The sequence below is a fragment of the Zonotrichia leucophrys genome, chromosome 6, assembly GCF_028769735.1.
Source record: "Zonotrichia leucophrys gambelii isolate GWCS_2022_RI chromosome 6, RI_Zleu_2.0, whole genome shotgun sequence".
Lineage (NCBI taxonomy): Eukaryota > Metazoa > Chordata > Aves > Passeriformes > Passerellidae > Zonotrichia > Zonotrichia leucophrys.
The window spans coordinates 9,527,213-9,578,823 of record NC_088176.1 but is presented as its reverse complement, the minus strand read 5'-3'; the positions used below and the strand labels follow the sequence as shown (position 1 = coordinate 9,578,823).

The following is a 51,611-nucleotide window of genomic DNA, read 5'->3' as shown; positions in this document are numbered from 1 at the left end:
GTAATGTACCTAAAGCACTCACTTGGCAGCTGAATGTGAACACGCATCATTTAGCATTCACCACTGTGTTGCAAACTGTGGCAATAAAATTATGGCTTCTTGGCAGTTTTGCTCCCAAAAGCAAGGGCTACCCTGGAGATAAAGATCCTTGTGACCCTTCTGGTACTCCTTTAATTCTGCAATAGGAAAGTTTCTTTTCTTTTTTTGGGAGAAGATGGCAGCAGAGGTCCTGCCATCCCATCCTCCTTCTCCATAGGGGCTACCAGATATTCAGGTTTTTATATGATGTTATTTATTTTATATTATATTCCTGAAGAGCTCTGGATCCAGCTCTTCCACTGCCAGGCTGGATTTATAGGAGGGCATGTCAAGTTTAATTTGCTGCAGTGTGTATGGATCAGCAGTCAGAATGTGTGAGCTTTGTCTCTCCCCAGAGCGATATCAGTGCTGCCACCCACTCCTCCCAAATGGAGGGCAGCATTTATTAAGTTATTTCCAGGTTATTTGTGGCTCATTTCCAGGACCATATCTTGTGTTTTGGTGGCACAGAGGGAGAGAGCGATTCATGGTGGTGAGCAGATTGCTGGAGAAAACAGGGCAGGAAAAACACTCTGAAAAAGGCCCCACTGGGGCTTCTGATCCTGCATAACACTGCAGCCATGGGTCAGCCAGGGCAGCCTATCAACCCCAGGAAAATGGGCTTTGCTATCCTCTGAATAACTACCCTCACATAGACAGCATCTCTGACTGAGTCTTGAAAGCTTGAAACAGCAATTTCACTGATTCATTTGGGAACCAGGCATGTACAGGAGCACCAGAGAGATATTTTCCCTGCACGGGAAGTGCATTTGATTATATTCACTATATTTGGTGTGATTTGCTGCACTCAGATATTCAGCTGCAATTAGATGGTTAGAGACTCATCATTAATCTTGACTCTGTGCTGCCTGTCAATCTGTTCCCTTACATAGCTTATGGCACTATTCTGAATATTGTGATGAGGAAATATCTCTGCCTTGGAGTGATTGCTGGTGGCAAAATTTCTGTCTGTATCTCCTGTCAATATCTCTTCTCTTCAAGGTTTTTCAGAGAACTGTCTGTCAATTGATGATGATTATGTGTCTTGTCTTAGTCAGAGCTCTCTCAAAGCCCTGCTGAGTTGGTGTCTGGACATTAGACCACCTACCCCCCCTTTCAAAATTATTTGTTCCTTGATACCTGAGCATATTCCTTGATGTATACATGCATGCATAATCCATGATGCATACTCCTTGAAATCTCTGATTTTTTTTTCTTCTTCTCACCTTAGGATTTCTTAGAATGTTCAGATTCATCTAAGTTACTTCCTGCTTTCTTCCTTACTAAAAAGACTGATATTCTTGTTGCATTTATGATATTTAAAATGCTACGAAGTTTATTTTTCACTCACTGACCTTCTTGCATTTCAGCTCATTCTTTCATAAAGAACTCTCTAGAGTTAACATATATTTCTTCATGTAGAAGAGCTGTTCAATCACTAGAGATCCTATTGTCACTCTTCTACTTCCAAAATTAGTCTTTCCTCAAAAAAAAAAAAAAAAAAGTGTTTCTCAGTCAGAGTATTGGATATGCTGAAGAATGGGCATTAAGAGATCACTTGGAAATCATAGTGTTTAAATTTGTGGGTCTCCCTCACAAATTATACTCACCTGTGGATGAAAAAGCTTAGAATGAAGCTACAAAGCTGGGCATTTTGTGCAATTTAGCATAAATGTGCTCTGAAATTTTATTTCCCTGAGAGAATCTCTAGGACGTCTCTTAAGCTTCCCTGATGTTCAAACATTTTTGAGTCTCTGTTTGAACACATGCAGGTTGTGCTCTTTTGTATTTATGTATTGATACAGGAGAGGTGAGAAACTGAGATGTCTCTGCTGTGCTTTACTTTCCACTGATGAATAAAGAAGCAAATCCAGATTATTCACAGCACATCTTGCCTTGCCTTTGTTTACACTTGGCATCAGGATGCAGCTGTTCTGACTCTTCGTGAGTAAGATAAGGTCATATTCATCATTCCATGTTTAAACAATCCTTGTGTTTTCAGTGTCTTGTAATACACATCCTACTAGATCATTAAACTATCATCTCTGTTGGGTTTCTACGGAAATTTTCATTTTTCCTGCAGCTGATGAAATGAATGATGATGATGTATTTCTAACCAAAAACATCTGTCATTTAAACTCCCACATTTCCCCCAGATTTCAGAACTGTCAACTTAGCACCTTTTATCCTTCACTTCATGAAGACTGACAACAGTATTAAAGTGGTGTCCAAAGGTACCTCCAGGTATGTGTTATTTGGGCTAAAATCTGGATTGCCTTGTCAGAAGTTCAGCTTCCTCTAGAGTTCAGGCTTTAGGGTAATCTAGGTCTATTCTATGCAGTTATGGAAGAGAAAAAAAAAGTTTTTTCCATTAGCTCCTATGAAAAATTGCTTATTGGACATGGAAGCTGGGAAGTTTTGCTTTATAAAATTAGGTTTTCTTTGTCTTACCCTCTTTTTGGCAACTGCAGAGATGTTAAACAATAAACTCAATTTGTTTTCTAGTTCCATGGTGAAATTCAAGTAATTGAATAAGTATGAAACAAGTTTAGATTGCCCAATTTTTAAAAGAACTAAAAGACTAAGGTGTCATCTGAACTAATGCTGATATTTATAATGCTGGTAATTATATTTTATAGTATCCAGATGATTACCAGAAGTGGGAAAATCCATGGGAAAAGACTGTCTGCTTGGGATAGATGGAACTGAGAGTTATTGGCAGAGGTTTTTTTCAGTGTGGATCCACAGCCCCCAATCAGTTTCTAGGCTTACCAGAAGTTTTCAGAAGGTTATTTCTTTTTTTTTTTTGAGGGTTCTTTTTATCCTCTTGATATCACACTTTATGTATCCTGGTGGCTTCTACAGGGATAATATAGGGGCCTTCCAGTGGAGGGTGACACTTTGGCAAGGATTGAGAGAGATGAAGTTGATTTGTGCAAAGAGACTCTAATAATGACAGCATTAAGAGCTGGATTAAACACATTCATCCTGTCTTGATCCATTTCTTACCCATTTCTCACATAAATGTCAGGATGTTTCACAGATGGGGGGGCTGTGGCAAGCACTGAGCACCACTCAGGGAGCACAGAGGGAGATGCTGACTCTCTAGAAGAGACTTCCCTGGCATTTATAATTGACTCTTGGAGATGACAATTTAGTCACTAAAGGGAATCCCAGAAGGACAACAGCTGCTAGGTTCAGTGTAGTTTGTACAGTTTCTCTGTGTGTTTGTATTTATGTCTTATACTTCTGAGTATATTAGCCAATTTCAGCTAATTTAGATGAAGGGGCACAGCACAGTAGGACTTGGGATAATTCAATTCCTATGATTTTTTTGGAACACAGCATCTACAGATTGTGCTAAAGTGAAAACAAAGCACTCTGAGAAATGGTACTTATTCCTTTGTTGTACATCTCTAGCAGGATAGTCTTAAAAGTAATGAGGAGCCCAAGGACTCGCTTTACAGCTGATATACTGGAGGTGGAGAGCTGTATTAGCTCTCTGGTATGGGTCAAAGTCACCTCAGTGGCAGAGCAATGTTACTTGGGAGATTATTTGAATCACAGCTTTTCTACCTTGCCTACCTTCAGTTCCTAAATAGCAGTCAGAAGATGTGTTGGTCAGTGAGCACCTCCAGCCTTTGTGCAGTCACCATTATTTGTATAGACTGTGCATGAAGGGGCTCAGTGGTTGTTGATGATCCCACCAGTCTGCAATGTGAATATCTGAAAAAACCCAAGCAGATTCCACCTCATGAAGGTAATACACCCTCCTGTTTTTTTGTTTTCATTTTTCATGTCACTGTTCCCTCATCTTTACTGCCTCTGGGGTGAAAATATTAAATCCTTCATCTTGGGCAAGAGAGAATAATTCAGAGAGATCTTCACCTCACTACAAACCTTCAGAGCTGCTTCTTTGATTATTGCTGGTATACAGCAGCAGATACCTCAAGGCCTGGAGAAAGGTACAGGGATTTGAACTGCTGATTGAAAATTTAACTGAGACCACCTTCTCCAGCATGGGTGGATTTCAGAGGAGCCATGGAGTGAAGTGCAGAGAATTGATCTGGTATCTCTATAGATATGGAGCAGAAATAGAGGAAATGTTGGGGCTGAGCTTTCTGCTGACCCTCCTAGAGGCTGTGAAACTCTGATCTTTAGGAATCAGAAACCAAACCTGCAGTAATGGCTGCATGCTGACACTTCCCATAGTGAATTATGTCTTTGTTTTGCTGCAGAAAGTGTTTTAGCAAAGCTGTGGGGTGTGACTGAGGGGTACCACAGCCCTGTAACAGGACTGCCAACTCAGGCTGTCTAAGGGACACAAAGAGACCAGGCTTGAGGGAGAAAAATTTGCTACTTCCACCTTCTTCATTTCACAAGAACTCTTGAGTGAGAAAAGCTGTGACATGCTGGGAGGAGCCTTTCTTTTTTGTTTTCCCCTACACCTTCCTCATAATTAGCTCAGTTGTTGTCTGCCACAACCTGGACATCTCTCTGAAGTGCTCAAAATGTGGAGGCATTTCTTATGTTTCTCAGTATAAGAAACCACAAGCAGCAAATCCAGCCAGTCTTTTATCATTATGCAGCATTATGAAAATAATTTCTCCATTTCCATAGGCTGGTGGTGCCATTGATTGTGCTATTCTCTGGCAGTCGGCGCCAGACTTATCCTTTCAACCACATCAAGATTACCTCCCTTTCCTCTCAGCTCTGTGATTTCTTTCTTGACACTCACTGCTAGACCACAATTTGGACCACCTGGTTTTCTTTCTCCCTTCAAGTATCCCATCAGGCTTCTGCTTTTGTAGGAACTCAAGACCTTTTTTTGTTGTGGCAGAGAACAACAGAGTTTCAAATGGCTAAGATGAAACATGAAAATCTTCTAAAAATTCAAAGTGTCACTTTTTCTTCTCCACTTTAATGCTGGACCCTGCTCTTGATGTAAAGAAAATAGGCCATTCCTCTTTGCTGGAGGTTTCAGGGATCTTGCAGCAGAGTCCCTGGGGTTTTGTTGTGGTAAAGCAAAATGCATTTACTGCCAGAGGGCAATAGAATTAAGAAAAAAAGTCAATGGTAAATAATGACAACTATTTATCTTATTTGAGGCCTACAAAGCAACTAAAACTGAGATTGTCTTCAAATAGACACAAAATAGAATTTGTGCAATAAAGCTCCCAAATCAACCTAAAATCTCTTCCTAGCTGGAACAGCAAGAATCTGGAAGTCACTTGGTTATGAGGCAAAATATACCAGATTTAGAACTGCATAACTCCGTCCCAAAAATGGGTCAAACTACGGAAAGCTGTTAGGAACATGACTTAATACAAGGATTTAAAACCTATGCATGTGTTTAACCACATTGCAAAATTGTCAGAAATCAGGAGCTTTCCCTGTTTTAGTTGCTGGGTGCTGAAAACTCTGGAGTATCTGCAATGGCAGATAGTGAATAAAACAATTTTCTTGAATTGATGCCTGAAACTACTAAGTCTGTGAGCACTCCCAGGAAAGCGATCCAAGGATTGATTTGAGAATCAGCACATCATGAGACCCTCTGGGAGCCTTCCTTCAGTCCTTCGTAGATTGTAAGGCTCCGGGCAGCTGAATGTAAGTCATTAAAGCTCCTAATTCTATCCATTAGTACACTCATTAATATTTCTCAGTAACTTGGGATGCAACATTTCTCATGATAAGCTTGGAAAAGTTTTCTTTTCCATCTAATTTTAACCTAGAGACAGCTGTAAGGAAGAAAAGCTCACCACTGAGTAGAAGAAAAACTTATTTGTAAAATTTATGTTTGCAGAATCTGTCCTTCTGGGCAAAGCAGTTAGGAGCATTTTACTTTAGAGATTAAAATCTTTCATGAAGTTGTTGAATGTAGGGATATTTAACTTTTGTCATTGGGCTCAGTGTTCCAGCCTGGAGCATATTGAACTGCTAACAATAAAACAATGAACTTTTCACAGCAGGTCCCATAAGGAAAAACAAAAAAAATGCAGAGAAAAACTTCTGGGATCTTAGGAACTGGATAAACATGCTGGTAAATTGTTCCTATGCTCCAGAGATGGATGCCATTAGGAGACAACCATCTTGAATAATTGCTTTTGAGTAGAAAAATAGAATTTTTCTAGAATAGAATGTCTGGAATGGGAAGAGACCTCCTGAGATGATCTTATCCACAACCCTACTCAAGCAGGTCCACTTAGAACCAGTTGCACAGGACGATGTCCAGGTGATTTTTCAGCAGGATCTGTTTTCTCCCATTACATGTATATTCAAGAACACATAGGCATATTTATATATTTTTAAAACTTATATGAATAGAACTTATATATGCACATTTATATATTTATGTATAGATAAACCCTCATATGTGTATATATGACCATGTATTTTAACAGCAACATTTGGGTGATCAGCAGGAATTTGATGATTTGCATTTTCAGAGATATTCTGTAAACTTGAGGGAAAAGCCCTGAACTGTTTGACTCCACTGAGAAAAAAGAAAACCTTCAGTGCTAACCCAGCAGTGTTAACTGCTGGCTGGATATGGTGACATTGTTACTGTTCTAATGCAAATAAATAGTGAGCAACAGGTCCTCATTGCTTGCCATGCTGTCTTTTAGCCCTGAGTTCAGATGCTAAACGTTTGCATTTTCATTTTGGCCATACATGAGAAGACTCACTAAGCATACATATATTGATATATATATATTTTTTATTTTTAAATAATAATGTTCATTCATTCTTAGGAGGAATTTATGGGAGTAAAGAAGTAGAGGCAGTAGGCTTAAGAGACTTGGAGGCCTGTAGGAGGTACCCTGTGCTGCCAAAGTCAATATTCCTTTTATACACAAAACAAGGAGTCCTCAGGCTCCAAGAACAAGTAGAAGAACTGTATGCAGGTTTTTGCTTTAGCTTCTCATATGGGATGTAGAATTTTGGTTCTTGTGTGCACAGCAACATTCAAGTAATTTGACTTTCTCTTCAGTGTTCTTTACCAGCTTGGATACTTATGGCACACCCCTGCTGATGTTGGTTATTTCTCCTCTCTCTAATTCCCTAGTTATGCTAACAGTCATTGAAAGCCCAGTAAACCTTTCTGGGCAAAGTCTGGATGGGGCAAGCCCAGAGCAGTGCTGGAGTCTATCAGCTGAGTAGAGCCATCCAGTCAAAGACAGAACAATACAGTCAGAGGGAAGGGGTAGAGATGGCCCATGGAGAGACAGTCTAGCCTGGAGAGAGCGCATTGAACACCATGTATTTTGAGCTTTTCTGCTTGGAGGACTCTCTTGGGGTATTTTTGGTGCCCTGTGGCTGTGGAGGATTTCTCAGCCGAAGATATGTTGCCTAGAAAGAGCTGATGTGGACAAATCTGGTACCTTCACTGCCAGTTCAGATGTTTTGGCTGCAGCAGCATTTCCTCCTGCACACAGCAGCACTGGGATGTGAGCAGAACCTCTTCTGCTTGATTCACCCTTCCTGCTGCATTCACTCCCAGCCTTCCAGCCCTGGCAAGGGAGTTTTCACCAAGTGAGGCTCACCAACAGAGCTGGCTGACAGAGAGGCTTTGGACAATGCTGACAGGCCAGAGCAGCAACTTTCCTGGCATTCCAAGACGAAGTCCCCCTATGGATTCAATGAGACTCCTGGCACAAGCAAAACTCAGAGGATTAAAAGACATATCTTCTATCTCTGCCTCCTTGCACTCATGTTCCTCCAACACTGCAGGCACCTTTCTGCCTCAGCTCAGAACTCCTTGTTCTGCTGGGACTTCTGCATAGCTGAAGACTTCAAAGCCTTTGCTTAATTTGTGTTTGCACTTCCAAGTACTGAATGAGGTTGTAAGGCAAAGGTAGGTTCCTTCTAAGCATTTGTGTGTAAACATGAAAGTTAGAGCCTTCTGCTCCTTGCTCCTTTCATCTTTTCAGGCTCACAGATAAAATGCAGTAGGGCTTTTGAACCTTACAGAAAGTTTTAATAAAAGAGTGACTCAGATGTTCTTCTGTTGAGCTCCTCTTCTCTTTCACTATTCCTTTTGTTTTGGCTTTTTCTCCCCTTTCGTTTTTCTTCTGCTTCCTGTCTCTTTCTCCCATCCAATTCTTTTCAGCACAAGTTTCAGACAGTTTTGGTGGACATCTTTCTGAAGCTTTGTTTTGTGGGGCATCAGGGCTCTGCACCTGGGGACCTCATTTATTACAGCCTCCAAATCTGTCCACTAGCCAGTTCCTGTCATCTTGGATGAAGGTGAAAATTTGTGGAAAAGGGATTATTTCAGTATTGTGTTTCTAGTTTAACTCCAGGTTGCCATGGGGAGAAGTACTAAGGATGTCTCTCCAGTGACAACAGAGAGAGCACAGAAGATTAAAACCCCCAATTTTCAGATTCTTCTCACTCCCCCCTCCTATATTTAGGAGGGGTTTCAAGCTCAAGAAATATTTCAACAAAAAGGTGAGAATTGGAACAGGATTGACAATGATCTATCTCAAAGGGAGATTCCTTTGAATGCTGCCATATCATCCAGCAACAAAGAAAAACTTCTGCTTTCTCAGGTTCTCAGCAGCTTCCCAGCTGCCTTGTCTGTAACTTTGCAGGCAGTTTGGTCTATTTACTCTAAGTTTAATTTCTTACATTGACAACAACTGGAAAGCAGCTTTAGCATATAAAACAGCAGCAGTTATTTTAACTGTTGGTACGCACAGGTCTAGGTTACAGTGCCTGGGTAATTGTAACAAAGATATTAATATCAACATTAGAGGTAGGATCAAGGAGTCCTGAGACATTTTGTGTTTCACCCACTAAATCAAAGATTTAGAGCAGCTGCAAATATTCAGGTCAGTGACATGTGATATTTATTTTGCTGAGCTTTCTGTTAGTCCCAATTTTCTTTTAATCTTCTGACCAATATCTGAGCAATGAATACCCTAGTTACAAATATCTTCTTTTAGATATTCAGGCATCAGGACTTCTGTGAGTGAATCACTCCAGTGACTTTCAGGATGAACCCCATAGGCACATAGCTCCTCTTGGAAGTTTTAATTATTTGCTTGACTTGACTTTTGTGCCAGCTGGAATCTGATAATTTAACTCATAATAATATGTACTGGTGCAGCTGTTTATCTTTCAGTACTTACTCTATGAAGTATTGTCAGAGATTTGCTGCTTCAAAGGTTATAAAGAGCTTAGGTCCTTGAGGTATCCTTTTATACTTTTTTATGTAATGTTGAGAGCAGTAGCTATAATTTAACTATTCTGTGCCTGAAACACTTCTTGCTGAACTATCACAATGGCTTCAGTGGCTTGTATGTGGAGACAAAAATAGCCTAATATCCTGCAAAGTGATTAGCTCTTCTATGTGCCTGCCAATGTGACATTCACCCACAGATATCTGAACAGTTTCCTGAGACTCAGATACTGGCCCCGCTGATTAGACTGGGCCAGGATGAAATATGCAGCTATATTTTAAATAGTGTTTCAATGAGGATTTTCCTTGTTCAGATTGTATCCACTGCCTTGGCATAAAAGTGCAATGCAAGGCTCCTTTTGAGGTCCACAAAGAATTCCTTAAAATTATGGTCAGATAGTTGCAAGCAATGAAATCATCATCTCTCAGGTGAGAGGATGCAATTTTCTGATACCTTTGTGCCAACCATTTCCAGAAAAGATTGCTTAAGATAATCCATTTTGTATTGCATTGCAGGTTGCTGGAAGCCCAGTAGCTTTCAGTTTTTGTGGTTCAGCTAAAGGTAGGTAAATTCTTTAAATATGTATTAGTAGCAATATACATTAATATTAAAAATCATTGTTGATTTCTTGGGGACCTGTGACTGTACCTTTGCTAATGAGGGATAGAGAAACCTTAGAAATCTGAGTTTGTTGCTGAAAGAAATGCACTTTGTATGCTTTTTTTTCCATTCTTTTTTTCATTTCTCTTGTTGCACTTTGCAGAAAATCTTCTCAGAGGTCTCTGGGGGATGGTACAGGGAGGATCTGTAAACCTGCAGGACAATGTGATCTGTATCTGAAGAACTCCCCCTTCTCATGAAGCTCACATTCTCCCCAGCCTCACTTGGCATCTGAACAGCAGCCACCCACATGTGGCACATTAAGGGATTAAGGCTTTAATGACATTTTTAAAATGCTGTTATTAAATGGGGACTTCCATCCTGTAGAACACTTGAAAAATAACATTTGTAAAGCTGCTTCCTGAGCAGTATATCCCCTTTTCCATTATCTCATCTATTTGTATGCTAATAACAATTCTTCTGCCTTTCTACTCTGTCTCTGCTTGAGCAGTTCAATGCTGAATTCATGATTTTGTGTTTTGTGCTGTGAAGATTTCACTTATATTTAAAAAAAATGGTATCTCAATAATTAATTACAGATAAATTATTGAGAAAGCAGCAGCAGGTGCAAAGGAAGAGTGGTCTGTATCCAACGCAGACTTTAAAATCAGATATCTTTGAAATATCCCATATATACACACACACACACACGCACATATATATATATATATATATATATATATATAATTTTCATGTTCAGTTATCAGAATGCTTTCCTAGCATTTTATGTTTCATGTGATACCATAGACTGCTGACAAAAAATAAGCTTTTTCTATCATATTATGTCCATAATGAATATTTGAAACAAGTGTCTCCCAAGAGAAAAATATACCAGTGTATCTAGACTATGCTTCAGTGAAGAAATTCCTGCATATTGAGGAAGAACAGCTCTGCTATCAGAGAAACTAAGTGAAGAGTTGACATATAATTCGAAATTTTCTGTTTATTTGAAATGTTTATATAATCACAATATTTAGGTATATTAGTAACAGCCCTGTACTTACTGAAGCATCACTGCCTGCTGAAAAAATGTTTAACCAACGTTTTCAGTATCTTTTCTGATGCAGACAGGACTCCCACTGTTCTTGTGCATCTCTAAATCTCAGTAAGAGTTTGGATACCCTGTTTTAAGCTGAGATAATTAAGTTATATTAAATTCCCTGCTGCTCACTGGCTCAAGGAGTGGTTTGGGCTGGAACAGACCTCTGGAGGTTGTCCAGCCAAATCTCCATCCCAAAACAAGGACAACTCCAAAGGGAGGTTGGTTGCTCAGGGCTTTGAGCTGAGCATGGAGAGTCCACAAACTCACTGGCCCTGTGTTTCAGTGGTTATTGCCACTCGCAGAGAAGATTTATTTCTTTATGTCCTTGTACTCTTTCTCCCTCATTCTGTCCTTGTTATTCTTCAAGAGGAGCCTAGCTCGTTTTTTATAAAATCCTTTCAGGTAGTAGAAGACAGCAACAAGTTCCTCCTGAAGCGTCTCCCTGCCAGGCTGAGCATCCCCTGTGCTTTCCTCCTCTTGTCACACAGCCTGTGCTCAGCCCCAGCCTGACATCCTCCAGCTGGGCCCTCCCCAGGACGTCAGAAAACGTGGTGCTCCTTGTGTGTGCACACACAGTGGGGACTGGGGGCTGCTACTGCAGCTCAAGTGACACACCAGGTATGTCTGAGCTCGAGCAGTGCTGGCCACATCCAGACACCTATGTTATTTCCTGATATAGTCACCTCTTTTATTTCCTGATCTCCAAATAAGTCTGTGTTGGTAATATCTGTTGTCTGCTCCTTCACATCTCTGCAGAGAACTGGCTTTGAAGGACTAATGGTGCAGGGAGAGTCTTCCTCTTTAATATTTTACGATATTTTAGATGTTAGACCATGAAAGTAATTTCAGGGCCTAGTTCATCACAGTTTCTCTCCCCCAGAAAATCCATCTTCAGAGAGCTGCTCCAAGGCACAGGGATGCCAAAAAGAGTATTTCCATTGACGTTTGTCCTCCTTGCTTTCTATTCTAAAGAAAATCTAATTTTCAACTAAGCTTTCAACCACATTTGTCATAAAACATGGGCCAATTTCACTTCTTAGTTACTTCAAGGAGAGATGATGCCAAGGCTGAGCTTCTGTTTTCGTGAAGAACAACAGAAAAACCAGGCTCCTTGTTAGCAACACAAAAAGCTCTGCATGGGGAAATGAGCTGTCCTTGGAATGGCACAACTGATATTTTAGCCTCAGGATCCTTTTCTAAAGGTCACAGCACAATTTTAAGCCCAGAATATTGCAATGCATTTAAATATCTAAGATCGAGGTTAAACAAGATCTACTAATGTAAAACAGAAATTAAGAAATCACATCTACCTTTTTCATGACAGAATTGACTCATTCTGGGAATAAACAATTGGAAGCAGTGGAAAAATAAAACTGGCCTGTCCATGCCATGATCTTGGCTTTCAGACCTTCTTCCTCACTGCACAGCGGGAAGATGATAGGTGAAGTGGCTGGCTTAGTGGATGAGAGGAGAGAAGTGGATGTTGGTTATCTTAATTTTAGGGAGTGACTTTCAACACTGTTTTTCATTAGGTCCTCAGATACAATCTGATGAAGTAGGGAAATGATAAATGGAAATGACATGGGGTGAAACGGGCTCTGCTTAGAGAGAAATTCAGAGCAAGGCTTTACTGTAGCTGAGAGTTTCTGTTTATAGCACAAAATGATGATGGGCTCATCATCATTTAATTGTTAATTATTCTACAGCAAATTGTATGCTTTTGTACAAACATTTTTATCCTAGTAAGAATATTTTTGTTGAAGTATTTGAACCTTCAAAACATTCCAGTCAATTTAGCTGTAAGATGGTAAACCCTGCAAAGCACTCTTGTCCTTACTAAAGGATCAATGAAATTGAAACTATCTCAGTATGCAAGTATTGACTTTTATTCCTAGCACTGATTTAAACTGTAAAGGCCTATTAAACTAGAGATCAAAGCATCTATCAAAGAGTTCACTTAGCTCTTTAAATAAAAACATACAGTATTTAGAAGATAATACAAGGAAAGTGATAGAAAATACAGGTCTACAATTAGTGATGGAAGCTTAATAGCTGTTCAGTGTGCTAAATCTTGCCAAAGGGAAAGTGGCTTAGACTCTGATTTGAAAGAGAATAGCATGAAAGACAAAATTTTTTTGCACTTTTGCAGAGTAGAAGATGAAAAACTGAGTTCCATGAGAAGTTTGAATCAGTATTGAATGCAAAATCTGGGTGTGAGTCCTAATCTGATATCTTCATCATAAAAAAGTCCTTCCTTGTGCTGTACAGAGATGGGGATAAAATATTCCAAATAATCCCTTGACTGTGCACTTGAATTAAGCAGCATAAGGGAGGGGACACCACTGTGCAAGCAGCCGTAGGGTGGCATGAAGATAGATGGTGTCTGGGATGAGACAGGGCTAAAAGAAGAGAAGCAGCATTATGTTTTTTCCATTACAGTCAGTCACTAAAAGCAGGAATACACACATAAACTGAAGATTTTTTTTGTTTTCAACTGGCACAGAGAAGTCATATCAGCAGCCACACAATTAAAGCAACCTGGCTTCTCTCATGCACAGGGAGCAATTGTTCCCTTTCTTGCAGAAGGAAATGCACTCACGTGTGCACACACACACACTTAAAAATGTTTTAAAAATGTTATATTTGACTTCCTGGCTAGTTTGGAAATTCTCTTCAAAAATAGCTCTCATGATTGCAGGCTGGCAGAGCTGTTCCTGCCTGGATTTAAATGGGAAAACTCAATTAGAGTTTGAATCTGTTGCACTGAAATGGAATTGTCTCTTGCAGGCAGAGCTCAGTCACGGACACAGCAGCATGAATGAGAGGAGAGGGAGAGGAGGAGGTTGTGCCATTGTGGAGGGCAGGTTCTGGGGGCTTTGAGCTGGAATGTTCCCTGTCCTGTCACTCTGGAAAGGAAACTTCATTGCACTTCTCCAAACATGTTCAAGGAAAAGTAGCTTCAATCAAGCTTTTTCCTGGAAAGGGCCCTGCTGGTCTGGGGGTGGCAGGGACTGGGCACTGAGTAGCTCACAGGCAGAGCAGTGACTTGTTCCATGAAGATTTTCACTTTTTACCTCCTTTTACTTTACCTCTCTGGCTTTGAACAAATATTCACCCCTCCTCAGGCTCTTTCCATCAGGTTTAAGGATGTTATTTGTATTTCTGTAGTCTAGAAATATTTGTGAGGATCTTGGGAAGGCTGAAGCTTAGGCACAGGAAAATTGGACTTTTGGTGGCAGGTTCACCACAGAGTCCTCCTCTCTCACCTTGTCTCTGCCTGTGTTCCATTGCAGTCCCACATCTCTTCTTGTGGTTTCCACAGCAGCTTTCAAGCTGTGAGGGTAAACCCTTCATACTGCCTCTGCTCCTGAGAGCCCTGAGCTGGCCTCAATATTTTTTTCATCATTGTGCATTGAGATCTATGTCTAGAAATGACCTGCTCCTCCTTGCTTCTCTTATCTGGGATCTCAGCCTGAGCCTCAGTTTCCTCTTGTCATCTGTGTTAAACTACTCCTCATAAAGCAGCTTTCAGCATGACTTCTTTCATCTGTGGGCCTGTGTTTGTGTGTGAGAGGGAGAAAACAGTTCATTTGTATCAGAGCAGCTGGCTCCTCTGATCTGCCACCTGGAGACTTGGCTGACAGGGAATGTGTGTCTGCAGGCAGGGCAGACCTGTGCTCCTCCAGCTGTGCCATCTCTGCTGTCACCCTCCTGGCACGGGCAAACACCCCTTTCCCCACTCCTTTGGGACCTGCTGGACGCATTTACTGGATATTATGGGTTGGGAAGAAGATGCAGAGCTCCCAGCAGTGCACAGGCTCGAGGGATCCTTTTGTAAAACCTGCAGTGAAGAGATTCAAGTGTGTTCATTGAAGCAGGTGAGGAAAAGGCTTGTTCATGTGTGGGAGGGGATGGTGGGCAGGCAGGGCTCAGTCCAGCTCTGATTCCCTGCCCTCTGTTGACACTGCCATCCTGTGCTACAGACACCCAGCTGGAGATGTCCATGTGGGCTGTACTGCCCTTTGTCCAGGGGAGCAGGGTAACATTAATTAAACGTTTTGTTGTTGTCCTTGGAGAACCTGTTGCAGAACAAGTGTTTATGTCTTTCTTTGGGCATGTTGTGCAGGTGAGAGCAGATGGAGATGAAGGAGTTTTGACAGCCACACACTCAGAGGAGCCTCAGGTAAGGGTAAGTGCCCTGCACTGATGTAGTTATAGCCTGTCCATTCTTCAAACAAATGCTGCTTAATGCTCTAAAACTCCTCAGTGCAGGCTCCTGCTGCTCTTGCCTGCATGGATGGATGCACCAGCATGCTCCAAACTGAGGTGGTGTTATGTGCTCAGGTTACCCTGTCCTTGACATGGGGCAGCCCAGGGATGTTTATTAAACTGTGACAGTTACTGTAATAGCACTCTCCACCCTTTGAAGAGATCATGGACTTTTGGTTTCTACCTGATTTGGCTTTTGTTGTTTTTCATTGATTTTTTTCCCATGAATAGGTTGAGATTTTCTTTGGCATCAATTTCAAAAGAGTAAAAGAGAGAATTTGGAAAAAATGCCATCTATGACTTCTGACGGCTGGAAAAAGCAAGGGCAGATAGCATGGCTCTGTGGTCCAGGGGAATTTTCTGAGGAGGGCATTCCCAGATGCCTGTGGCCCTTTTGCAGGGACAGGGAGGAACCCATCTAAGCTGTGATGGGGCCAGCAGCTACCTGATGTTCCTGGGGCTGAGTAGGGCCCTCAGCAAATGTCAGAGCTTGTCAGTCAGAAGGGGAAATTTTTCTCACTGTTCCAAATCCTACAGATTTTTGAGACAAGCAGGGAAATTTTCCAGAAAGCTCTCCTGAGGAAAACTAGCTGAGCTGTGGTGGCAAAAATGGTAAAAATGAAAAATCAGCTCATAGCTCAGGCTGTGGCTCCTGCAGCAGAAGTGGTGGCTGCAGGTCCAGGGAGAAAGCCCAGGATGGATGAGATGGGAACAGGCATCAGGCCCAAGGGGGAACAGCTCCGCTCACTCACTGCAGGCACCATCCACGTGGCCAGCTCTGCCTGCAGCAGGAGCTTTAATGATCTCAGAGGAGAAAGGACTGAAATGAAACCAAGAGCTTTGCCTGACTGAGCTTCCCTAGAACGAGACTCAGAAGAGGGAACAAGCATTTCCATCAGGGACTGTCGCACCGCCCCTCACCCCGGGCAGGGCTGGCCCGGCCCTGCTGCCGGCTCCGCTCCGGGGCTGTGCGAGGAGCCTGGGCCCGGCCGGGCCGGGAGCTGAGGGCAGCGGGAGGCGGGAGAAAGGAGGGTCCCTGCCCAGGGAGGGTCCCTGCCCAGCCTGGAGCCGTGGAAAGGGGGTGCCAGCAGCCGGCGGTGACCGCTCAGGAGGAGCGGGTCAGGGGAAATCCATCGCGGAGTGTCCGCGCTGGGCCCGGCTCTGCGCAGCCACAGAGCCCTCTGGTGTTGCCGGCTGGGTTGCAGAGCAGCCCGAAGAGCAGCCTGCTCCTTCGCCAGACCGAGCACGGTAAAAAAAATGGGTGTCTAAGGTTTATTTGTCCCTGTTTAGAAGTTTTCAGCTCGTGGGTGTTTCTAGAAGGCAAGAATGGCAGGAGTGAAATAATCTCTTGTTAGTCGGAGTAGGAGATGTGTTCTGTACAACTTCTGAAGAGCCGTACACCAGGAGGAGGAATTTACTCTGGAGCTGTTCCAATGTGCTAACCATTATTAATTGATTGATTTTTCAGACAATATTATAGCTTCTTGCAGAAACCAAGCTGCAAGAACTTATTGTTTCATCTGTAAAAAATGTTTTTCTGGCAAAAAAAAAAAAACCAAAAAAACCCCCAAAACCCAAAGCAAAACAAACAAAACAAACCCCTCCCAAAACCAAAACACAAATAAAAAAGACCCAAGCCAACAAACCAAACCCAAAAATCTGTTCATTTTTTAAATGTGAAAAATAGATTTTTTTTTTCTTTAAAGCAAAGCCCAAAACACACCCTTTGGCTGAACTGTCAAATCTCTGAAGCCTTAAAGTTCAGGTAACCTTCCTTTGGACCCAGCTCCCTTCGCTGCTCCCTTTAAGGGAAGCCACCTCAGGCACAAGGACTTTGCAGTGGAGGCTAATGAGGTACCGGGAAGCCCTGCTCCAGTGGAGTCCCCAGGGACACAATTCTGTCTTCCCCTGGCAGTCATACATCATTGGACAGGTTCCCAGAAATCACAAGCAGATTAAACATTACAGGATCTTTTCCCTTCCTGGCTCAGGTATGCTTGCCTCTCTAATGGTTGCAGAAGGTATAAAGCCAGAAAGGACTATTAGATCATTTTAATTTGCTCACTGATAGTTTTGTGTAATGTCTTCTATTAACTAGAAATTAATTAAACTAGCAGGCACCCCCAGCGAGGAGAAAATATGTCATCAAGGTTAAGAATGCTTTAAAACAACAGTGGGGGGGAAAAAAGGGATAGAAAGTGATTGTGAAAACATTTTACTGTGCTGCAGAAAAATGCAAATTTGTCCTTCCCTCTGTCGGTACTAAACTGCAATGACTGAACAGGGAGGAAATTATTTCCTGCTTCAGATCCAATGGTCTCCAAACCCCTGATAATACAAAGACTGAACGACTCAATCAGCCAAATACAGTGCAAGGGAGGTCTTGTTTTCAATCACATCCACAAATGGCAAACAGAGCTGTATGTCAGAGTCTTTTCCTGTTTACAATCAGTGGAATAGACTCTTGTATATGTCTAAAATGTTCATGAGTTTGCAAACAGGTGGTGAAGGTTCAGGAAGCTGATGTGTGTTTTGGAATTTCCTATCTTCTGAAATAGTTTTTCTAATAATTCAAGATGCTGTCACATTAAATAAAATTATCCCAATGATGATGCTCTGTATGTGTCAGCTTCTGTTTCAATAATGTAGCCTGAATTTTGGCTGCCTAGGATCAATTTCTGAATAAAAAGTTATTTTTCTTTATATTGATGCCAGCATGATCCTATTTGAATGCAGTGTTGGCAACAGAAATGTAAGAATGAGGATCTGTTGTAGTGCTCCCTTTAGTTTACATTGATTAGTTTACATTAATTTTCACTTCAGCTGTTGCAATATCACCTTACCAAAATATTTGGATTGGGTTTTATTAAAGATTTTCCCTTCAAAGTTTAATTAAGTTAGTTTATGAAAACATTTTCACTCATTGCAAATTTGGGAAATAATGCATTATTTCAGAACAAAGCTCCTGTGTCTCTTTTTTTTTCCCTGTCCTCAGAAAAATGTGTTCATACAAGACTAAGAACTATACAAATTGGAAAAACAATCAAAAGAGCTGAGTATTACAGCATGACTTTTCAGTGACATGTCAAGACAAATGAGGTGCTGCCCAGAGTGTTCTTTGCTATAGTTTTAGTAATGTTTTTTTAGTGGGATCCTTGGCCTGGCCCATGATAAAGAAAGTTATTATGTCATTTGTTTACTGATTCCTTTTCTTATTGTCTTCTTGCAAAGCCACCTCTTCTCCTATCAGCTCTAATTGAATTGACTGCCTATATTAGGTTCTTAGATTCACCATATGCTCTCTGCCTAACAATATTTATTTCAGATTAATGGTAACTGCACCAAGAGCAACTGAATTCAAAGCCTGTAGGAGAGGTCACAGAGCATCTTGTTGTGCCACATGGTGCTGTAGCTCTCCTGAAAGCTACCAGGTGGGTGTTGCAGAAAGTTATATTCTTCTTTTGAATTTGAGGAAAATTTAAAGAATTGCTATGAGATGATGCCTAAAGGCTTTCAGTCCAGAGAAAGAGAGAAATGTCATTTAAACCATCAGGGAAAGAAGCTCAAGTGCTGTGATTCTCAGCTCTAGGAAAGTCTGTAAAAAGGCCAGAATTTCAAGATTTGTATCTGAAACATGAATTTTGCTTCTCTATTCCCACTCATCTCTTGGTATTTGGTATGTTTTCATAGATTACTTTAAAAAAAAAAAAGGATCTTATTTGCAAACTATCTGTGTCTGTTTCATGTTACCCTTGCCAGAAGGTGTCTCACTTGCATGATCATTGCAAGGACCTGTAGGATCATTTACACTCCATGAGCTATCTTTAAGTGCACTACATATTGCTAGCTTGGTTTAAGATGATGTATTGCAGCCAGCCAGCAAGATAATTAAGAGAATATATTAAGGTAACTTGGGTGTTGTGAGCAAGGCTTGAATAAGCACAGCACATCTCACAAATTCTATTTAGCAGCAGAAATACTTTTTCCAATGTAGATTGTGTCAAAAAGAGACAAAACCAATAAGGAAAAGTGAAAAAGAAGGAGGATGAAAGAAAAAACTTGGGTACTGCAGGGATTGGAGGAGATGGGAGAAGATGGGAGTTTGTGTGTGAGGGAGGAACAGACCAGTGGGATAATGAGGTCTGGATGGGAGAGGAGATGGCAGAGGAAGGAGGGATGTGGAGGGATCTCTGATTAGAGGAGAAGGTGTGACCAGGAAAAGGGATTAAGTGTCCCAGGCCAACAGCTCTGCCAGTTGTCACATCCTTCTGGTCCCGTATCCAGCTGGATCCCATCCACAGGAGATGTTCTCTCTGGGCTGAGTCCTGCCCTGGCAGGAGGCTCTGCAGCTCCAATTACAGAGTAATTAGCTCACTTGAGAACAGGAGATGTGATGGAATAAGGGAGAGAGGAAAGCATAGCTAAGAGGTTGCTTTAATGAATTTGGCTTTCCTCTTTGAAAGTTTGAAGACACGAAAGATGTTTTCAAGGAAGCAGGAAAGCTTGCTTAAGGAATGGATTATTCAGAGCTTAAAAAGTGTTGATTGCAAATTGCTCTGTGTATGCTTTAGGTTGTTAAGTGTAAAGAGCTCTTAATAACTAAGCTAATAAACTCCTTGGTGTTTCACCTTGATATTTTTATTTATGTCTTCAAAAATATGCTAACTTGCTGCATAAATAGCAAGGCATACTTCCTCTAGGAGCAAATGGAAAACACACTCAAAAATTTATTCAACATAGCAAAAAATGAGAGTTTTTTCATTTACTTTATTGTCCTTTGGTATTTTTTGTGTCTCCTGTTGTCCTCAAGTAAATACAAACTTCACCTGTGTGATCTTTCTGGAATATCTAGCAGATCTCTGTGCATCCAAGTGACATGTGAAAGCTGACAGCACTGATATGGGGTGAAGGCAGGCCCTTTAAAATGTGGATTAATTAAAAATGCTTGAAGATTTAGGACTTTTTAAGATAACCGTAGCCAGTTAACTTGATTCCTTAATTCCAAATGAAAGCTCTTACCATCTTCTATTTAAAGAACAATTCACAGACTGACTTGCAAATAAGATCTTTTCCTGAGAAGTGAGAGTTTACAGTGAGTTCCCTTTGTCTGGTGGGCAGAAAGATCTCAAAAAAGCTGTTACCCAGCTACTCTTATTGCCTTTCCCCTGAGGCAGACAGGGCATATTTGGACTCTACTTATTGATCTGTGTTATGAAACAATTACAGTAGCATTCATGAGCCTTGAAAGCCATAAGCAAGGATAATATGCACACTCCACTTAATTCAATAAGTTTGGTGGGGGGTGTAATATGCCTCTTGGAGCATAGCTTGAGGAAATCGTCTTGGTTTACACTGCTTGAGGAGGCTCTGATAATGTATTTAATAACAGCAACAATAAAAATAAGGCCACCTGGGTTATGTGGTGTTGCAAAACCTCTGCTCCCAGCTGTCATTCACATCAGCCTTGGCTGGCCCCAGATTTCCTCTGTGCCTATGCCTGTGGAAAGAGAGGGAACAAGTGCACCCCTGCCTTTCTCCTTTGTGTTGAGTTGGCAAAATAATTCAGGCAGAAACTGCCTCTGTCTGGCTCTGCATAGCACCTGCTAAAGAAAGGTCTCATTTAAGCTGGGGCTCTCAAGTATTACAGTAGTACAAATAATTTCATGTAATGATTTCATTTTGTTTCCAGTCCCTGGCTTTATCCAGAGACTCACAGTGGAACTATTAGGCATGTCTGGAGTTGTTATGAACCTCTTTTCCCAAAAGTGATTTATCTGACTGAAGGTAATACAGTGTAATTTTATGTTAGCCTCTGATTTTTCTTCTAGGAAAGCTCAGCTCCTGTCCTTCTGAAAACCATCTCAAGAAAGAAGACAGGAGCTGCTCTAAACCCAGCCAGTGTCCCTTCAGGCTGGGCTGGTGCAGTACAAGCCAAAGCTTGTTGATGGATGGATGTGCTGTGTAGGCTGTGAGGAGCATCCTTAGCACAGAACAGGGGGGAGGAATGGGATCCAGTGGCTGCACAGGGAGTAACAAGACTCTGAATGTAGCAATAGAGGGGACCAGCTTTGCCTTGATGGAAGGTACATGTGGGCCTGCAGGAATAATTTGAAAGGGTTGGACTTTGAAAAATACTCTGCAGCCAAGCTAAGAAAGTCAGCATTGGGCTGGCCTTCTTTTAGCGCCTGGCTGATGTGTTGAAATGTCTTTCATAGCTTAGTTCTGAAAGCTTTCCTGTGCAAACATGAAACCTCTTTTTCACTCTTATATCCTAATAATGGGCTTATACACTAAGCCATCACACACAGCCCGTTTTTTGCCATTGAAGTGGTCTGCCCACAGGAAGGTATGGAGCTTAGTCTCACCTGGAGCTATCACTAATGTTGCACTGCTCTGTGGCCAAAGCCCATGCTGGGAACAGCACTGAATGTCACACAGCTGATTGATAGGGCAAAGTGGTGGATTTTGGGATGCACAGATTTGGGCCCTGTCTCCCAGTTTTGCAGAACCTCAGAAGCCTAAGCAGAAATGTGTGGTCCTCTTTGATGCTTTGTAGGTTCCATGTCCCAAATGCTGATAGCAAAACAGAGGAAATTTCAGGTGCTGAGAATGAGAAATTGCAAATTATCATTCTCTGCATATGCACTGCAAACAATAAACAGCTATTCAGGAGCACCTGGCTCTTTGGCTAGTTGACTTGAAGTCCTGTACCTTCACTGAATTTTAAAACAAACCTTTTCAGGGCATCTTCAAAATACTGGCCTCGGGCAAGAAAGATCCTCATTTGCTGGAATAATCAAAGCTTTGCATACAACAGCCTCAGTACTCTTTCTCCCTTTGCCCCAGCCCTACTGAATGAATTTAATGCCCTGAAAAATACGTGGTAGTTGAGGGGTCTTGCTTCATACAAGCAACTAGCAGTGAGTTGGTCCAACAGTTGTGCTGGAAATACCAGGCTGTCTCTGTACCCCCCTCCTTCTCTTCAACCTGCTCGTCATTGTTTGTTTGCTTCTGTTTTTCCTTCTGGCATGGGAGATCTATCACATTTGGGATATAGATTTCTGGGGCTCTGAAAAGCCAGAGAAAACTATAAAAATGTAATTGGAGGCTCAAAATTCAAAATCTGAAGCTTGGTTAAGTAAGCAAGTCTGGGCAAACAGTGAGTGCCAGTGATCTGCTCTTTGAAATTGAGAGCTATCTTAGTGGAACAGACTCTGCTTTGAAGCAGGTAAAATGTATCAAATGTACCACCTCAGACACACTTCACACTGACAGGCACAAGCTATGTGCAGATTGGTAAAATCTGTCTGTGTTTTCCCTGGTGTTTTTCTTGAGTACAAGCATTTGTTCTACTTTGACTTTAATTAGTCCCTCATAGTGCTGCTCTGACAGACTAAATTAGGTGTCAGTAATAATATATTTTGTAAATGCTCTGTCTGTACAGAAATTCTCCATGCCAAGGCTAGGATTGTTTTCCATGTCTATTCACTCCACATAATTATACATTAATGTAGGAATAAATGTGAAACACTGGCTAGATCTTAAATTGTGCAGTTTCTCAGGTGTTACTCCTGTGGCTTGTCCACAGGACAGTAAGTCTGCTCCTCAGTCAAGTGAAAGAAATGTTTAATATGGAGATAAGGTGTAGCAATTAGCCCTGGAGTCTGTTCAGAGCTGAGATGTTTATTTAGTAGAGCTGATCATTGATCATAAAGTGCAGACACTGAGATTTTTTGCAAACATTTTCCTGTCTGCTGTGTTTCTTAAGCTGTGATCTTCAACATCATGCCCAATTCCGCTCAACTGTCCATGTACCCTCGTTATGGGTCAAAATCAGTTCAAGCCAGCTCCTTTCATCTGCTCCTGTGAGCTTCGGCTGAGACACTTGGTCTGTTTCAGATCACAGGCTTGAGCATGAGCATGAGTTCAAGCTGCAAGGTAACACATAGGCTGTCAACTGAGATTTTAAGATCAAAACGGATCTTTGAGGTATTTATAACATTAAACACAGAATTTCCTCTGATTACTCCTGTTTGGAGTCCAGCAGGTCATATCTTCATCAAAACAGAGCTTCTGGTGCTGCTCCTGTCTTAACCAGAAGTCACAAAGAGGCAGAGATCCTGACATCTCCCTTTGCTGATTGTCCTGATCCCAGGTCACCCTTATTGTTACATGATTGTGTACTGAGACAATGGAGAACCACAAGAAAACAGAAAAACATTTGTAGCCTGTAAAAAGCAGCCCCTTCCTTTCTACCAAGGAAAAGATGCTGATTTCTACATCACCAGATGTTTTATAGGAAAATGAGGAGTATTCCTAATTGAAACCCTCTTTCTGGTTGGATTTTCTTGTAGCTGACAATGAAAAAGGTAATCACTGTGTGTTGAGACTTCTCTGTGACATTTCAGAAAGAGGTGCAATGTAGAAATAAGAATATTATGTACTTTTTATAAAAAGCTTAATAGGAAAACTTTGTCTTCTTTTTTTTTCTTATTTGATATGCTTTAAATTTATTCAAAGAATTTAGAAAATTCTGGGTAAATAGCAAGTCAAATGACAAGTTTTTATGTTTTCTTTTTCATCCTTTTAAAAACAGAGCTAAACCTTTGTCTGTGTTTCCAGTTCTTTTTTCTTTAAAACCAAATTCAATGCTGCAGGGAAATTAGACTGGAATCACATTCTTCTTTTTTCTCATATTTCGTAATGTCGTGTTCTAAAATTTGCTGCTTATGAGACCACTTCAAAATATTCCATATGAATGGGAACTCTGCAGAAATAACAGACTTCAATTTGTCTAGTGGGCTGTTGCCTGAAGAGCGAGAGAGTCTCATTGTAGCTTCTCAGTGGTGGCTGCTTTCTCAATAATGAAACATGAAGAACAATTTTCTTACCTTGCATTTATGCAAACCTTAACAGTGGATAAATGGAAAACTTTAAAAACTTCCCAAACAAGACTTCTAACCATTCTTCAAGCCTCCCAGGGATCAACGAGCTTTGCAGATCAATGCTGTTATTACATGAATGAGGGGACTTCAGAAAGCCATCACATATAGGCAGGAGCCTATGGTTTGTGGCAAACCCTATTGGAAATGAGCATCCCTTGTCCCTTTGTGACTTCCTATGCTTTTCAAAAGGGAGTAGTTTGAGAAGTGTTTGGGATTCAGCATTTATAATGGAATCTGTAACAAAACTCAGCATGCGAACTGCAAGAAAGTATTTAAGCAGTTTGAGTGAGACTCAGAAACTGGTTTCAAAAGCATTTCCTGAAGGTACAATCACTTCTGGCACCAGAGTAGAAGCACTTATGCATATTTCTGCACCCTGGGGCAGTTTTCAAGAATGTACCTAATGTTAAATCTGAACTCAAAGGGTTTTAATTTTTCTGTTTGATGGGGAGCCCTCATTATGTAGATAAGATAGCCTTTGGTCAGCTGTCTATATTCCTAATTTTTTTTCTATTTTGGAGGGATGCTAGTTTAAAATGGAAATTTCCACATTGAAGTTACCTATTTAGTCACAGCTTTTTATTTGCCTCGAAGATGTGAAGTGGAACACAATCAGATACAAGCATGATTAGTGAAGCCCAATCCTGGCATAAAAGGAATCTTGTCTCAGTTTGGCATGGCCACTTTTAAAACTCCTCCCTGACAGGGAAATTGCAGCAACCTGGACTTATCCTTGACCTCATGGCACAGGTTAAATATCCATTTATTGTCTCCATGTCTGGCCTCTGGTGCCCAGCTACATCCCATAATTCCGGACCTACCTTCACCCTGGGCTTCTGGGGCAGGGACAATTTGGGCCAGGGTTATAATGGTAGCTAATGTCTCTACTCTGCCTTGCAGTATTCTTGCTTTCCTCCTGACATTTGATGTTTAAGAGGGACCTCAGTCCAGTCTTCCTGATCAACATCTGCAGTGTGACAGACCCACATTGAGCAGTGGAGATATGGCCATGTGAGAGGTACGTGCACATTTTGGCCTGTGGTGTCCATTTTTCCCCCCTGGTGGATTCCATGGCTTTCCTGGATGTGGACAAGCATGCAGACATGCTTTGTCTGGTTTTTAAGTGAGGTAAGCAAGGGCCTTATTCACCACCAGCAAAGTCAAGAGATTGGGCCAGAAGAGACTCTGAAGACACATCCTTTGCTGGTACAGCTCACATGCCACGACAAAGCCAATAGAGTGAGGGGATTTTAGATCTGCAGGGATTTCTTTTTTCTGCTGATACTTTCCTTCTTCCAGCACTAGCACTTCTAGCAGTCTCAAAAATATTATGGAGAATTCAGGGGGTTTGAACCCTATCCCACTGTGAAGTCTAGGGACTTTTAGGAACCAGGCTTTAACCTCTGGGGAAAAGGCATTCCATAAGGAACATGAAGAATTGAAAAGCAATAAAAGCCTATAAGTAACTTTTGAAAACTTATTCTCCATTGACTACTGTGCTTCATAACATGGACACAGGTACCTGGACATGCATATCCAACAGCTCAGTGAGGGTCTGGTGCAGCCTCACTCTGGGAGCAATGAAGGAAAAGAACCATCCTCCCTTCTCTGGTGCCTCTTGTAGGGGAAACCATAAATTATCTGATCTAGTACCTATGATACATTCAGATATTTCCTCCCCAGGCTGAGTTTCCTTACAAATAACTCTCATTATTTGTGCTAGGCTGGTGGTAAGACATCTGCTTTCTTACATCCAAAAGGGATTTGTTGTGTAGCTCTAAGGAGAGCTTCCTCTGCTGAGTCTGGCTTGCTTAATTAACAGTTTGCAAAATGCTTTGGATCCATCTGGAGGCACGATCCTCCTGAAATGGGGCTCGTTATTCTAGCAATGCAAACCCACCTGGGTGAGCAGGGGCTGGGGGACTAAACCTTGTCTGTAAGGAAGATGCATGGCAGGGGATGGGAGGTTTGCTGAGGGGGAAGCAGGTGGCTCCTGTGAGTCGAGTGGGAGCTCTGCTCTCCTGGGGACAAAAGCAACAGCAGTGCAAGTGCTGAGACTGACAGGAAAAGTTAGTGGAAGTGCTTTCCTATGTTGCTGGGCACAGCTGCAGCAAAGTGCTTTGCTGTGCTTGAATACTTAGTGTTGCTGAGCTTGCAGCTGGAGAGCTGCAGAGCCAGGCAGGGAAAGTTGTACACAGTGAACTTCACTTTCCATCCAGCACTGTAAAGTGATCAGGGTGAGTGATATCAGGACTCCAGGTTTTCAGGAGTTTGGGATGAAATTAAACAACCTTGGGACTTTTTCAGACAAAGAATGCAGAAGCAGCTGCTGAGCAGCCTGGTACATGGATATCGCTCACTCTCCCTCTTTCCCAAGCATTCTGTTTGTCATGTGCTGTGCGTGGTTGTGTCTAAGGGCGGTCAAAGCTATTAATTCCCACTTGCCTCTTTTTAATTCTGAGGAACATTGGGGCAGGGCCCTCAGAAGTGTGTGCCAGGCAGCTCCCAGGGTAATGGCCCTTGGCGTTGGCTCCGTGGTTACAATAGCTTCTGCTTGGGGTGTGCCCTGCTCAGCTGTGCCCCTTTCTCCTTAAAGGTTTCCTCCTGCTTTGTTTTGCCAGGAACAACCTGAGTGCAGTGGTCAGAGGGTTTTCCTGTGTTGGCAAGCATGTTTTGGAAGGAAGAAAAATGCTATTGCCTTATCCTCAAATCATTTCCCACAGGCTTTTTATTCACCTGCTGCAGAGGACACAGTGAGTTATATGTGGGGAAGGCTGCTGAGGATACTCTGTTTTCTTCTCTCTGGTATCTGGATCATGCTTGGTGCAGTTGTAGGACCCTTTGAATCCTAGCATCCTATTTTTCTGACAACTGGAAAAACTAGATCCTGAAAGAGGAACAACAAGCAAACCAATCAAAACCATATTTTCCTAAAATATGCATAAACTTTCCCTTCCAGTAAGAAAATACCCCAAGGACATTGGATCTCAGCACTGAATCCAAGCCTTTGGAAACAGGATGCATAAGGCAAACAAAGCTGCCAAGGTCACATGCAGCATGCTTCAGTTGCCGTCATCCTTGGAGGAAATGCTGGGGCCACCAGGAAGATCTGTGCTCCTGAGATATTTCAGGGACACACCAGGAGGAGAAGGAGAGCCAGGATGCTTGCTTTTGGTCCTGCTGGGGTGGACGAGTGCCTCCCAGTCTGCTGTGTCCACAGCTGAGCAGGTGCAGCTCCTACACAGGTTGGACCTTCTCTGTTTTTGTGTAAATATGGGTGTGGAGTGTTTTCTGAGCTGGGATTCATTACTCTGCTGGCTCAAACAAAAACAAAGCTGTGCTTTCCTTTTCCAAATCACACTGCAGGCTTTTTCACTCTCCCTGCTGATTTTGTTCTCAGGGAATACCGGTGAATTTTCTGGTGTTATACAAGAATCAGACATTAGCGTTGAAAATTTTAGGACTGACTTGGTATTTTCGGTTAGTTTCTTTTCAGAAATGAGTCAACAAAGTGCTGACATTGGTGACCTGCCTTTACAGAAACATGCTCTGAGTTTCGCTATGCATTTACAGCCTGTCCAGGGAAGCTCCCTTCTGTCCAGATGCAAAAAGTTATGGGAGAGCACTCCTAGACATAAATATGTATTTTCAAGAGCCATAAAAGATGCTCAAGAGGAGGTTTTATGATTTTCCTTTAGAAAAGACCCAGGTATTATTTAAAGGCCCAGAAATGGACTTTTCAAAAGCTATAGAAGGGTCTTGACCTATCCAAAAAGTAAAGAGAAAAGCAAGGACATGAGAAAGTGCCTTCATTTTTCCTCTATGCCAAGGAAACGTGCTGGTGTGATGGTCATTTCTCTGAGGTCATTGGGAAAAGGGAGATGGGTGACAGTACACAACACTTATCCTGTGTCCCACTTCTGAGGATTTTGAGAATCCAGGAGCAGTTGCACAAAGACACTCAGTGCCTTTTGACATGAGCTTTCATCCTTCTTCAGAGAGTGATGGATATACCTGGGGTACTGGAGGTTGCTTAGCTGAAAATCAGAGCCATGAGGCAAAGTGGGATGAAGATAGGTGATGCCTTACATTTTAGATTTTATATTTTTCAGATTCTGTGCTGTTTTAGTGTGTACTTCTGAGCTTCATATTAAGAGACAGTAAGCTCTCTTCACAGAGTAGGTAGACAAAACAATTCCTTTTCTAGCTTTGAACCAAGGATAATCGATCCAAATTTCAGGCCCAAGAGCATAAACAATGTGGACTGAACAGAGGAAAACAAAAAGGATGGGATTTCATAACCTAAAGCTGTAAGTGGACAATTAACTCAAATATGTTAATGGGCCAGAACTTATAAAAGTGAGGGACCCCATGACTGGTCATGCCTTTGTGACAATTTTGGGTTCATCTTGGGTGCAGCCCTGGCTGGGCTCTTGTGCTGCCCAAGGTGTATCTATTGAGGCCTTTTAATAAATAACTACTTTATTCTTTAACTCCATCTTCCCCTCTGTTCTGTCAGGGTCAGCCTTGACAAGGCAGCTTAGGAAAATCTATCAGAGGACAGGAATAAAACCCCATAACCTGACTGTCAAAAGGCTCAAGCTCCTGCTCTGTGCAGTGATGCAGAATTCTGGTGTAAGTCACAGTAGGGCAGTCTCAGGACACTGTCAGCCACAGACATCTGGCAGGTATTTTCCTATTTTTCACTATTTTGCTCTTCCAAGTATCATCACACAACTTGGCAATTTCTGCTTCCTTGGGTGTTTCTCACTGTCATGACTGTGAGAAGGCTGTGGCTGCTGTAGGATGTGCCCATATGCTGTAGAGCAGGTACTGCTCCCAGGCAGCTGGTATGGGTTGCTTATGTGCTATGCAGGTTTCTGTCTTTTGCCAGGAAAAGTCAGTTGATGCTTTATTAGGTAAAGTAAAAGTTCAGAATAAATTTCAGCAAATTAAATAAACTATGACTTGATGAGTGACTTGAACATCAGATGTAATTGAATATACAACATTTTTTAAGTTTGATTTTTTAAAATCAAAAATCAGCTTATTTCATCTTTTTGCTATCAGTCTATATTTCTCAAGTTTTCATAATTGCAAAAAGCAAAAAAAAAATTCACCTTTGCTTTTAATGCATTGAAAAGTCCAGGGAAAGATTTCAAGCTGAACATTTATAATAATTTCACAGAAATCGTACCAGATTTATAGCTGAGTTCACAATCCTACCTCAAGTCCTATTTCCTTTTAAGGTGTATCTATCATTTCAAGAGACTTTCTAAAGAGATTTAGATCTTTTAATCCCTTTTCTTCCTTTTCCAGGCAGAATTTAGTATTTATGCTAAATTGCCTGCAGTTTGGATAAGATAGGTATGACTTCAAATTGTTACAGACTTACAAAATCCAGCCAGTACTTTTTGTAAACAACATCACTTAAGCCTAAAATGTTCAAATCTCTTTGCTACTCATAAGTTGAGCAATTAGCTGATGGGCCAAAGGTAATGTGCAATAATTTCATTGAATTAAAATGAATCTAGGATAATTTCCTTTAGGTACAATCCAGCCCAATTTTCTCTTTAGAGCTATATTCTGCTTTATTTTCCATAACCCTCCTTATGCTGGCCTCTAACTTTTTTGCAAAAAAATGGAGTTTTGTCTGCAAGCTCTTTGGTCATAATTTCTGCTATTAGTGTCAGAATGAACTCATGATTTTTCTCATAGTTAAAAAGCTGTAAATGCTGCACTTCCATCACCTTTCCTAGTAAAAGCTATAGCAAACCCAACAGCAGGCACATTTTAAACAAGATACAGCTGAAAAGTGCAGTGATCTCAGTGGTGTTTGCAGTTTAGGAGCTGCAAAAAAATGCATTCATGGTTTGCATAAAAGATTAGTGCTTAATCCTGTTTTCATGGTGTCAGTGGGAGTTCTGCCACCATTCAATAAGGGATGGGTCAGATCCTTAATATATTTGATGAAGTGGCTTGCCCAAGGATTGTAGCTTTCAATGCACAAAAGCACACATAGACTGTGGCCAAAATAAACTGAAAATAAACAAAACTCCTGTCTCTGGTGGCTAAGCAATGTCTTAGATCCTGCTTTGAAAAGATCCTGCTTTGAAACCAGGGCTGCTGTGTGCAAATGATTGAGCAGGTTCAGCAGAGAGGGCACAGAATGACATTTTCCCGGGGAATATTTGATGTAATGTCCAAATTTTGCTAGGCAGAGTAGTCTGATCCAAAAAGATTCTGATAGCACAAGAAGGATACTGGCAAGGCCAAGAGATTTAATGTGGAGCTCAGTCTGTGTCCAGGGTCCACCTGCAAAGGAACCCTGTTTGCACCTTAGCTGTTTCTCTGCTATGTTGGCAGAAATATTTTCTTTTCCTGAATTACTTTTTTTTTTTATAAATAATTTTCCTGATGTGATGCCCCAGGTCCTGCCCTGAAAGGAGATTGCAGTGAGGTGGGTGTAGGTCACTTCTCCCAAATAGCAAGTGGTAGGAAAAAAGGAAACTGCCACAAGCTGCACCAGGGGAGCTTTAGATTGGCTATTAGGGAAAATTTCTTCTCTGAAAGGGTTGTCAAGCCTTTGAACAGGCTGCCCAGGGAGGTGGTGGTGTGACCATCCCTGGAGGTATCTATAAGGTGTGTAAATGTTGCACTGAGGGACACAGCTTAATGTTGGACTTGGATAAACAGTTGGATTTAATGGTCTTAAAAGTCTTTTCCAACCTAAAAAATTCTGTGACTCTATATGTTGTGACAGCTGATGCCCCTGCATTTCCTTAAGGTGTTTCTGTGCTGTATTGCCATTGGTATGAGGAAGAATGTGTTTGCGGAGAGATCTTGGCAAACTATTTGAGTTCTCAAATTTCCTTCTGTTTAAACTCCATACCTCTCATTTTCATAATGAGAACTGAACAGGAAAGGCAGCAACGTAGTTACAGTTTTGTTTCTCCTTAAGTAGAAACACTTTTTTTTAATTACTTTTTAAATTTCCTCTCTGAGCTGGAAGCAGAGATGCTTTGTGGCCAAACTAGATTCACAGCAGGGTGATTAAGCACCATCACAGCCTGGTTGTTAAGGATCCTGCTGGGGAGAATTGCCAAATATTTTGAGTGGTCCTAGTATCCTGTGAATTCAGTTGCAGTGCAGTCGTGCAATGGTATGAATGGCTTGTAAAAGATTTTGAGTGGTCTCTCCAGAGACTGCTTTCAGCAGCAGAAATCCTTCTCAGCTCAGCCCAGAAGGATTAGGCCACCAGACACCACTGCCTGTCTGATGAGTGTTTTCTGAGAATTTTTGCTCTGGTTAATTGTGAACAAAATTCTGCCCAGATGATGAAGGGACCCAACACAAGTGAAAAATGTGTTAGGAATGGAAGATCTCCTACTTGCGAGCCCAGGTGGTCCTGGTGGCTGGTGGTGCTTTGCTGTTTGAAGCAAAATATATGAAGCTCATGACACTGCTAACCTTGTTCTTTGGACAGTGTGTTTCATTTTCCACATTTGTCAGTTGGATGTCTTCCTTGAAAATTATGTTTGCTTGGAAAGAAAATATAGTAAGACCTGGTAAGAAACTGACAGCAGTGGAATAGGGTTATGCAAAAGACTCTGTAAAGAATATAAAATCATTGACTTTTGCAAATCTGAGTTTTTTTGGTCCTTGTATCTGTCAGCAGCTTAGCATAGAGAGGTTCTACAGGAACTGAACTTAGGCAGTAAAGCTGTCACAGCACAGACTTTGGATAGGCAGAAATAATTCTTGTTGAACCCAAGGTCAGTGACAAATACAGAATCTAATAGGAAAGCACAAACCTTAAACACAGAAATTAGTATCTGCATCTTCACAAAGGAGAATTGCAGGTTTAAACCAAGATTTTTTAAGCAGACTGTATTTGTTACCTGTAGTTCTTTCTTCCTTTCATTGAAATGGAGACTTGGATGTACCAGACATTTTAGAAATACATTTGCAAATGCTGTCTTTGTTAAGATCTTCTAGAATAAATTTCTCAATATGTAAGGTATAATTTTACATATCACGGTGACTCCATGGGTAGATTTCCACACAATTACTTGTGCACAAAGCAAAGTACATGCTTGAATATTTATTAAGCTTGGGTACACATTTCAAAATGGACCAAATGAGGGATAACTGGAGAGATATTGGTAGGATCTTTTAAGATATTTGAGCAATTCCCTTTTTTCTGACTTGAGGCTAAATGATTTATAACAGTCTGGTGCATTTGTGTCTCACTCTAGGATACTGGTGTGTAATTTGCAGTGGCTTTGCTTTTCAAACAATCCCAGGTAGTGTGAGGATGGAAATGAATGGAGGGACTTCAATATCATTGAGTCTTAATAAACTTTGCATTGAGGAGAGCTGAAAGGGACTAGATGTCTACTTTCCTGAGAAAATGAGAAAAAAATGTCACTCTTTGTCTTGAATCACCAAGAATAGCATTTTTGAAAATCTATTACATTGTATCTCAGTTTTTCCAATATTAGGTCTGAATTTATATTTGCATAATTTGGTTTATTATTGTACAAGAAGTCCCATGCTCTGTTTCCATTTTTGATACTCAGTTTTACTGAAATAAATGTGTTCCCATGAAAAACAATTAATCTGGCATATTTTCTGACAGAAAGATATGTTTTTGAAAATCTTTTAAGTAATTTTAGGCTTCAGCATACAAATGTGATTAATCAAAAAGTCAGCTCAAAAGCTGGCACTCTGTAATGCCAGAAAGGCAACTAAGTGGTGTTTGTGTTGTAATTGCAATCAAGCAGAGCAATGAAACTGGAAAATAGGGCAGTTACATATACAAAGTTGAAATCCATTGAATTTGCACTATATTTTCCTTCTTACAGGATCTGGAACAGTTTGTAGCAGAGAATTCTGTCCATGGGCCTTAGATAATTAAAAAACTCTCCAAAAGAAAAGAATTCTCTCCATACTGTTGCCCTTTGGCTCTGGAGTATGTCTCTGCCAGGTGTGGTGTGGCAAATAGGGTAATCAGAAGTTTTCTGGGAAGTGCCTTCTCCAAATTGCATGAAGTGTTTCTAATTTGCCTTGGCCTGACAAGCACAGGCATGAATTTCCAATGAAAATTTGAGAGCTGTGAGCTGATTGATCCAGAATTGACTTGGACATGAAACAACTGCTTCTGGGAGGCCTAAAATTTGCTTCAGGTTTAGTGATTTTTGGGTGCCCAGGTTATTAGCTGCATCTTTCAGCAGAGACGACTCTAGTGAAACCTATGCTGTTCTACTCAGGTGCCAGCAAGAGTGAAAAACAACCAGATGGATTGGCTTCTAGCTGCCACCCTAACACAAAATTCAGAAATGCACCAATTCTTTCTGCCCAGGAAAAAGAAGAAATCCCTTTTGCAAAGATTTTGCTGCCTATAGCAGCATTAGATGCTGTGTCTTCTTGTTAATTTCTGAGCTCCTGTGTTGCAATTTCTTTTTCTATTTTTTTGCTTCTTTTCTACACTGCAGAGTAATTATAACAAAGACCTTTTATTCATGTGTAGCATAGAGCAGCTTCCTTTTACTTATAATTTGTATCATGTTTATAATAATGTCTGATATTTTTTCCTGTTTGCTTGGAGTGAGAATCAGGGAAGATAATGCTGAAAGAAGTCAAATGTTGGTAGGATGGTTTCACACTTTGAAAACATGCAAAGATAGAGAAAGAATACAGAAAATGCTTTTAAAAAATAACAGTATCAGCACAGCAACTTTTCCTATTCTTCAAAATTTATTACAAATCAGTTAAGAAGCTTATTGTCAAGAAGAACATTTTTTGATTAATTCCTAGGTCAGTACAGAAACAGAACTGTGGATTTCTGCAGGAATGATGGCTACAAACAGACGAGTCAGTGAGGTCCCCAGAGCTCTGTGTCCTGTCTCTGATCACAGCCAGGGAAGGATTCTTGGGAAGCATTTTAACAGCAGTGCCCATAAGGTCTGGTGCAGCCCTAGGTATATTCTTATTTCTTTTCCAAGTTAGAAAAACCCCGGGCTGTTCACTTTCTCTGTGTACAGAAATCATCCTCTTTTACTGTTAATTTTCTAGGGCTGCTGCTGAGCCTGTGACTTGGGTGGTCACACTATTTGCTCTTACTGAAAGCACCAGAGTGTCAATTAAAATCAGTGAAAGGGCAGGCGTGAATTCATTCAGTCTTTTGATCCAGCTTGCTTTTATGTAATGAAATTGAAAGGTACAGATGATTTTCAGAAAGATGATTAACTCCAATCAGGTAGATAAGCAAACCTGTTAAGAACTATGGCATGTCCCCAGGTGCCCCAGCGAATCAAGACTCATAAGGACACAATTTAAAATATTTTAATTATTACTTTTTGAATTTGTAGTTTAGTTAGGATCTTGAAAATGTACAATGATTAATGACTATCTAGTCAAGTGACTGTAAAAATGTATTAAGCCCCTAAGAATGATAAATCTTCTGTAGATGAATACAGACTGACAGTCAAGGATCACGTGTTCTCCAGACCTTTTGATAAATGTTCTTGCTTTTATTTCCAATAAGCTATGATACTTGAAACTGGATAATTTATTTTCACTAATTTATCTTTGTTCTCATGGGTAGCAGCTCCTCTCTTTCCATATTTTCATCCTAGAGAAACACAGTGGAGGTTAGATCATCATCAGTAACAACAGACTTAATAAAATCAACTGGAATATGTGATGTAAGTTCAAATTAATAGCATGGCAGCTGCTTGGTTAGATTAGGAAAAGAGTGGTAGAGAACTGTCCATTGTGCCTTGTGACTATGGAAATCCTGTACATCTCAACAATGAACAATTTAATTTTTCCTCAATTCCAGAATGTTTCACTAGCATATTATATTGCTATGAGGTTCATATGTTATATGTGCTCTGCATACCAAGAATGAAAGAGTCCTGCCCCGATAGCTTTCTAATCCATCTTTCCTGCAGCAAAAATCTCAAGGAAAATCCATGCAGCCATCCTCTTGTTAATTAAAAAAATTCTGTAGGTTTTTTCCCCTCATTTTATATAAAAGATGGGATCAATTCAGTCCCAATACATAAGGGGGATTAAAATTCAGAACTGTACCTTTACTTTTTGATCTTACAAGTGATAAGGGATTTGCAGTAGTTATCTCAGACATTATCCTCCTTCCATTCTTTTCCAGTAGCAAAGCTTTCCCCTTCACTAAATGAGATCTATTAAATTAAAAATAAAAATCCAGAGTACTGTCTCACTGTGGAAAACAGAAATCCAGGTGAGATAGGAGGGGAAACCACTCCAGTGCCAGGTGTTGCAGGCATGTTCATGAATAGAGGAATTCATGGGGCATTTCCAAAGGAGATGTCACCCCTGTATAAACAGAAGTAGAAGAGCAAATCAAATCTCCAAGGCTCTGTGACTAAGGTGCTTGCTGCTAGGAGGAGATTTGGAGATATATCTTGGAAGGCTGAGGACAGTGCATGCTTTCTGAACACCACTTGGGATTCACTGACAAGGGGATTCTCTGGAACAAGGAGCTTTAAAATGCTTGTTAAGCTTGGAATGGAGCCTAAAGGACCTGCCAGGATGTGAAAAATCTGCCAAGCCTTCTGTCCTCAGGTAGAGGGGTAGTGACTTCACTGGGGAGCTGCAGATATCAGGGTTGAGTAATGTAAAAAGGATCTGTTTGTGTTGGTAGGTCAAAAAAGCAAAGGTTTTGACATGGAGAAGACAGATCAATCTGAGTCGTAAATTAAACCGAAGGTCAGCTCTTTTCCCAGCATATGTGTCATTTCAGAAGGAAGAGGCTTGCAAACTACTGTGAACAGAGTGTACTGTGTACTGCACTGTACAGCTGGGAAAATTCCACAATGATATTCAAACTGCAGAAACTAATGTTTATTCCCAGTTTTCACTCAAGCTGTTTCAGCTAAATATACTGCAGGATAGTTTGAAAATCTATGATACAATATAAGCCACCTACTTTTTTTTTTTTTACAGAGTTAATGGGACAATTTTAAGTGAATTTTTCTTCTAAGTAATAAATTTGTTTGGGGATTAACATTTTTTTCTTGCTTAGGTAGAACATTTATTCCCCAATGATGAAGTGCTTTGATCATTAGAATAAGCTGTGACCACAGTGCTATCACGTTCTCTATCATTTATTCAAGGTTGTTGAAATAAGACTAAGCCTCTTATGAATATTAAGTATTCAGATGTGGGATTCTTTTCTACCTTCAAACTAGTTCCATTTAAGAAAATGAGGAAACAGTGAGCTTACTTTGGTTGGTCCTTTTGTTTGTAAAGTCAAATCTCACCATTGCTCTTTCAGCTATGATGCCAAAACCCAGGAAGATGGAAGTGGAAATTGTGGGGGTCATTTGTAATGTGAGGGGTCTTCATCTGACTCCTTCCTAGGTGAATGTCAGCAGGTCAACCTGCCAGCAAAGAGGAGGGGAGAGAATATGGGCTGCTCTGAACCAACCCCATTAGGGCACCAGTTTTCTGAGGCAAGGTCTACAGCCAAACACAACCACTGCAAATACCAGGACAGGGATGGGCCCAGGATGATCTCCTCTGCTGTAAACCACAGCCTGTATTCCTAGGGAAAATAGATGCTGCGTTCAGTCCCAGTCAGAAAGGGACAATTTATGTAAGTAAAAAACTGTTTTCAAAGTATAATAGATCAATAACTTATTGTCAGTCAATGAGCTATACACAAGGAATGAAACATCTCCTACATTATGTGTTTATGTTTCTAAGTATTTATGTATACAGGATTCCATCTTCACTGAATATCACGCAGTGATATTTCCTCAGGCATCTGGCTTCTGCCTGAAAATTTCCACGATAGTTAGAAATATGTGAGATGAAGAAATAGAGTTCTGCTGCAGGCCTCGAAAAAAAACAAATGTTGAGCAGCTTAAATCATGTGCCTTAAATCCTAGGTAGTGGAGTGGCTACCCACAGAGCAAGAGTTAGCTGTCATGTGGTGAGAGATGGGAATGGCTTGTTGAAGTGTGTGCTCTCCTGCTGTGGCACAGCAAGCAGAGCGTTCTGCAGGCTCCAAGTGCATCAGGGCCCTGGAGCAATGGACCTCTGCAGGACACATGGCCCTGTCTCCTTGCCAGTGCTCCAGACTACTTCCAGCCAGGGCTGTGTCTGAACAGTGAGGAAAAGCCAGGGTGATTTCTGTGCAGATGCAGAGGGGGCATGGTTTGGCTCATACCTGAGCCAATATTGTCCTATTTCTAAAGTGCTTTGGAACCCTTTGAGACAGCATATGGTGATAATTACACAAGATAAATTTCCATACAATATCATCTTTACTGTGAATAGGACTTGGGAGAATAAGATAATGGTTGGCTGCTGCAACTTCTCCTTAGTATAGTTAATAATTAATTCTTGAAAAAAGGTGACTTTTTTTGTTATCTAAGAAAGGGGCTCTGGCACCATTTAATCCATCTGCAAATATTTAGGAAAACAGGGTCTGCAGATGAGAATGATGGAAATATATGCTGTTCCATATTGATAATGCCTTGCTGGGCTGGATTGATGTAATCTCTTAATGACAGCATGATTATTTTCTTTGTAGAACTATGTTTTTGGGGACACAATTCCTTGGCAGGGATGTTTGGGATTATTTCATTGCTCTTCTATGCAGCATGTCCTTCAGCAGAGAGCTGAGGGTAAGATATTGGTGCTGTACACCTTGTCCTAGTTACTCTTTTAGTTACTCTTTTGGAAGTAAAACCCTTTTGGAAGGGTTGAAGGGCAACTCTGTGCCCAGGGGTGCATCCTGAACTGCTGCATTAGTTTGGGACAAAGTGTGGTGCTTCCTTCTTTCCTTCTCCTTCCAGTCTTCACCAAAACCAGCCTTTCCCCCCTCCAGGAGAAGTTTGAGTTAGCAGAAGTCTCCTTCCCCTCTCGTGTTGGCAGAAATGGGGCCACTGCTGCCATGTGGCTTGGAGTTACTTCAGATGTGACTCCTCCAGAGGGTCCTCCCCGAACTCAAGTTACTGGTGAGCAATAAATTGACCATTCTAGGATTTTGGACTAAACTTGTAATGGTTTATCCCAAGTTTTGGTTGAGCTCTTGTTTGTTCCTGCAAACATTCACCTCTAGATTTCACCCCATATAATTGATATAATGCCATTGCCCCAAAGCATGTCATTTGCCCAGTAACAGCCCAAATTACTCAGGGGTTGCTGACTTTGACCTTTTAAAATGCATTAGCTACAGGAATTGCCATGACCCCAATTACTACAAATATATTCATGGATCAATGACCCTGCAACCAGACTTCTCCTCCTGACTAAGCATTAACCAGAAGAAGTATTGTGGAGCTGCCACAGATTTTTCTTAAGCTACTTTAGTGGTAAGACCATCTGACATGTATCTTGCTCCTTTCATCCTTCTAGAGGACTTCTAGAATATTAATGAATTAAGATGGACGGGACTTCTGGAATGGTATTTGATCAATCTATCAGAAATGGAGCTTGAAAATACTTTGGGATGCAACATCTATCCTATTTTCCTCATTGTTATTGATTGTTCCATTGGCACAATGTAATGAAGAACAATTTTTTTTCTTTTTTCTAATTGTTCAGAAGTTTGAGAGGCCTGGCAGTGCAGCTCAGCAGTGTGAGGGAAGAACCATAAATAATTTCTTGTTTTGGCTATGGTCTTTCAACAACTTTGTAGATAACTTTCAATTATCTAGAGAGGGGTGGGGAAGAGAAAGTTGTGTTAAAGGTGAGATGAAGAACATCTGCCTAGTCTGTGTGTCCTTTCTGTGCCTCTGACTGTCTCCTGAGGACACAAAGTCAAAGGTAACTTGAACTGATGGGATCTTTTACATGAGCTGTCCCTAAGAGTTCAAGGTGCAAGGACGTTACTTCAGGGTGCAGGAAGTTGGAGTGCTGGAGTGCCCCAGACTGCAAGATATTTCTGTAAATGAGGGGATTTTCTGATGTGATCATCTCAATTTTTTCACAGGGGCAGAGAGCCCTTGCTGCATTTGTAGTCAGACCCTATTTTGCATCACCAGGAAATACATTCCTTTACCCACGCAGTAAATTAAAAAAACATACACACATCTACAGAGTCATTTATGTAAGCATTACAAAATTGTGATTGTCAGGAAGCCTTGCATTAAAACCTTCATTCCTGATTAGAAAATGGCATGCTGAGTACTTCAACCCACTTTGCACTTCAAATCAAGCTATTATTAGGACATCTGTCCGTTCACTCTTTTACTTAATGAGAACTGTTTTGTAGAGATGCAATAATGATGCTTCAGTATAAAACTTCAGCTAAAAGTCTGATTTTGTTAAGCATCTCCTCACAAAATAAAATAGTGAACCTTGCTCTTGCAAAGCTTGAAGAACACTGAGAACATTGATGTAAATCTGGACCTTGCCATATTCCCTCAAGCATGACTTTGTAACTCCCACATGGAACTTGGCCCGTCCTCCATCCCCACTGGATTAATGAAATGCTGCAGTGCACATGGAATGTGTGCTCATTTAGACCAGAGGATGTAGCCTTTGGGACACCCAAAGGAGCATGCCAGAAAATCATAGAATACTTTGGGTTGGAAGGGACCTTTAAAGGCCATCCAGTCCAACTCCCCTGCAGTGAACAGGAGCATCTTCAGCCAGATCAGGTTGCTCACAGCCCTGTCCATCCTGACCTGGGATGTTTCCATGGATGGGGCATCTACCATGTATCTGGGCAACCTGTGCCAGTGCTTTACAACACTTATCATGAAGAATTTCTTCCTTATGATTTAGGAGGAAGACCAGAAAATATGGGTTCTAGCACTGAAAAGTCAGTAGGATTTGCTCATCTCTTTTCTTAGTTTTGGAAAAATAATTACATGCTAAGGAGCATTGACAAAATGGTCCAGAAAGCTGAGATTCAGGAGGACAATGCAGACAGCAGTGCATGAAGACTGGAACTGCTCCTGAGACCAGGTCCTGGCAGCCAGGACCCATTGGAAATAATTTATACGAAACCACATGGGAGCAATCACCCAGGTTGGACTGAAATTCCTCTGCAACAGCCCTGGGAATGACCAGTCCTCATCTTGATGCTGTGGTCATGGATTTCAGAGTTTTTCAGTGAGCTTTAAAACCCTGCACTGATGTTCTGGAGGTCACTCTGTATGAAAAAAAACATTTTCCTGATGTTCTCAGTATATATTAACATTACTACAGCAAGGTCTGCTCTCATCACCACAACATCAGGGACCTGCAGCACCTATGACACTACATTTCTCTGCAAAGAGTGTCTGCTCTGTTTGGCAGTGGTAGCATCCACTGCTCTTGGGTTATGCTTGGTGGAATATTATGTCTTATTTCTTCTACCTCAGCCTCTGTGAGAGTATTGCTTTTGTGACAGCTAGCAAAACCCCTAGCATAGGGATTACAGGAACAAGAAACTGTTGAAGGAATAATATTTTTGTTAATTGTATTCCTTAATTTGAAATATGTAGGGTCCAAAAATACATGAACTGAATCTACAGTCTACCATGGCTAATGTTTTATAAATATTACAATGGAGGCAGACAGCCTGAAAAATTGCTGGAATTAAACCTACTATTAAGCAAATTCTCTTAGATGCTCTCAGATCTCTCTTGAACATGAGAAGAAGGGGAAATTATGAAAGGAAAACACAGTGACTCCATTGCAGATAGAAAAGATAATGCTGTATAAAGAAATGAGAAATTAGTTAATAATATTTACTTTAAGTATGAATCTACAGACAGTCATGCAGATAATGCTCATTAAAAAAGAGTAGAAAATTCTTTTTAGTGCAAATTTTTATTCAGCTGACTTGTTCAATTTTCTGTCACTTGTATGTGGAGTGATTTATTCTTGAGTTCTTTGCAGGCACCATTTGTTTCACATTTGAAATGCCAATGATGATCAAGGTGTCTTCTGTGAAATGCCAGAAAAACAAAATCCAGGGAGCTATAGGGATGATAAGAAAAGACTCCTGATCCTGGACCACGCAGATTCTTGTTGGAAGGGTGTGCTTTGCTTTAACTCCTCAATACATATGGAGACACCTGTGCTAGAGTGGGCTCCCTTCCTTATTGACAAAAGTCACTATTAATTTGCACAGCCCCTTCCTTGTGATGGGATTTAAGCAGATGGTGCTGCAAGAAGGGTGAGTTTAGAGGATCCTGACCTCTGGCTGCCTCCTCCCCCTGGGTAAATTCCTGTTTGTGTGTTACAGATCTCAACGACCCAAGGAGGAAAACTGCCAATGTTCAAAATTTCATTAACTTGCAAGGCAGCAAGACAGAGTCCCCCAGGCCAAACTGCAAATCTGCAAATCATGGTGTAAGGTAGAGGTGAAGAACAAAGTAGTAGAAAAGGAGAACAGAGGGAACAGTACTGATGGTTCCCATCACTCCTTGTTGAGGCTGCTCCGAGAATCCACTGAAATACACAGGAACACAGCTTTGGTTTTGGGAGAGTGGGAACACTCTGGACCCAGCTTCTCCAGGCCTCCTCCTGTGCAGGAGATGTGCTGGCACTGTCACAGCCACAGAATACAGGAAGAAAGCTGCACAAGGAAGAAAAACTTAACTCTGTTGGAGCTCTGAATGCTTCTAAGAAAAACTGCTACCTAGCCTAGTGTCTGCACTTCTGCTCTGCTGCCTCAGAAAGGTAAGAGCAGTAAGGGTGTCAGTTTTATAGTACCTTGAAAGTATTGTCTGACATTGTCGTTTCCTTGGAGGCTATGTTGCTGATTACCTGCATATTAATAATGATGATTTATTCTACTAAGGGAATTCTCTTTAAGAAAGAAAGTCTGTGGTTTACAAGCTTTCCCAGCCTCTCTATCAAAGTCCTAGGGAAGCATAAGGATTTGAGCTTCCACATACTAAAATCTGATGGAAAAATAAAAATGAAAAATATTACTCACACTTCTTAACACATTGGCAGTGTGTGCAGTGCTTTCCACTCTGTGAAATGATAATAAATGATAACAGAGCAGGTTGCTAAGAGATAACATAGCTTGCCAAAAGTGTGCAGACATAACCAAATTAAGACACTGTGCACCCTGAAGTTTTCAGGCTACCTTGGCAACGCTAATGAACTTTTAATGGCTGAAAGGGCCAGAACAGTTTAAGCTTCTCTTTTTAAAACAAACTTTGAGCAGTCTTTGCTCAGATTAAACACAGTCCCCTACCTCTTCTTGCTTTTGCGATAGATTTTTTCCTGAGTTGAACTCAATAATGAATTATTTCCTCTGATTCATGGGTAGAAAATCCTTCCACAAGTCTTTTCAGTTTGATGCTAAAAAGGAACCCACAGTGTGAAAATCCAGGCTGAGTCAGCCTTTACACCAGTTTCTGTGAAAGAATCATCCTAATTTCCAATTATCTAAAGCAGTGGCTGCTAAAGTATTGATGCTTCTAGTTACAGGCATCAGAAATTAGTTACTGAAGCAAATTGCCTTGCTGTGTTTCCATTTTCAAATGTAATTCCACTGAAGGGACTCTTGGTTTTCCCATTAAGACATTTTTTCAGAAGGCTGAGAGCTATCTTGGACATGCAGTTGTCTTGCACAAAGATGTTTTATGGAGTAGGAATTAAAGAACTCAGAATATTGTGATTCTGTCTGAGGCCACTACTTGACATCACTTTGAACAGGTGTTCTGCAGAGGTCTTGGCTTAACAGGGCCAGCTGATGGGCCTTGTCAAGTGCAGACTTTTTGGCTCTAGTAATGAGTGCATGATGAGCACAGAGAAGTGCTGTGATTACAGGCAGGTGTTGTACTCCAGAGCTCATGCCCTAAAGTCAGTGCAGACAGACCAATTCTGGTGCTTCTAGAACATCAGGAAAGCAGTGAATGATCTGTAAGTAGGGCGCCATAAATTAATTTATTTAACCTTATTACTATGCTTCTAGCTTCCTGAATTGGGCACCCAATTGTCTGTAAAATGTGTAAGGAAAATTGAGAGTTACAAACCCACACCCTGTTGGGCAACTGCTAGTAGAAACACTGAGTAGTAAGTGTGGGCCTAATTTTATCTGCCAGCATCTCAGAAGTCAGATGTGTGGCTAAGAGGGAACTCACATCCTATTTGCATGTGTAGCTCATGGAAGGGAATTGTCTGAATGCCATCTCTTGTCACAGGTGAAATGAGAGCAAAGAGGAGAGCTCTTCACGCCCTGTACCCTTGTCCAGGAATTCAAAAGCTCTCAGGCCCAGATCCAGCACCTCACCCTGCCTGCTCTGAATGTGCCTGGGTTTGAGCCTGACTCTTGAGAACAGTGAGAAATGGCAAAGCTTGGGTGAAGTACCCCAGATGGGAGTCCTGCTCTGAGCTGGTGCTCTGAGCTGGTGCCCTGGGCTAGGGAGGAATGTGCTGGTTCTGCTCATGCGTTCAGCAGCTTGCATGTCCTGAACCAGCACTGAGAGAAGCTTCAGAGCTTCACTTCTGAAGATTTTTGAACAAACAGGAATGAGAAATCTCTGTGTTAGGCAGCACCTCAGAGATGTCTTGGAGGACCTGAGTATTTACATTTGTCTGTACATCTGGTCTTGGGTCACGCACTTTGGCCAACAACTGTTCTCAAATGTAATAACTTTGCTACTGTAATGAGACAGTGTGTGGGAGTGTGAGTGTGAGTAGTGTGCAAGAGTGGGTGTGAGTAGTGTGCAAGAGTGTGAGTGTGAGTAGTGTGAGAAGTGTGCAAGAATGTGAGCAGTGTGCAAGAGTGTGAGTGTGCAAGAGTGAGTGAATATAAGTAGTGTGTGAGAGTGTGAGTGTGAGTGAGTGCAAGAGGGTGAGTGTGCAAGAGTGTGAGTAGTGTGTGTGAGTGTGCAAGAGTGAGCATGAGTGTGAGTAGTGTGCAAGAGTGTGAGTGATTGTGTGTGAGTGTGAGTGAGGGTCCCTGGTCTTGTGCAAATGTCCTGCATGAATCTAAATGAACATGAAGTGCACCTGCACTCTACCTCTATTGCACTTACCCCGACAAATAACATCCTCACACTTGCAAGCCGTTTGGAGCTGGCAGATGCTGCTTTGCTGTTACCTGTGTGTGCAGGGCTTGTGCACATGGTGGGAGTGGGACACCTGAACTACCATCACCATTTAGGGAGAAATAACTGCTAGTCTTCTCGGGTTCTCAAAATGGCATCTCTATGACTTTATTCATCCCATTCTAAAATGGACAAGTAATGCTTCCTCTCAGAAGTCTTTATGTATGGGTTTAACACAATTTAAGTAGAAAGCATTAAAAAAAAACAAAGGCCAACAACAACAAGAAGAACAATACTGACAAAATAAGAGGCATTTTGTGTGAATCTCAAATCAGTTAATTATTCAGAAATCTTTTCTTAGTCACTTTCCCTTATCTATTTTTCTGTTTTCCATTTAATATCAGATGTCTTCAGTGTCTTAATATCAGACTTCTTTCAGTGTCTTAATTAGTCCATCCATAAATATGGATTGGTTATTATATATTGAAGTAATATCACAGTAGTCCTTTTTATATTAACTTTCACCTTAAGACCAGCAATTTCTTTACTTTGAATTGGTTCTTTTCTGTTATAGTTTAGCTTAGAAGTTTTGTGCAATATGTGGCTTAAATTATTGCTACTTTTAATTTTTTTGGCTTTATTTCTTCATTAGTGCTTTTGAAACTCTTCAAGTTTTAAAACATTTAAATCTCAAATTATACTTTATGATTAAGAGAAAGTAACTTTTGCTTGTAATCCAAACACATCTTTAATGTAAATAAAGGTCTTCTGCTCAGGCAGGAAAAATGTGTCTATGTGCATGTGGTCACACTGTAACACTATGAACAAATTTCCCGTAAGGTATGTATCTTTAATATTCAAGACATCAAATACAAAGCAGTGTGCAGTTCTTGGTATGATAAAATAGCTTTGCTGTGCATCTGAGAAAATCCCTCCAAAGATTTCCTTCCAGTCTTCTGAACCTCTCTGAGACTCTTAAATTAGTGCAGAGGTTTCCCAATGGATGGTGACAGAATGAAGCACAGATTTGTTCATCTCTCTGGTATATATTCCCACAGAAAGCTGTAACACCAACTCTGGGGATGAGATGCCAGAGGGACTCTCACTGTTTCTATTTCTAGTTTCTTATGCTCTTTCATCAAGGATTCATAACTGTCACATACAAAATAGCAGGATAAAGAGTTTTGGGTTGCTAAATCTTGTTTGGTTTTAGGTTCTACCTCCATGCTAAAAATACTTATATTAATATATATTTTTAAAAACACTCTTTGTTTTAATCTTAAGAAAATAAATAAAAATAATACAGTTAAACACAGAAAAAATACTACATAAGATTCTTTTTTCATACATCTGTTAGGAGAAAGTAAATTTTTTTTGAGTCATCTGAAAAGCAAAATTCTTTGAAAGCTTTTAAGAACTAGAGTACAAAAGGACTGATAAAAAGCCCCTAAGCAATATTCTAGAATTTCAAGTCAAATACTTTTAGTAAATAACAGAAAGTCCTATAATAACAACAATCAATTCAACTAATCATATCCATTAGTTGAAATCAAAGGAAAAATGTTGTGAGATATCATTTTAAATTATAATAAGTTTTTCTAAAAAAAATATGTCAGTCGCATAAAGTGTTGCAATATACTGGCAAAGGTAATTAAACAAATTCTCTTGCATTTCTACTGCCAGGCCTTGGCTCCAGCTGAGAAAAAGTCCAGAAGAGATCCAGGACTGGTGGGATTCATTGGACATTTTGGTATGTAGCAAAAGGAGGGACAATATCAGATTCAGATAACAGAGAAAACATTTTAATTGAATCCAGCTGTAATTCCACCAAAGTCACCATTCCTCCTCAATTTGAACCAGAAGGCTAATGGCTGCTAGATTTCCAGCTCCCTCTGGGAATGTGGTTTGTGGAGACCCTTGAGCTGTTGGCTTCTAATTTTGAACCAGATCAGGTCTGGTTTGGGTCTGTCCATCAGATGGGTAGCTAACGGAGACATGCGGGCAGAGCAAGATTTGAGAATAATCACCTTCCTCAGGCACTGTCTCCTTTCTTTATCTCTGAGCTCTTGATTTTGGCTATGACATTGTAATGAAGTACAGGGCTGGAGCAACAAACAATCTTTGACATTCAAAATTAGGTGACATAACTTCTCTGGTCAGGAAATCCCATCATAAAGGTTTCCTCCTGGACAGAAGAATGCAGGCTGAGATTAGATGCAGCAATCACATTGAGATGATGAACAGGCCCTTTGAGTCCTTTGGAGAATTTGCTTTTCACACATTGCTGCAGCATGTCAAAGTGTTCTGCTGGTTATTTGGAGAGGGGAAGGCTTGCAGCTTTGATGGGACAGATGGGGCAGAACTCAGTGCCTGCACTGGTAGCTTGGAAATGTGAGAGCAGGAGTTTGTGATTGTCACCCCAGTCCCCATCCCACCAGAGCTGTGGGGAGCAGGAAGGGGTACCAGGACTTTGCAGTGGCCTGCAGCAAGTGTGCAAAATTCCCTCTAGGTGCTCTGGAAACTCAGGGAAAGAGAGCTCACAGGGCCAGAATAACACCTTCAGTTCCTTTCATTCTATTTGGTCCTGGCGGAAAAGATAGTCCAAGTCAGAAAGACAAAAAGTAATGATGAAAAGGTCATCCATTTGTACAAGGCCACTGTTCTTGTAGCTCCTGTCATTCTCTCAATTTTCAATTTTGGAGGACAGTAATAGCTAGATTTTCTTTAAAAACAGATTTGAAGACCTTTAGGGTCAAAAGAATTCGTGATTTCACATTTCTAATATTTTTTTCTCATTCTTGTTAGTTTAGGAGAACATTAAAAGAGTTTTGTTTAAATGTACTTAACAAAGAAATCCAAGTCACCTCAGGCTGGAATTTGAAAGTCTGAATTCAATTCAGATGAATTTTTAAAGATCTATTCATAATGCCTTAAAGGGTTTGTGTATGAGGAATGTTTTTAGTTTTTTCCACAGTCTTTCCAAGAGCGTATCACATCCTTTTTCTTTAAACTAGTGGCCTATTTTCTCTTTGATATATGTTCTCATTTAGAATTCTAAATCTAATGATTTTTTTTCTCATGCTGACAAAGAGAATAAAAGGCTCTACACTGTTTTCCTTAACATTTTAAAATCTCAAACAAACATGAAAACTGCAAGAAGTCACTTTAAAAGAGTTATATTAAATAAATGCTACAGCAGGATTGGGTCCTTCTCCTGAAAGTAGAACAAAAGAAAATGAAAAACAGCTCTTCAAATAAGCATTGAATTTCCCCAGGTGGAGATGAAACACTGGCAGTTATCTCCAAGGCTATTTATGTTAGTCAAAGTGTTGTGCCCTAAGAACCTGAACATCTTAGTATTTGGAGATCAAAAATGGGGCTTTAATTTTACCTTGTGCCAAACCAATGGCCCTAGAAATTGCCCAGCGTGCTGCCAGCTGCCTATTCAAGCAAGATGCATAGCAATGGAAAAAACCCTCATGTTTCTCCTGTTCCTAGGTCCCTGTGTGCTGTGCATACATCTCATCACAGCCAGTCAAAATCCTTTCCCACCAGTCTAACAAATGTATATTCTTGCTTCACAAATCCCAACCCATGAAAAATAGAAATTACTTCCTTGTAATGTCCCTCTTTTTATCTTGAAGTATTCCTTTCCAATAATTTCTTGGGTTTGTTTTTTGTCATTACAACAGTTGCTAGCAGAAGCACAAGAGTGAAGAAGGTTTATAACAGCTTGCACTATACTTGTTTCAGTATTTTTTTCTGTGGAGATAAAACTTTTCCAAATTTCCCATTGTGAAAAGAAATTTTCCCAGGCTTGGTTATATTTAAAAGCAAAATTATTTGGAAAGTTTGAGTTAAGTCTCATAAGTGGCTTTTAAATGAGGGGAGAATGAAAAGCATAGGAAACTTGGTAAGGTCACAGGACACGATCCTGCTCCCACAGACATCAGCAGCAATGTTCCCAAAGTCCTCCCAGAGGATCTAGAACCAGGGACAGGGACTGTTGCTCTGCATTCCTTGTATAGGCAGAGTTGCCAAAGAGTCTTGGTGCAACACTGGTGTGAAGTACAAATCCCAAACTCAACAAGGCAACATGAGCCTGTACAGATCACCACAGGTTGGATGAACCACTTAACTGCACACACAACCCAAGACTCCAAAGCTATTTGGTTCTCACTCAGCAAAGCCCTGCCCAGTCAACTTGCCTCTTTATCATGGGTGGAAGAAAGCAGAACATTCACCAAACTCTGGTTTTGTGCTTTCCGTACCTTTGCTTTTTCCTGATGCATTTTCACTTAAAAAGGAGAAAAGAAACCAACCGACCACCACCACCACTAATAATGATAATAACAACATTGCATATAATTAATAACATAACAATATAATATAATACAATATAATACCAATAATAATATATAGTACAAAACATTAATAAGATATTATTAAATATTATTTATAAGTTCTATATATTATAATATATAATAATATAAATTGCTTATAGTGAAATATAATTTTTTAAACTGCTGTTGTAATAAAACCAACCCACTGATCAAAAAAAAAATCCCTTGTTCCCAGTGAAGAGATCTGCATTCTTTCAAAATTTGTGCTGATACTAAACTCTGCTATTGATCAAAGATATAAGTTGGTTTTTGTCTATACCCATGTTGTGAAGTCTGTTGTAGGGATAGCTTGATGTTTTATGCAAGGAATCAGTCCTATGTAAATGGTCATAGTGAAAAAGTTTTGGAAATTTAGTATTCAGTTTTGCTGATGCAGCTGTAACCTTCTCTGTTTCTCTGTACTGTTCTCTTCCTGCAGAACAGAGCTCCTTCTGCCATGATTTTCTCTATTTCACAGTGGACTCAACCAGGAGAACTAGGGAGGATCATCACAGACCCAAGACTGCAAACGTATCAATATATCTATATGCAAAGTATATAACTAAGTATCCAACATACAGTTCAAGCCAGCAAGTATGCCTGGTAAGAGTTTTGATTAGCTAACTCTTTCTAGATCTGTGGAAATCCTTATTTATGAAAAGGAGAAATGTGTTGCATCCAAAACTGTTTGTCAACATCCAGACGACCAAATCATCCCAGAATCCAGAAGCACAGCAGGAGGGTGGAGTAAAGACAAATCAGAGTCCCATTTAAAGTGGAATTTCTCTGAGTTCCCTAAAAACAGATAATTCAGGAGTTACTGGTAAAGAAAGACAGGGACAATGCAGGTACAATGTGAAAGCACTGCATGAAAATCCCTCCCCATGGATGCACTTGGATGGAAGAATGTTGCAATCTGCCAGACAACTAAAAACATACTACCCCTGAAGATAATTGCTGCTTCAGCCTTCAGCTTCCTCACTGCTTGGATCAGGATCTTTTCTTTGCAAAAGAAAACCCTTCAGTCTCATCGTAGTGACTCCAGTGCACAAGGCAGGGTGAATGCAGGACGTCTCAGCCTCTAAAATATATAATGTTTATATCTGTTGCATCTGCTTCTTTTCTTAGTTTAATCATTCAATCATCATGAGGTAAACCTTGCTTACAAAACATATATTGTTTGTATTGTAAGCAAGGACTATGTGCATCATACTCCAGTATCTTTTCCTCTACACAAACATTTTGAGTAACTCTGATACCAAGAGATCTGGCAAGTCTCCAAGAAAGATTCAGGATAGAAGTTAAACAGCCTGAATTGTTACAGTTCAGCAAGCAACATTTCTTTTTTTTCTGATGGATTCTGTAGTTTCTTAATAATTTCTGGACATAGAGCAGTAATGTCTCACACCTGGATGTCTTTGAATTGCTATAAGAGCCATCAGTGCAGGGGATTGTGTCCATGGACTCCAGATTGGAGTTTCCATCATGGATAATAATTTTCCTTACTTTTAAACCTAAAGCCTCATTTGTAGTAGATGAATGCAGTCAAACTGTTACATTGGGTCGGCAGGTGAAAGGATTCTGGTGCACAGGTTGTATCTCAGCTCTCAACCTCTGCACAGGTTGTATCTCAACTATCTCAAACTCTCATACTAGTCCTTCAAAATTTAAGGCACTTTAAACCAAAATTTACCAATATTCCTTCAGAAAATTACACTTTCAGGCTTGCTTTTCTTTTGCAACTTCTTCCTTTAAGTGACTTAAAAAGCAGCTTCTGAGGGTATTTTTTAAAAGGGAGTGAAATTCTTAATAAGGACTTAATGAGGCTTTTTAATCTGTCTGCTAGTGCTCTCTCCCACCCCAACTTCTAGAGAATTGCATTACTTAGATTAGTGTCATATTTCACTGTGAACTGGGACAGGTCACCCCTCCTCTAAGAAAAATGGCTGATGAAATATTTATCTAGTCAAATTATCTAAGCTGGAGCCCAGCATACAGATGACACAGATTGCAAAAAGGATGGGCAGGTGCTTCTTTGGGCTGCAGGGCAGCATTTAGCCAGTCTCTGAGGCTCAGAGAGGCCTTCCCTTATGCCAGTCATTGAGAGTTGATGATCTGTGCTGGGGTTTCCAGTGTTCAGATGTCTTGGCATAATCCAGTGGAGGTTATGCAGGGGATTTGTCTCTGTGACACTGCAAAGGGCAGTTCATGCTCCAGCAGACTGAAAAGCACAATTACTAAATGGCTGGACTTGTCTCTCTGGATATTTTTGAAGCATGTGCATTCTTCATGAATTTTTGCTGTCACCCGCAGTCACTGAGGGCATCTTAATGACCCAGATACTGTGCTCATTTGACAAAATCTTACATATCTTCCTGGAGATAAATCTATTTTATTTCAATTTTCATCATGCAATGTGAGAAAAAGTAGGAAAGATGAACTTTTTCAAGCTGGCTATTCTCCACCATCATGCTAAAAATGTCTGTAAACAAACAAGCCTTTTCCTTAACTCTCACTGACATTTGAGAGACTAAAAATGACAACTTCAATTTCTCAGCACACACTAGGTCTATGGGAGCTGGCAACATTCCCCTTGAAAGGAATTTAAATGAAAAAGAATCAAATCATTTCCATCTCCAAGGGTGTGATATTGAGGAGATAGATGCCCTCTGTAAGTCTTTGGAGTTGGGGTGTTTTGAGAACTGTCTGACTGAGTTGGTACTTTCTGGAGTGCAATTAAATATCTTTATATTTAAAAGAGGGAGGGAAGGAGGGAGGGAAATTCATGCCACTGCTTTCCTCTGCTGCCTTGCAAAGGAGCAGCATCTTCCACCTTTGTCTTATTCAGGGAATAATGAAGCATGTTACCCAGAAGCTGAACACTCTCCTATCTGTGGTGTCATGCACTCAGGAATTTTTCTGTTTTCTGTTTCCTGCTCTGTCTTCTTATCTACTTAGAGAAGTAGAAAAGAATCTCTGAACGCTTCTAATTACACTAATGAAATTTCTTCTCTCAGAGCTAGTTTAGATTTCTGTTTTAACTTGCATTC

At 40.7% G+C, this 51,611-nt stretch overlaps 1 long non-coding RNA gene across 1 annotated transcript; it reads left to right on the top strand.

The window, feature by feature from the left end:
- The first annotated feature begins 15,036 nt into the window (after window positions 1–15,036).
- LOC135449701 (uncharacterized) lies at window positions 15,037–25,158 on the top strand. Its single transcript, XR_010440820.1, has 3 exons — window positions 15,037–15,148; window positions 18,560–18,665; window positions 25,080–25,158. It is a non-coding gene; the product is annotated as an uncharacterized LOC135449701 (long non-coding RNA).
- The last annotated feature ends 26,453 nt before the right edge of the window (window positions 25,159–51,611 follow it).